Genomic DNA, 72,089 nt, shown 5'->3' on the forward strand with positions numbered 1-72,089 from the left:
TAGTATTTCCGTCATTTCGTTATTCATATCTTGTTAGTATTAGTTGCATCGTAGTATAACTTCGTAAAACTCTTATTGACTTTGGATAGGACCGATAGTCGTAGAAAACATTGAATACTAATGAACTAAGAGTGGAATGAATCTTTTACTCCAACTCTATTTCGATGGATTCGAGAGTAGAAAAACTTTGATAATAACACACACGAGTTAAGTTTTAGTTTTACTTGCATTTAGTTTCATCGCTTATTTGTGAGTAAAATTATTCATTTTTATGTTTATCAGGGAATCCTTTCGAAAGGTGTTGGAGGAATGTGATAAGTCCTATTTCAAGAAACCTGAAAGCTTCACTTGAAGGCCCCGAGTGTTGTGTACTATTGCAGGAAGGCAAGGTAGTGGTGGCCTTGAGTTTAGCGGCGCACAATCCTTTGTCGTAATGTCTATTTCCTTCATAGTGCAAACAATTTCAGAATTTGCATATTTGGTGTTTGGTGACAAGTCTTAGTTATGTAAAAAATTTTGGTGATGTTAAATTTTAATAAAATATTATATGATTGGATGAACTTGGAGGTTCCTTGTTGATGCTTTATACAATTGTAGAATAGTAGAATACCCAAAAGAAGGACGCATCTTTATCCAGGTTCAGGTCGTCCAACCTTTTAGCATGGTTTTGGGAAATTAATTTTTTTTTCATACAAATAGTTTCCTAATAGTGAGAAACCATAACTAAGTTTGCACTGGTAACACTTATAAAGACAGTAAAACCATTACTAAAGAATAAAGAAACGTTATGAATTCTATGCATAAGTAATCATGCACAACCGTTACAAAAGTCGAGAAACCATTACTATTTTTACAAAAGGTTAGCGCAATTAAGGAATGGAAAACCATTAGGAAATAATTTCTGTAACAGTAAAAACTGTTACAATAAATAAATATGTAACGGTTTTGAACCGTTACGAATATTAATAGCGAATTAGAAACGCCCAAACAGTTACGCAAAAAAACCGTTACAAATATTTTTAGTAACGGTTTCTGACCGTTAGGTATATCCTGTTTTGGTATAATGCACTTCAAACTACTACACCACCACCACCACTTCACACTAAGAAGACAACTAAGAAAGCTAGTAAAGGGAAATGCAAATCTTATTGCAGTTGTCTGATGAAGATGATTTTTAGGATTCTACTGTAGATGATGACTTAGGCCCCCTTAATGGTATTAATATTACACAAGCAACACAACCTCCTCAAATTTTTCCAACACCACCAACACCACTTCAAACTACTGCACCACCAACACCACTTCAAACTACTGCACCACCACCACCACCTCAGCTAGATGAGATACAAGATGATGAAGGATACAGAAGCATGCATTCATCTGATGAAGAGAGGGAGTGACGTTGTCCAGGGCCTGATGATTTCGATGAGTTCATTTCTGGGATTAAGAATGTTTATGATAGAGAAGTTGAAGGTGAAGGGGAGTCATCAATAGTAAGACCTATTAAGTGGACCCTTTATATGGAGTGGGCAACTCTTACAGAATTGTGAAGAAATATCTATCAGGGATTACTGTATAAAGAATAAGTTTGTAGCAAAGATGCCAAACAATGAAAGTTATATAATCAGAGCACATTTGTAAGGGTGTAGACAAGATAGGTGATAGATGCCCATGGCTAGCATACTTCAGGCTACAACAAGATGGGTCTACAATGAGATTGAACACCTTTGTGGATCATCACATTTGTCAGGCTGACCATAAACTCAAGAATAGGATGGCTGATGCAAGATGGGTAGCTACAAAGATTGAGGATCAAATGAAGGTAATAAGGAGTTGTTTAATGTTTGTTGTTTACATTTTTTGATGTTGTTGTGTACATAGTTTGATGTTTGTTATAATTTTTGCAAGGTTCATTTGAAGACCATGTCTCTTGCTTTTATAATGAAAATCAGGAGGATTTATCATGTTAGTATAAGCTACTACACAACTTGGACTGCGAGAGATAAATGTTTTCAAGCAATATATGGTGATTATGGGGCCAGTTACAATCTTGTCCCAATTTTTTGTAATGAGGTATGTGCTTTTCTATATATAATTATAATTGTATATGTTTTTTCAGATTTTTCATTGGTAAAGAGAATTTTATTAAGTTAATTAATGTATGTATATGCTTTTGTATACATGTCTTCAGATATTGCAAAGCAATGGCCCAAACAACATTGCAAAGTACTATAAAGATGGGAACACCTTATAGTTTGAAGGTGTTTGTATTGCATTTAGGGCTTCTTTAGATGCTTCGTTGGTGGGTTGTTGGCCAATAATTGGTTTGGATGGATGTTTCTTGAAAGGAAAGTATGGTGGTCAAGTGCTAAGTATGATTGAACTAGATGGAAACAATGGACTTTTTCCAATAGTCATATACATTTGTAGGTCAGAGGGTAAAGAAACATGGAATGCATTTTTGGGTATAATGGCCAAATATTTTGAACATCACAGTAGACCCATTGCGTTTATGTCTAATAGGCAGAAGGGTTTGATTCAAGCTGTGAAAGAGACATTTCCTAGAGCAGCACATAGATTCTGTTTTAGGCATATGTACAAAAACTTGAAAAAATATTTTAAGGGTGCCTATATGGAGTTGTTGACATGGAGTGCTACCAAGGCATATAAGAAGACTGAATTTGAGAAAATAATGAAGCTAATAGAGGCACAAGATTTAGAAGTAGTGAATAGAGAGGGATATGAATCTTGGTTAAGGGCACACTATGACCATGAAACTAAATGTAATCAAGTTACTAACAACTTCTCGGAATCTTTTAATAATTGGTTTTTTAGACTTGAGGGATCTCCCTATTGCAAGTCTAGTTGACAAGTATCACTTAATGGTAATGAGTTTGAGATATAGAATATAGATGGTTTGGTATGCCCATGGTAGAAAAATATATCAAATAGATGATTGAACTAATTCCAAATTGCATTGTGGATGGTTCGGATGATGACCTATATGTTGTAAAGAGTGAGCATGGGACAAAGTGGATTGTAAATTTAGTAAACCATGAATGTGATTGTCAAAAGTGGCAGTTGGGTGGAATAGTTTGCGTACATGTTATAGATGTGTTGTATCCTAGAAGAATGTCATGGACAGAGTATTGTAGCTCTTTCTATCATGTGAGGAGTTATTTACTATCATATAGTGGCAACATCAAACCAATGAGAGATATGAAAGAGTGGCCAAAACCAACTGTAAGTATATTGTTTTGTCATACAATAGTTAACTTTTTTGCTTTATCATACATTTCATATTGATTGCTTTGTGTAGGACCCTAACAAAATTGTCCGTCCACCTCCATTTGAGAGAGGCAGTAGAAGGCCTAGGAAACAAAGGATTGGGGAAGAATATGATAAAGATATAAGGAGGGGCAAAAGCAAGAGGAGGAAGATGACTTGCACAAGATGTAAGAAACAAGGACATAACTCTAGGACCTGCAAAGGGATTCCTGCTTCAGAAACTGGAAGAAAGAATACTACTATAGAATCAGTTGATTCAGTACCACCAAATTCTGGTCCAGTAACTTCAGTTGCATCATATAATACACATGTGAGGAGACCTACAGCAAGAGCTATAGCAAATGTAGTGGACCAAGGTTCAAGTAGTCGGGACCCAACACCACCACCAACGTTGAAAAGTATTTTATCTTTGAACCTCATTATTAAACTACCTTATTAATTACCAAGTTAATGTAGTTTAACATAACTCATGTAGGTCAAAAAAAGGTAAATCATCAAGCAGCTACCAGTCGAGGGAAATCAAGATGCAACAGAAGCAGCTACCAACAGCAAAGGAAAAATGGCCAAGTGCAAAACAAGTTGGAAAAAAGTCAGTAAGCAAGGGAAATGAACTAAAATCTCAGCCTCAAACTCTGGTATATTACCCTCCAAGTGAAGCTTACTTGAAAGGCATGAAAGCACCATGCAAAAAGATTTTTCCAGGGACCTGAACATAGACACAATATGGGAGACTTGCTAGTAAAGCAACATCACAAGTCAACTATAGATGTGTTGATAGCAGCAAGGGAAGCATTTGGTGCACTAAGAGTAACACCACCTCAGACTAGAGAACCAACACCATATCCATGGCCAGTACAAGCACCAACACAAGCTCCATCACTATCAACTTAGCTAAAGAAGCACATTCCTCCTCTGGCATGCACCCCCATTGAGAGCAAGTATTATAAGCAAAGCTTTGACGCCACCATCCCAGTCACAACCTTGATTGCTTTTGCTAATTTTGGATAGATGGACATGTGTTATAGCCTATTAAGAGAACTTTATGGACCATGTTTTTGGATTCAGTACTGTTTAGAAACTAATTAATTAGTTTTGGATTGTTTTACTGTTTTTATTTTGGATTATGCAATTATGGATTTGTCTGCAAAACTGAATGTCATCGACTCTTACCTTTTGAGAATGCATGAATGTCCTAGTTTGTATTTTCTGTAACTTTCTACAATATTTTCTATTTCTTTGTAAATTGTTTTAGGTGGTAACAGTTGAATGAATACTACATAATAAATTCAATGCAGGTTCCAAAAAAGGAAGCAAGTTAAAGAAGTGATTCTAACACTTTATGTTAAGGCTAGTCATCGAGTCGAGTTGTTCGTGAATAACTCAAGCTCGACTCGTCGAAGGCTCGACTCAAACTCGTCCGCACAAAAATATGAGTTGAGCTTGAGCTTAATTTAAAGCTCATTCTAGATAGCGAGCAGTTCGAGTTCGAGTAGCTTGCGAGCTACTCGTGAGCTACTTGAGTCGAGCTCGAGTAACTCGCAAGCTACTCATTTTATAAGCCCATACGTAGTATATAATTTATAATTTATAAGCCATTTTATACTTTATACCCCAACTATAATTTATAATTTATACAAGTTTTAATGTCTTATATACATTTGTTTCAAGTGTAAGCTCGAGTTCGAGTTCAAACGAGCATAACTAAACTCGAGCTCTAACCTGAGCTCGAGCTCAAAGTGTAAAATGAGTCAAACTGAGTCGAGCTCGAGCTATTAGTAGAACTAGACGAGTCGAGCTTGAGCTTCAATATTAAGCTCGAAGGTGAGTTTGAGTCGAGCTTCTACATGTGCGAGTCGAGCTCAAGTATAGCAAAACTCGACTCGGGTAGCTCGATGACCAGCCTTACTTCATATTGTTGGTGTGTGCATGTCCAGGACTAAGAAGTGATGTTGCTATGTAGTGTGGTTTAGACTATGTTGGTCTAGGTTGTGTTGCAATTATGTTTTTAGTTTGTTTCTACAGTCTGTTCTTTTTAATGTTATGAATAAATGTTTGTAAATGTTTTGAATCAATAATTCAATGTTGTTTCAGTACTGATCTTGTTTTGGGATGCATGGCAGTTTCAACAGTCAGTTATTTCTACCAAGTGAAGCATGATTAACAGAAACTTAAATCACCATTTCATTTCATTGAACTGAAATCAGTCAAGCTAAGCCACCATTACATTACATAATCCTGAACTTACATTGAACAACCAAAAGCACCATTACAACAACCAAATAACCCATCTTGGAATTTCTAAGTAAACATCCAAGTTAAAAACAAAACAACAAAAACTACAACTACACACCATTTTTCCATCTTAACTTTCGCCAACTCCAACTGCAATTAACCATTAACCCTCTTCAATCCACGATTTTTTCCCTTTAAAGCTTCAACTTTTTCCTCCAAAACTTCCTCTCTGTTGTTTCGTCACTCTTGATATCACTCTGGAACCCATTCAAAATAGCCACATGCTTTCGCTGAGTTGGTATTGTAATGCTTACACCCATAAAAACAATTTACCTAGGTTTTTTGGAGTTTTGGAACTTCTTATTTGTAATGGATCACCACAAAAACAATATCTTTGGGAAGAGACAGATGATGAAGACATTTAATTTTGCATGTCAAAGAAGTTTGTAATGGCTATGGATATGGATGAGGAGATAACATATGAAAACCCCTTCCTTGGTATTTAGAGTGTCTTAGTATTTAAAGTGTTTCATATTGGAATATATGTTAGGAAAATGGATGTGCAATTAAAAGTTCAAAGTGTAGTGAATACATGGAACTTGGATTTGCACAAATTCATTCAGATATGAATGAGTAATTTGTCTCCCAAGTTACCCTACTTTAGATGAAATGGGTTTCACTTTAAACAGTAAAGAGAGAAAAATCTTTTCGAAATAGTGCAACAGTTTGAAACGTTGCACTATGCCGAAAAGGTGCGACCTTTGGAAATATGCAATGGTTCGAAACATTGCTTTATGCCGAAAAGGTGAGTCCTTTCGAAAAGTCATTATGTTGTCTTGAACAGTCATTGTGTTGTTTCGAAAAGACACTGTGTTGGTTCGAAAAGTCATTGTGTTGTTTCGAAAAGACATTGTTTTGGTTCAAAAAGTCATTGTGTTGTTTCGAAAAGACATTGTGTTGGTTCAAAACATCACTGTGTTGTTTCGAAAAGGCACCACTCTCATATAAATATTGGACATTTTTGCATGAAGAGAGATCTCTCGAAAAACCTCTCTTCTCCTCTCTGATCTTAGTCAAAACACAACGTTGCATTCGCTAATTCTGTGGAATTGAAGTGTTGCTTTACACAGAAGGAAAAATTCGTTCTATCTTGGGAGACAGTTTCTCATTCAACCTTGAAGCACCGTGAGGGGGAAAATTTGTCTTAAGGACATAGTGAATCTTCACTACGCTCATATTGATATTTTTGTACTTAGTACATAAGAGAGAAAGATTTGTATTATTGTGGTAATTCGTAAAGTGCAGTAAGTATAATTGGGATGTGGTTCCTAACAACTTAAGAAAGATTATGTTCTTCTCGATTATACTTACTAATCAAGTCTTCGCAACCAACAGAATTTGTTTCTATTTTAGTTTGTTATATTTTTGAATATTAACAAAGTCGGTTTCTATTTCAGAAATGGCAACACCACCAGTTACTCCTGTTGTTCCTATTCCTACTGTTATTGCAGCCCCTAATGTTGTTCCCCATTCTGTTCCTTATAGGGAGAAGCCTGAAAAGTTCAACGAAACTGATTTCAAGCGCTGGCAACAAAAGATGCTCTTCTATCTAACCACCCATAACTTGGCAAGGTTTCTATGGGATAAAGCTCCCGAAATAAGTCATGATGAAACTAACAAGGAAAAGGTGTTGGAAAAAGATGCTTGGTTTCATGCTGATTTCTTATGTAGAAATTATGTCCTTAGCGGGTTGGTTGACTCATATACAATGTGTATAGTGTGTTCAAGACGAGTAATGAACTTTGGGATTCTTTGGATAAAAAATACAAGAGTGAAGATGTTGGCATAAAGAAATTCATACTTGGCAGATTTCTTGATTTCAAAATGATAAGTCAAGTTCAAGAACTTCAAGTAATCCTACATGATGTTATTGTTGAATTAATGAGTATGAGTGAATCATTCTAAGTGGCCTGGCTTCTGTTATGGAGAAGTTACGACCATCTTGGAAGGATTTTATGAACTATCTAATCTCAAGCATAAAAGCAAAGAGATGAACCTTGAAGATCTGATCATCCGTCTAAGGATAAAGGAAGATAACCGTTTATCTGAGAAGAAGAACAAAGATCCCATGGTGGCGAAAGCCATTGTTGTGGAAGGCACAAGTGCTAAAGGAAAAAGGAAGATCCAAGATGACACTAATCAAGGTGAAAGAAGTGTGCCTAACAAGTTCAAACGCAAATGCTTCAATTGTGGCAAAGTTAGACATAAGGCAAGTGAATGCCGCAAGCCAAAGAAGTACAAAAGGCAAAAGACTGAAACAAATGTGACAATGGAGAAGCTTTCTCACAATGTTAATGACATGAACCTATCTGTTGTGGTTTCTGAATGTCTCTTGGTTGGAAAGAAAAGGGAATGGTGGGTGGATACTGGTGCTACTTGACAAGAGAAGAAAAGTAGATGTAAAAACAGGTTGTTTAACATACTAATCTCATTCTAATCAAGTTATAATTATACTCTCTAAACATGTGTTGAAGAGGAGAGTAGTCGTGTTCGAACCATTCTTGTTTGCACGTACTTGACACGAATCTAGACAAAACAAACGATTCATTAATGAGAGAGTAATATGTGATGTGAAAATAGTAAATAAAATTGCAAAAACAGTAGATTTAAAGATTGGAAAGAAGATATAGATAGGGATAATCCACCACGCGATTCGATTGGCTATTAGTTTAGTCATCGAATCGCTTTTCTTAATCCCTAGTTAACAACCTACATCTCTATAGTCATTATTAAACTAGCATGAGAGTTTAGCTCCCCCACAAATCTCTTTTATGGTGTCTCTAAACTCTAGTTCAACTCTTATGATTTTTATCTCTAAACAATCATAAGAATCAAACTTGAAACGCTTAAACTAACGACTACTATACTAACTAATCAATCATCCTCACGTGGCTTCATTAACCGCCTATAATGGAGGTTTTAGCCTTGTGTCATTGGATTAATTAAACTAAAACAATAATAAGAGAGAGACATTATATTATCATAAATAGACTTGTATTGAATTGAAGAAGGTTTAGTGATGGCTACAAGAATAAACTTAATTCTAACCCTAAAAACTAAACTACTCTAAACTAGTGAGAGACTAAGGGGACGAAGGAGAGAATAAGTTTAGCCTTAACCCTCTTTATATAGGAGAGGGTTAGGGTTACATTTTCGTGCATAGACTTGAAGGTTGGACTTTGGGCCTCTAAAGTGAGCCCAAAGTCCATTAGGTCAAGGCTAAATGAGCCAAAGCTGCTGGAAATTACTTTAGTACCTTTTTTGTCTAGTTTTACAGCTTTGATTGGGGCAAGGCTGGGTCCATTGGAAAGCTTATTCTGAGATAGTTGTTTTGACATAAAGTAAGCCCAATTCCGAGACCCAAGTCCAAAGATACACCCTTTTGAAGTTCTGATGGTTTTTTTTATCCTTTTTCTATCCAAATTGACTTTGACTGGGTTTGAAACCCCTTTTTCTTCTTGATTCTTGAGCTTTAAATATATAACTCTTCTATAAATCATCTTGACTCATTTTCCATACAAAATGGCATCTTTAAACACATAAACAACTTCAAGACCTTAAATACACAAAAACACGTAAACATTACTAACTCTTATTTACTATAAACATAATTGGCCTAAATAAAATACTATTAAGGGGTTTAAACTACACTTTTGGGTGCTTATCAACCACCCCCACTACAAGAATACTGAGTATTTGCCACGGTCATTGGCCGTGGCTAAAGACCTTTTGCCACGGTTATAAACTGTTGCACGACCGTTGCCAATGCGCCTGTGGCTAATCTTTGGCCACGGCTAAAGACCGTGGGTAAAGCTTCATTTTATGCCACGGTTATAAACTGTTACATGGGCCGTGGTGAATTTTTCCGCTTGCCACAGCACTAAACCGTGGCTAATGCTCACACGACCCCGTGCCCCTGCATTTTGTGGAATGGATCTATAATTTAGCCACAGGTCTAGGCCGTGGCAAATGTCTTTTATTGGGCTGTATCTAATGTTTAGCCACAGTTTATGGCCGTGGCAAATGTATTGAATTGGATAAAAAAAATTGATTCTGGCACCATACAATTCATACAATTTGCGTCACACCTGCAGGTCATACAAAATTCTATCATTTCAATCAAACCCACAAGAATGTTTGCAGGGGTTTCACCAAGGGTCGAGCCGGACTACTTTTAACAATTTTATTGACATCATACTTTATACAAATGAAAGCACATATTAGCACAGTCAACATGCTTTTGCAGGATCTGTATTCACAGGTTTCCCAAGAAGCCTTTCCTTGACAAGGCCCCATATGACAAGAAGTGTCCCAAACACGCTCATCGTACTAGGTTTCAGTAGACCCACAAGAGCTCCTGAAACAATGCATACTTACTTTAAGGCTTTCCCTAAAACGAAAGGTATAACGTTGAAGATTCGGTTGCATATTGTGAAAAATCTAATTAGTACCATTGGAATAAATCACAAAGCATCAAGCATAGAAAATAGAAAGAAGGCAAAACTGAAACATAAAGGTTACCTGGAATATAACTAAGGATTGAGAAACAGATGAACGTAACAAGGCATAAGAAAGATACGCTTTTACTGAGTCAATGAAATGAAAATTCTTCGTAAAAGAATGACTAACCCCTTCCAATAAACTCTGCAAAAAAAATATATTTTAATCATATACCAACCTTATCATGCATTCATAAAGAACCAAACACTTCCACAAGAAAGAGAACCAATGTGGTAGCTAAATCCGTAAGGACATATGCTTGAAGATCCTAGGCCTTGTGCAGATCCTAAAGCAAAATCTATAAAGCTTATATCCTTGGTCTTTGAAACTCTGTTGCTTTCAATGCATTCTTTTAATGATACATACCACAAAGAAGAAACAACTTCACTCACGACATCAAACAACAGAAGACACTTGATTTTTTGTTCTTTGCAAAATGATCATGTGATAATTGTTTGGCCAACAAATGAGCGGTGTAAACAAACATATAGTATTTTTTTTCACATCCTTTCTCCCGAATAAGGTCTAAAGCACAACGCAATGGTGAAAAAATTTCTTAAGGAAATTCACCCTCCTGTTAGAAGAGGAATCGAAGCTTCCCACATAAAAAATCAACCAAAGAGGCAATGATATGCACAGGATAATAGTGAAGGCCATAGAAGGCCATAGGACTAACCTGTAAAAGCTCAAGAGATAAAAGCCTAGTCTTGGTCGTAACTTCATCATTCTCTTCCTTCATGCCCATCCGTGAATTTTAGAGTACTTGTTATTCCCACACCTTTGAAGGCTTTGAATGCCATAGAAAAACCAAAATAATGAGCATAGAATAATGAAAATGATGAGCTGAAGTAGTAAGAAATTTTAAAATGCACCCCCCGGGTAATACAGAACAGGATGTTTGTGGAAAGCCAACCTTGCAAAGGGTCTTGAAATAGTAGTAAAGCTTCACGTTGCCCAATACTCATGCTATCCAGTCAATTCCTCCGAAAAGTAAAAAGACTTGCTTTTTAGAAACACCTCAATAAGGAGAGCCCACCCATGAAAAATAAAGTAATAGACCGTAACAAACTTAGGCAATAGCACCTCTTGCATACCGTGGTATCTTTTTTCCATCCTCAAGATGCACAAACTTTGTCAAGAACGACTTCTAATCCCTGAATGGTACACGAGGTAATGTAACTTTTACCATCATCCAATAACCACAAAAACTGCATAAATAAGCTTGGAAAAAATAACCCGGACAATCTAAAACTAAAGAGAATATGGAAGCACCTTAATATCAAAGCACCACCGGCCCAGATTCTCAAGTTCTTCAACGAAAGCAATAGTGGTATCTTTATCCCGGTTAATGGAAAGTGCATCCCCAAAATGATTCCTTTCCCATTATGGTCGCCCAACGAAATTTCATCGGCGTTTGAGTTTGAGCCACCACCTTCGGTGGCTTTCAGTATCAAGCATGTCTACCGGATGGTGGAGGAGAATCCCGATTACTCAGTAAGACAAGGAGATATTCCGGAAGTAAATGGATTGGATTTGATAAGTTATCTTGCCTACATTCCGATAACACTCGTCCATACTTGTATCCAGCTCTGTCAAATTGGAATCAACCACATTAATTTGGCTGAATTCAACCCAACAGAGTAAGGCTCTATATGGGCACAGACTCAATATAACTTGATCACACGGGACCCACAGTTTCCACCTTACTTACATAAACGGGAGACTCTATATCTTGTCGGCTCAAGTAGAGTGTATCTTCGTATTGTTATTGATTACATACTAACTGTTACCATGAGTTGACCTAATTCCATAAATAGAATTACAAACTACCCCTGTTCATTATTTACTAGAAAAAAGTTATCAAGTCATACAGACCCCTTCTCTGTAAAGGCGGGTGCTTTTTCCCACATGCAGGACAGATCTGGCTAATTGCAAACTTTTATGTGAACATATGATGGGGAGCTTCCAGAATGACCAAATACACAGTCCACTATGCCTCTCACTCCATATTGGTAAACAGTTAATTTAAATATAAACAGAGAAGGTTTAAAAAAAATATAATGGTAAGAATGTATGTACCTCGCATTTCCAAGTGAAGATGCTGCTTGATTCGTGTCGGTTGAAGTGGTTTCCTTGGTATTGTCTGCAAGACACGCAAAAATATGATATGATATGATGTAATAAAGAAAGAAGGAATATTAAATAAGTTGACATAAATAATAAATGAATACCAACCTAAATAGGTGTGGATGGCCTTTTGAAGATCGGCATACTTTTTAGGGGAGCACTCCTTCAACATGGATTCAAGGGCGCGGGTTGCAGAATTAAAAACATAAAGGAACTTCCATAAACGAAATTAGAAACATAAAGGAACTTCATAACCCAAATTTGTCTGAACTAGATACTTACTTCATTAACTTTCCGGATCTTTTCAGTTTCCTCAGACTGTTTTTTCTCCCAATCCTCCTTGGCCTTCCGATTCATGACTAAAATTTGGACTAGCACATTCGCTATCTGGACCTGGATCGAATCAATTGGGCAGTCTGTGGATGAATCAATCATTACACGTTCCTCAATGATTCGGAGGCCCTTTTGCTTGGCTATGAAATCAGCATTGACCAAGTTAACAAGCGTGATCGGATATTGGCTCAATGATTCCCTTGGTGATCATTGCTTTCGAAGCAACCTCGCGGTCCGGATCACTTGGATCCCGAGATGATGTGTACACCACCTTGACGGACTTAATGCCACTCCCTCCAGCCACCAAACGGCCGACTGCCGAGCTTCTCTGCGGAACAACGTAAAGCGCTAGTTCGACGAGAACACGTGAACATTAACGGTGTTAGCGTCCACAAAAATAGGATTGCCGTCACCATACCTATGGTAGGCAATGGACCACGAAAATGAGTTCCTTCACAATGGATGACAAACATTTCAAAGATTTGTCATGTTTCTAGCAATTTTACCTCCGGGGAACCATGGGAGCATTCACGGCTGTTGCAGAAAGTTCACCATTTAATGCTCCAACTATAGCCTCGCTATTTCAATGGCCACACCTTCACGAGCTTCCTTGGTACTTGCTCCAAGATGAGGTGTTCTGATCACATTCTCGTGTTGCACCAACTTCTGTCTTTTGGTTGAGGTTCCACCGTGAATACATCAAGTCCAAACCGTACACCGGTGCAATACCCTATATGATACTAATAGTCGATATACACGCAGAAAATTAACACTAAGTAATAATAGAGTTGTTTCAGATTTCCATTAGAATAAAATTAGCCAAAAGCCCAACGATGCGCAATCATGAATTAAAAATCCAGAAACAGGGTAGTTTAGCTCATCTAGTTAAGTACTTTTGACATTTGAGCAAGGAAAAAGTAATTGATGAGTATTGACCGAAGGGACGTGCCTCGTTCACCAAAGAGGCAAATTTAGAATTTTCATTGCCAACAAGAGAATTTATCTAAGCAGGTTCTTGACGATGTACCTGAGCAACAGTTCCATTATCAAGTGCCCTCACCAATGCATCTTCATCTATAACTCCACCTCTTGCAACATTAATAATCCGGACACCCTTTTTCATCTTCGCAAAGTTTTCATCATTGAGAATCTTTGAGGTTGTAGGAGTGAGAGGCATATGGAGAGAGATGAAATTACCAGTTAATTTAAATATAAACAGAGAAGGTTTTAAAAAATATATTGGTAAGAATGTATGTACCTCGCATTTCCAGGTGAAGATGCTGCTTGATTCGTGTCGGTTGAAGTGGTTTCCTTGGTATGCATGCGCAAGACATGCAAAAATATGATATGATATGATGTAATAAAGAAAGAAGGAATATTAAATAAGTTGACATAAATAATAAATGAATACCAACCTAAATAGGTGTGGATGGCCTTTTGAAGATCGGCATACTTTTTTAGGGGAGCACTCCTTCAACATGGATTCAAGGGCGTGGGTTGCAGAATTAAAACATAAAGGAACTTCCATAAACGAAATTAGAAACATAAATGAACTTCATAACCCAAATTTGTCCTGAACTAGATACTTACTTCATTAACTTTCCGGATCTTTTCGGTTTCCTCGACTGTTTTTTCTCCCAATCCTCCTTGGCCTTCCGATTCATGACTAAAATTTTACGTCTAACATCTGAGGTGATAATAGTTCGATGTCTTGACCTCTCAGTATCAACTCTCTACAAATTTAAAAAGTGAAGAAACAAGTAGTTTATTTTAACCGGTAAAAAAGATATATAAATTGTCCAAGACAGTGAAATCATAACATGTAACTGACCTGTTTTGATACTCTTACTAAATTATTGATCAATCCTCGCAACCTCTCCTCCAAGCACCGGAAACCCAATCACATCAAGATTACATAACAATGAGAAAATATGAAACCTAAATCTGTATGCTAATATCTTTTTTTTTCCTTATTTTCCTTTAATAGTACTCAAAACAAACAAGCCCAAGATACATAACTTGGTTAGAAAAACAAAAGAAATATGCTTCAAGAATAAGGAGTAAGAGATGCAACAAAAAAATTTGTAAGATACAAGATTAAACAGAAAAAAGGCGATCTATTAACAAGACCTCCTACCTAACATGAAACTGTTATCTACAGATAGTGCCAGAGGGAATTTTGGAGAGGAGGGGGAGTCCATTTCTTCATTTTCTAAGAGGCTTGTATAGGACTACAATGACATATTTGGACTGAAACCTGTGAGTAAACCCAAGAGCAACCAGAGATTGAGAAGGCCATCCTTTGTCTATATAAAGATGGTTGAGGACAACATGTTGAGGCTTTGTAGATGGTTCGGGATCGATTACGTTATGTACCGAAAAAAGTGAGGTGTAATGGCGGGGTGGAACGACCCACGGCTCTTTCAAGAAAGTCCTCGTCCCCTGGGAATGTGTGACCATAGCTAGAGTCTGGTGAGGGAGGAGGCTCAAATTCAGCAATGCCTTCGAAATTCTCGGGCACATAATCATGCACATCAAGAAGATTATCAACAAGGCCCGTATCATCAGCTATGCAAGGAAGATCAGGTATGTATCTGCGGTCGCCGTCCACAAGGAGCCTGTACTGATATATACCAGATGGAAGCACCATGAGAATGGAGTGGTCCTTTCCTGACCTCTGTAGTGTCCTCCTTGATGTCCAATTGTCCCAAGATCCTTGGACAGCAACAGTGTTACCACCAAAGGTCCATGTGATCAAGGTAGGAATCCCTTGTTCTTGTGGTGCGTCTAGAGAATTGTGGGTTGTTCATCCAGATGTGATTGAAAGTGGGTGGGGCATCACCTCCTCTTTGTAGGGGAGTTTTGGAAGCGAGAGAGCGAATATGAGAGGAGATCTGGAAGGTCTCGGCTCGAAGGAGGTGAGTTGGAAGCACCCAACATTGAATCGGGAAGGCGGGGAAGGCCGTCGACTTCATAATCATCCGTATCGATGGATCCGATTAGGATCTTCCTCGTTATCTCCTTCTTCTCTCCCATTCATTATTCCCCATCAAATCTCTTCTTCTTCTGCTGCTAATATCTTACTAGTGGCAAACAACGCTCCACATCCTTGCTTACACTTTTTATACCAGATTTAGACACTGCCAAAAAAAAGGGACCCAAATGTCAGTCATGACAAGATATTTGACAAGATAATAACAAGAATGGCTCTTAACAAAGTATAGGGTCTAAACTGATTTTTGCCAATTTTCTCTGTAAAGGGATTTTTTGCAATACAAGCCGTTCTTCCTCTTCTTGAACAACCCTTCTAGTTGCTTCAAAAGTTCGACCTTCATCCTTAGGGCCAGAAAATAGCTGCTCTTCCTCTTCCTAAACATGATAAATAAAATAACAAAACTTGCACAGATTACACAATTGTTACCATTTTAGATACCCAAAATGTCAAAAGCAGTATAATATAACATAAAGAGCAATGTAAAAAAGATATATACCCTTAGATTAACTCCACTCGACGGCCAGTTACATCATTTAGTTGTTTGATGCTTTGATCGAGAGAAAGTGCCCCGGATACCTTTTGCTTCTTACTATGTAATACCAAATAAAAGCAGTTCATATGATTAAAAAAAATTAAAATTAAAAAATATATATAAAAAGAGAATGCAATGAGTACCTTTGGTGGGTTGATGTAGTCCCAAGCGCATCAAATGACTTCTTTTGGCCAATGGTAATCTTCTTGGGTGGTGTCTTCAAAATAGAGTATATCATTTGTTAGATATTAAGTATTTGTGCATTTGATAGAGTTAAACTGCAAAAAGGAAATCATATATGAGAGCACACAAGTCTCTTGGATTGGAATGAGCACTGTGATCAATGACATGGCTAGGCAGATGCTCTGGGGACATTAGGAGTGATAGATGGACCTGCCATTAGCGAAGGGATAATGATGATATTTGGTTGCCCTTGTACCTCTTGGTAGCTCTTCCCCGCAACCCAGGAGAAAAATAAACGTAATTAAATACAAAGAGAAACATATTATACACCACTTCTCCCTCCTCCTTTTTCCGGGCTTGGGACCGGCAATGCAAATGCAAACGTAAAGTTTACTTGCTTTGGCGGAGTTAAAATGGGTTAGCAAAACAAAGAAAGCAAACATTCAATACATTGATATTAGCAAAATAAGACAAGTATTACATTGAATAAAAAATATGATACCAGGTTTGGTAGTAGCTTGGACATGAACATAGAAACGCGTTTCAAAATAGCAAAAGAGATAACATAGTCAAACATGCCCATAGGCATGTATCATAAACAAAAAAAAAGATAGTAAGCTTATTCAAGACCGCGATGTAGATGACAGAAACTCAACACATGACTTGGGCCATATAGCATTTCCTGGGCAACTCTCTCCTAGATTCTTACACCATGCATCATGAGGGCATGGTAGAGCAGCATCTTGTGCATGTACTTCATCAATGTAAACTAAGTAAGATCTCTCTCCAAGCACCTTTCATGGAACTTGTAGGTGGGGTCAACTTCTTTAACACATCCAGTTGCGACAATGTCAAGAGGCCAACCACCAAGTAAGTTAACTTCTTTGCCAATCTTTGAGGTTTCCGGCTTAAAAACAAAGGTGTTGGATATAAAAAGATCAAACAACTTACAAAGGCTTAAGTAAAGAATTAAAAGAGACAATCGCATACCGAGGTTGTATTACTGGAGCGAGGTATACTACTGGAAGTTCCAAAAGAGTTGGTCGTAGATGGTTCTTGTTGCCTCAATATCGTTGACCTAATCTCTTCTAATTGCATAGCAAAATTCATTTGGTTTGTTCGAGTCTCCTTCCATAGCTTGGAGTTTTCTTCTGCCAAGTGATAGTTTTGATCCAAAATAGGCTCCATGCTCTTCATTGCTGTTTTGTTGACCCCTGGACCCATAGCCCAACATCGGCCCCTGCTATCTTTGCCAACCACCTGTATCTAAACACATTTCATTTTACCTATAATATAGCACAAACATTTAATGCACTACTGACATCTTAATTTGCATACCCTTGTCACGGCATCGTCGGTGATTGTCATTGGAGACCCTGAATTTGCAGACATGTCCTCATTAATCCTCTCCTATTCAACACAACGGGAGTGAAACCATAATACAGTCTTACCAAGTAAAGTATTACACTAAAGCTCAAGACTGCAATCAAACCTTGATACAACTTAAATAACTTACTACCAACAATCCCTCCCACCAGGAAAATGACACTTACCTCTCACTCAACTAGTTCTGTGCATGGAGCTTTCCTCTTGTGTATCCGGATATAAGATTCAGGCCTAGCAACCATATGGACTGGCTTGTTCTGTTCCTTAGCAATCTGTTGTCGAATAATTTGGGTGGGTGTCCTCCCAACGCAAGCAGGAGCTGTTTGTTTTGACCGGTTTATGGTGTTCCTTTCACTAGCAGCCTATATACAAAACAATATATAAGAGAATATACATATAAGATTCACAACTAATAAACTAATGATTAGATAACCTGGAATTTTTCAGTGTTGCAGATATCAACAAAAACCCGCCAATCTTCAAGATTGACACCTTCTGGAGCTGGTCCTTATTTAACAATAGTAGGAGATTTCCCCTTGACTAAGTTTTTATACAAGGTGCTCTTATGACGCCTCCATGCCTCACCCAAGACTTTTTTAGTGTATGTCATATTGATGTTAGGACGTCCCACAAACCCGAAGTTGGTTTCCAATGTTTCAAAGATGTCTACTAACGTATGTTTCAGCGCGGTTGGAAAAGTATCATAGCATATCCGAACATCACGCCGTACAAGTACACCACATTCAGAGGAAAACCTACTTACCTCTGCTAAAGGGTGACATGGTTGTTCAAGATGGTCCAATATTAACCAAACTTTTTTCTTCGTATTTGGTGTATCCGACATTCCTTTTGCCTTACCTCTAGTCTCCTTAGGAGCATTGGATGATTCTGGAGTAGATGGAGTCCTATCTGTAAGTACATAGTAAACTTGTCAATTAGTATACATTAAAGTTCAGATGCAATTCCTGTAATAACTAAAGAAAATATTAAGATCAAAGAAAAAATGAATTACAATCTAAGAACCAGTACAGTAATCTAATTCCACATGCATTCATATACGGTAACCAGTACAATACATAACTAGACAAAATTCAAAATTCTTACCATAATTAGTCTGCTCCATGTCGTCCTCTGAGTCACTTCTGGACAAGTTCAAGTTATTTTGAGATGGAGTTCCCATGAAGGCTGTTGTACATATTGTAACAAGTTCCAGAAACTCTTAATATTCAAAACATGCATTTTTCAAGTATTTAAAACATGATGTATCAAAACGCAGATATTGCATAACATTTAATCTATCAAAACAAATCAGAAAACATGATATCCATTTATAATTGTGTAACCTGAAAAATCAAACACAGGTATTCAAAATTCAAACATAGATTCAAAATTCAAACATAGTTAATGCAGATAAGCATTTAGTTCAAGTGAACTAATTCATTTTTTGTCTTTTCTTCCTCCTAGTGTCTTCAACAACCACAAACATATCGTCTGGATCGTTAAAAATCAGATCATCTGTGGATGGTTCAAGGTTACTAGGCTCTGCATAAGAAGGATCAACTTCAATTGGGTCATCAGATAGAAGACATGTTTCATCTTGATCACAATACACCTTTCTTGGGACTTCCAAAACCACATGCCAGTCGGGATCCTTTGGATCTTTAGAGTAGAAAACCTGAGAAGCTTTATCTGCAAGAATGAATGGTTCGTCACTCATATTATCCGAACTAATTTGATTTGACAAATTTACCAACTTAAGGTTCGCTTCCACATCTAGCTTCACACCATGTCTAAGTTTAACCCATTCACACTTGAACAAAACAGGCTGGTACCCATCTCGATACTTTAACTGAATGATATTCGTAAGAACACCGTAATATTCTGCAACATCTTCTCTTTGGGTTCTTATCCTTCAAGGCTTAGCCCGAATGTAGTTGGACACTCAGGCAAACACCACTATTTTGGTTCCTCTTATTCTCCTGATAGTCTTTTGTAATGAAGAGGAAACCATTGACACAATACTTCTTATACGCCATGGCACAGCTCACTGGTCCCGCCACTATATTTTTGAAAGAATCTTCCTCCATGTCTTCAAACTCAGGCTGTCTTCTTAACCAAGGAATGAACTCATCGTCCATGGACACCCTATATTGGCCTGCCTTCCTCCCTGCACACTGCCTACGGGCTTCCAAATCTGCAGTGTACTCCCTGAATAGGATATTACGTTTATAAATATATGTAATAGTTAAAGCAATAGTCTGTTTAAGTATATAGAAGTTATAATTTCAACTTTTAAAATTTAGAAATACATACGTGTACCACCAATCATATCTTGGATGGCTTTTCAGTACCCAATTGCGTGCTTGCTCATATTCAACACCTACCAAATGATAAGTATGACCCAAACCAACTGGGCCAACTTCATCAGCCCCATCAAATTCACTATCAAACACATCTGATGGTATTACTTCTTCACCACTAGACTTTCGCTCAAGCTTCTGGAGAAGACTATTCCCTCCTTTGTAACCAGTGCAATAGTTCATGGTTTCCTCTTTCAAGTATCGCTCCACGATACAACCTTCAGGACATGCCTTGTTTGTAACATAATCCTTGTAGACCTTCATCATCCTTCACAAAATTAAGAATTTTATAACAGAATAACTTAACAGAAACCAACCATGAAGCTAAGTAAACAATCTTATTAGTTAGAATTACCTCTCAAACAAATACATCCAACGATAGAATACTGGTCCACACATACGAGCCTCATACGCTTAAGTGAATAGGTAGATGCATCATTATTACAAATACCGATGGAGGACAAATTTTTTCAAGCTCACATAAAGTCGACCATACCCTCTCAAGTGCATGTAAAGTGTCAACATCAAGTCTCCTAGAACATAACGCATCTAAAAATGTGCAAATACTCAAGATCACATGTCGGACTTCCTTCCTATCTCGATATGCATGTTGGATTAGCATTGGAAGCAAATGTTGCATCAAAATGTGATAATCATGAGACTTCATTCCACTCAAATCCTTCGCGACCGCCTTGGACAATATTCTTCCAGGTTACCACTAAACCCAACAAGTACTTTGAGATCTCTTAAGCTCGCAAGGAACAACTTTTTTTCTCCTCCTCGAAGCCAAAACACCCGTGTCTTCATAACCTTCTTGCCATTTTGATCACTCAACCAATACTTCCTTTTAATCCCAAGAAGTTGCAAATCTTTGCGTGCATTGGCGTTATCTTTTGTTTTTCCTTTTTTTGTGTTCAACATCATAGCAATCGGGGAGTTCACAAACATTTTTTTCAATGTGCATAACGTCCAAGTTGTGACGGATAAGAAGCTCTGCCCAATATGGAAGCCTAAATAATATCGACTGTTTGAAAAAGCATGTCCTATCCCCGTTGTCCTCTTTTTGTTTTCTACTGCCCTTCCCTTTTTTTTCCCTTTTTCCATTCCCCCTTTCCTTCTCTTTGCCCTTACCCCATTGCATTTTCAGATTCTGTCATTTGTTCAACTTGCAGTCCGGTCAATCTCAAAGGTTGTTCTCTAAGCTCTTCAGTCTTGTTAAAGGTGCTTAGTCTAGTGTCCATCCTACTAGCATCCGAGGAGGGCAAGAATCGTTTACTATCCATGTAAGTAAATTTCTAGCCATGTTGGAGTCTCAATGAGGAGGTATTTGGGCCACAAACGGGACAAGCATATTTGCCATGGGTTCTACAACCAGATATGTTACCTAACGCAGGAAAGTCATGGATAGTCCATAACAAAACTGCACGCATATTGAACATCTTGCCTATGTTTGCATCCTTCACAGTCACCCCGGTATTCCACAAAGATTGTAATTCACGAACTAGAGGCTGTAAATATATGACAATATCCTTTCCTGGCTGTCGTGGCCCTTCGATGAGTAAAGAGAGCATGGTAAATTTGGGTTTCATGCAAAGCCACGGAGGAAGGTTATATGCAACACACATTACAGGCCAAGAGCTGTATAATGTGCCACAAGTTCCAAAAGGATTGAAACCATCTGTCGCTAGTCCTAATCGAACATTACGAGCTTCAGCTGAAAAGTCCTTATACTTCCGATCAATTAATTTCCAATTAGATGTGAGTCAACTGGATGCCCCATCTCTCCACCTTTCAATCGATTTTCCGAGTGCCAACACATCTCCTTTGCCACACATGGTACACTATACAACCTCTTTAACCTCTCCGTAATTGGAAAGTATCGAAGTATCTTTGCTGGAATCCTAATATGTTTCTTCCTTTGTTCGATATCAACATATTTGTACCTCGACGCTCCACACATAGTACAAGTATCCCTCCAATCATCATCTCTCCAAAATAGCATGCAATCATTCGGGCAAGCATCAATTTTCTCATATTTTAGGCCCAACTCTTTTATTAATTTTTCTGCCCTATAAGTATTCTCCGAGTCTTGTTGTCGTGGAAAAGCCACGAAGTAATTTGAGGAGTCCCGTAAAACTCTTGTCTGTCCACCCATGTGTAACCTTTAACCGAAACAACTTGACGACAAATTTCAAAACTGTAAAGTCCTCACAATTAGGATATAAGGGACTCAAAGCCTCACGAAAATTATCGGACTCAATTGTGTCAGGCTCTTCCTCAACTATTCCTCGAGCACCATCTATTGAACATTGTTCAATAACAGCATCCAAGTTATCACCGTCAAGTTCTTCTACGACAGTACTAAATGCAACATTCTCCTCAAAAAAGGGGAAGTCCCCTCCCACCTCAAAATTAGTGGAATTTGACCTTCCACCCCTTTCAAATGCCACACTTGGTGGTTGACTTGTTTCTCCATGCATTCTCCAAAATGTATACTGTTTGTAGAAGCCTTTTTGGTAACAATGCAATGTGACCACCTCATGGGTTAGTGCTCGACCCATATTTCTACAGTTATCACATGGACATGGGATCACATCCTTGTGGTGACAACTATCCCTTGCAAATTGTACAAATTGATTAACACCATGAATAAAACGATCGTCCTCTTTTGGTAGATCAATCCAACTTTTATCTATCACCCCAAACCCTCCATATCAGTAGTTCTTGCAATATGAATAAATCAAAAATAGTTAGAACTGAAAATACAATGGCAAGTAAACCATACACATAATAGACCACCACATAAGTAAATAAATCTAACTCCATTTGGGAGACTAAAATAGCACAAGTACTACATCCAACAATCAATCTAATCTAGTTGCACCCATAAATTCAAATAAATTGGAAGCACACAAAAAAATGGATCGATTGAGGCATGCATATGAAAAAACAAACTACATTCTCACTTAAAAAAATAAATTGAAACTAGATAAAGAACAAGAATAACAAAGATGATATCATATGCAACCAAGTAGGATGTTATCTAGAAGAAATATAATTATTACGCCCACATTAGCAGCATATTTGAGTTAACCCAGTAGCAGTGTATTCAATATCTTAACTTGTATTCAATATAACACAAAGTTATACCTAAAAAACTCAAACAACCAACACAAACCCATTTTAACTTAGAATCAGGACTAACATATAACAATAACACAACCCCATTTGGTGATAGAATCAGTACTAACATTATCTATAACCAAGAGAAGTAAAACAAAACAAATTTCTACTTTTCTAGAAAAAACCCATTTCAAGTTAACACCAAACCAGAGATGGGAGAAAAACTCACCTTGATGTAAATGAAAAAAAACAATAATCCGGACCTGTTCACAACAAATATCATAAACCATGAGTGATATTATTTCATTTAAACTAAATTTTAACAAAACAAACCTTACAAACACTACATTTTCATCGAAATTGATAAACACTAACTCTTAAAAAACAAGAATTGTGAGAGGGGATAGAGAGACATGAGGGGAAGACGAAGAGCAATTACCTAGTGATTAAAGATGAAGTTTTTCTCGAAAAGATAGTGAATTAGAGATGTTCGAAGTGAGATTAGCAAAAGAAGAAGAAAAAAACAGAGAAAGGGTTACCTGAGAGAGAGGGGGGTGGTTGCTACTCGTCAACGTGGAGAGAGGAGAGGGGAAGAAAACCGATAAAATAGTATTTGTTTTTGTATTATCGAAAAAAAGAAACCTTTCGATAAACGAAGAGTATTTGTGGCGGTTTACATTCGGGACCGAATTTTTGGGCCGGTTCATTATAGAAACATGACCGTGGCAAAAAAACCAATTAAACTCAAACCGCACAGAACTTTGGCCACACCTGTCAAAAGTTTTAGCCACGGCTAAAGCCCGTGGTTATTATGCAACAACTTATGACCGTGGCTAAAGCTAATCTGTACCTGTGGCCAAAAGTCATTTTTCTTGTAGTGCCCTAAATAGCATTTTGCTTGTCCTCAATCAAAGATGAGAAATAAAAACAGATAAGTGGCCAAAAATGTGGTCTTAAATAATCTCGTTTCGCAGAGTGCGATTGCATTGACCATATACAATAAGGTCTTAAACCACTAAGAGTTTTCTAGATAAGATACTCACAAACTTCATTTATACTAAAACAACTAAGAAATAAAAGTAATTGTCCCCTAATTTTATCTCATATATCTATACATCTCACTAGCATTCAAACAAGGATCATCAATCTAACTTATAAATTAATACATGCATAATAATCAAATCATCTTAAGATAAACAACTATACAATGAACTATGCTATGAAATGCAAAGACAGATCCGTTTCTGAATTTTTTTGGAGTAACGTCCTTAAGTAGGTTCTCATAAGGAATGTGTCAAGACATAACACTTTGATTTTTCCACTCAAGTTTGCTAACACCGGTGTATAGTAAGCACATGTTTCCTCACAATCTCAATGACAATCTAAGGAAGCCGAGGTTGATCAAACACATCTACCACTTACTATCACACCAACCTATTCCTAATTGAGTCAGAGGTCTTTATTAAGTGATACGGGGCTGAGGTGATGGTTTAAGAAGAAACGGAATGGATATTCAAATAAACAAGTCTGAGATAGTAGGGTCTTCAAAATATGTAACTAGAGAAATCCTTGTTCTTACTTTGCTTCTACACTTAGTTTCCATCCTTAGTCTTTTTGTTTTAGCTTTTGACTCATTTGATTTTGTTTTTTGGAGTTTTTATTTTATTTCTATTTTTCTTTTTCTTTTCTTTGGATGAAAACTTTCTTTTCTTTTCTTTTTCTATTTCTTTTTCTTTTGAAGAAACTAACTAATTTTTGTTTACACAAGTTTTTCTCTTCTCTTTTCTTCACTCATCATATTTCTCAGACTTATCCAGATAGGTGGGCTAATGAAAAAGCTCAGTGGGGCGACTAGCGGAAAATATACGTAGGTAAGAATTTCTAGCTATATCGATCCAAAGAGCTGAGTGCCTAAATTCTCTCTTAGGATATGGTATGGTGATCAAGTAAGTGGATGTGTGATTTCTCTACTCAGAATTTACTTCTCTCTTGTGTCATCACTGAGATATTTTACTCTTATGAGGCTTTTAGGCTAGATACTCACAGGATATGTATTAAGTACTCTAACCTAGGTCTCAGAAAAATATTATCAAGTACAATCATAGATGCTCATGCAAGATATTCATGAAAAGATGCAATGACTATTACCTATATATTAATCTAAGTTTCAAAAATTAAATCCTAATGCAAGTACTACGTGAGATTTCTAGACTAATATCATCATAGAAAAGGGAACAATACCATTATCACTAAGTGCATAGTATAAACTATTTTTATAATTTTTATACATTTCTAATTTTTATACGACAAATAATATGTAATATACAACCTAATATGTGTTTTAACATTTGCAACGTGTTTCTATACCACCCCCAAATAAAATCATGTTTTGTTCTCAAAGTATGGAATGAAAATAAAGGATAGAGGGTACCTTAGAAACGTGCTTGTAAATAGAAGCACTTGAAAAAAAAGGTTAATCTATACTAATATAAAGAAATAAAAACATACACAACTCCTATATGAGTTCATCCCGTTATGGGGATAACATGAAATATTAAATAGCGCTTGGGACATAAGCGGACTCTAACATAAATAAAATAATAACATAAGTTCACAAATCAAGCATGCGCATATCGTGGATCCTATAGGATTAGCTTCCGAAATTTCACAAAATAGTGACATTTCACGAAATGAAGGTACCTAATTACATTATGCATTCCAATTAAAGTCAACAAAACTCATGGGGGGTCTATATTTTGATATTTATACATGCAATTTTAATATGTGAACATACAATATGCTAAAATTAAATATACCACTCCCAAACAATTTAAGAGAAGGGGGTTCATGAAATAATTCAAAATTATGTAACTAACTAGATTCTACAGGAGTAAACATTACAGGCAAAAAGGTGGCAAAAAGTTTTGAAATGAAAGACCAAAATATGTCACCCCCAAACAAAATTTGAAAACACTTTTTAAGTTTGAAAATTTTTGTTTGGCCTATACTCTAGAAAGGTGGTATTGTACAAAAACTTGGGTCTTTTAAAGTTAGATTCCCTAGACTTACTAATATATATTTATGTTTTAATTTTTTAATTTTTATATGTTTGATTTTTGGAAAAACAAAATTACGAAAAAGAAATAAAAATGAAACTCATGGCGTACTATACTCCTATAATATAAGATTGGAATGGAGTACACCAAAGATTACTATGAGTCTTTTATAGTCAGATACTCGAGACTTTGTCTAATATATATTAACATGCAATTTATCATATATCAACAACCTAAAAAGTTGTGGGTCTTTCCATAAATAATTATCATAAGAAGCACCGCCAAACATAACTAAGCACCAAGATTTGCTATGACGTGGCTTAGCAGAATGAGAGTTAATTATGATGGATCTAGAACCTAATCGAGCATGCACTCTCTTTTTCTCCCTCCAACGAAAGAGTGTCTTAGTGAATGATCATGAAAAATTGGATGGTTGTGGAAGATAAGTGAGATATGGATAAGTTTTAGAAAGAAGGAATGGAAAAAATGAGAATGTAGGTTTAGCACAAAACTTATTCATGGTGTAGGTCTGAACTGTCTCATATCTAAAAATGAAGGGATCGGGTGGCTCTTCCTTGGGTATTATGTTCTTACCAGATGGGTTTAGAAAATCATGAAGCACAAGAGACGCAAAAAGGTCAAGTGCAAACTCAAGGTTCCTTTGAAAAGGTTGAGGGCGGGGAACATTGGTGATGGAAGGTGAATGAGGATGTGAGGTAGGTGAATGGTTCTGAGCTAGTGTTCTTAGTTCTATATCAGCAGAGGCCTTGAGATAGGCAAGAAATTCCTCAATAGGTGGGTCAGAAGAATCAGTGGGATAAAGGTTGAAAAATGCTTCTTCCGTCATGGCATTAAGGGATGAATGGATGTTAATAAGAGGCGACTCGGTAGGTGGCAAAGAAGGGTCGCAAAAGAGTCGAAAGAAATCTTTTTCGATTTCATCTACATCCAAGGAGTCAAAATTATGATCTTTATCTTCTTCCCTAAGAGGGGTATCTATTAGTGTGGGTACGAGGTCGTCGACTGTACTAATGTGATATACAAAACACTCTATGGACTTCACTTCTCCTTCTACAGGAAAACCTAGTTGTCCCTGCTTAAGTCTAAACATGTTAACCTCTATAGAAAGATTTCCAAAGGAAAGAGTCATTGATCCATCCCGACAATTGATTTGCGCATTGGCGGTTGCCAAGAAAGGGCGCCCTAAGATGATAGGAATAGAATCATGAGCAAATTCTGTGTCAAGAATAACGAAGTCGGCTGGGTAGTAAAAATCTTGAACTTTAACGAGAATATTTTCAACTACACCCTTAGGATACTTAATAGAACGATTGGCTAATTGCAAAGTCATTTTGTTTGGTTTAAGTTCATGGAGACCTAGCTGTTTATATAAATAAAACGGGAGTAAGTTAACACTCGCCCTGAGGTCTAATAGAGTAGTTGTTATGAAGTTATCGCCTACGGTGCATTGTACAGTAGGACGACCAGGGTCTTTGTACTTAACAATTTCGTTATATTCAAATAAATAGGGATATTGTTTAGTTAAAAAGGCTTCTTGGGGTATGTTGGTTTTCCTCTTCGTGGTGCACAACTCTTTTAGAAACTTAGTGTGTCTAGGTAGACTTTTTATAGCATCTAGAAAAGGTAGGTTTATAGTCAAATTTTTAAACACGTCCCTAATCTCATCAAAATTCACGTCCTTTTTAGACACAACTAGTCTCTGAGGAAATGGTGGTTTTTCTCTATACTTAGCATAAGGGTCAACAATATTATTAACCTTGTCTTTATCTTTTGCCATTTCCTAACTAGGTTTTCATATTGGAACCTCTACAGGTGTAGGATCATCAATTTTTATTATGGAGTCTTGTAAGGTTTTACCTTTTGGTTGTGGTTAGACTGGAACTTCTATAGTTGTAGGGTTTTCAATTTCTATGACAGTATTTGGTATGGTTTCGTTCATGCTTAGTTTGCTGGTGATCTTTAGGCATAGTCACTTGGTTATCTACTAATGAAGGATAGTGACTGCCTGTAGGTCCCCTTGTTTATATTACCATTACATTAAATATTATTTACTTCAAAGGCAGTGTTTGTTGAGTTAAGATTAGGCACAACTTGACTTGGAAACACGCCTGTTTGGTTATTATTTTGGTTAGGAGACAGCTCAAGTACCTTTTGGCATAATGCATGTATCATATTATTTTGTTGTTGTTGGTTTTGTATCATGGTTAATAATAAGTCATCTTTTGATGGATTATCCAGTTGTGCGATAATAGGAGGGGTGACTGGGACTAAGGTTTGTTGAGCGTTAATGTCTCGATGTTGATAGTTATGGGTAATGGGCACTAAACTTTAGTGCTGGTGACCTAAATCTCCTTGTCCTAAATGTTAGTTAAATTGGTGGAAGTCTATAGTGGGCCTAACATTTTGATCATTAAAACATGGATGTGTAGCTTGTTGTAGTTTATTATAAATAGTGTTTTGCCTCCATTGTGTGTTAGGGTTGTTATTAAATGCGTAGACATTGTCAGGCTGTGGTGGTGGATGTTCATGGAAAAAAGGGTTATAAAAGTCAAAATGTTCAGGACTAAAATAGAAATTACAACGAGGAGAGTTTATATTCATGACTGGAGTGGGTTTCGCTTCTTGTTTATGTACAGAGAGGGCATCTACCTTACGAGTACTGAGGGATTCAATTAAAGTTCTAAGCTCAGGATCTTGTTTTACCTCAAACATACTGGCTGCCTTAACTGTAGACAAAGAAAGAGTGGAGCGGGAGTAATCGTTACCTCCCCAGTTATTACTTTTCTTGGATTGATTATCTAAGAAGTTATATGCATATGTGGCTCCGATCCTTTACTTAAGAAATGACCTCAATTCATGATATCTAAAGTCTCCTTATGGTGTTGGGATATGCATTTGAAGAAGGCACGAACTAGTGTTTCTTTACCAAGATTATGATGGGGACATTCTTCTAGAAGATCAGTGAAACGATTCCAAGCCTCAGAGAAGGATTCTTAAGGCTTTTGGCGAAAGAAATGAATATTTTGTAGCATCTCATCAGTCTTCTGTGGTTGGTAAAATTGTTCCATATAGATAAATAATTCAACTAGTTTTTCCAATGTGTCGACAAAGTTTGGCTTTTGTGTTGTTAGCCAAGAAGTCGCTTTGTCAGCTAGGGTGAAAGGAAACACCCTGAGCTTTATTTGTTCAGATCTTACATTAGGATGATGGAATGTTGTTAGTACTTGTTGTATCCTGCGTAAGTGTTTATAAGGTTTCTCATGGTCTAACCCATGGAAAACAGGTAGTAGATTAAATATATTGGGGGGATCCTAAAATCTCCTGTAGTATCTGCAATAATGATGTAGGACTCAGGTCCATTGTTTAAAACCTTATAAAAATCAGAGAGGGGTCTCTCTGCTATTTCTTCACCCATTGCTACAAATGTAGTGGGGGTGGGTGTAGGTGGTATGTGTGTGGTGATGTGTGAATTTCTAGATAGGCAATTATTTTTACGTCTACGATAAACTAATAAGGCAGGTTTATGCGTACCAGATCTTAATCTCATACAAATTGATGTCTAATATGCAAACAACTTTTTTAAGCATGCAAAATAGCCTGATTATTACTAGAAATTAGTCCTCTTACAGTAGATTCGATGATGTAAAGAGGTGTTACCTAGAGCATCCTTGCTACGCGTATAAATAGCGTCTTCAATAGCCTTGAAGTACGTCTACTAAAAACTTTTCAAACCAACGGCCAGGCCACTTAAAAATTGAGGGAGGTTGTCCGTGCATGCACGTTCCTTAATTCTTTTAGTTTTCTAGACACCATAAAGTATGAAAAAAAAAAATTATGCAATTACTGGAGCAGTTAGGCATACAAGTATTGTACTGTACTCGTGATGAAATATTGCAGTTAGTATATAAAAATAAATATATTCTACTTCAAATAAAGCGCGGGTGCACTAAAAAATAGGCTAAATTGGGCGCGGGTCGCGATTTGTACTATTTATTTTTATTATTATTATTATTTTTATAAATTTAAAGGAGTGCGGGGCGCGCTTCAGATAAGTCAAATTGGGCGCGGGTCGCGCCTAGGGTGTAATGCACGGGGTACGCTGTGTAAGAGCAAGAATTAGGCGCGTGCACGCTCACAAGTTAATAACTAAGGTTGAAAATATTAAGGTTAGGTCACGGGAGGGTAGAGAGTTGGTTGCAAAACTCGTATGCTCTCAAACAGTAGCAGAAAAATTCGAATAAATTACGAATAGTGTTTTCAGTGTGTGTTTTGTGAATAGTAAAAACAGTTATATTAATCTAAACACGCTATGCGTAACAAAGCAAGACCTGGCAGCGGCGCCATTTGACAAGAGAAGAAAAGTAGATGTGAAAACAGGTTTTTTAACATACTAATCTCATTCTAATCAAGTTATAATTATGCTCTCTAAACATGCGTTGAAGAGGAGAGTAGTCGTGTACGAACCATTCTTGTTTGCACGTACTTGACACGAATCTAGACTAAACAAACGATTCACAAATGAGAGAGTAATATGTGATGTGAAAACATTAAATAAGATTGCAAAAATAGTAGATTTAAAGATAGGAATGAAGATATAGAGAGGGGTAATCCACCACTCGATTCGATTGGCTATTAGTTTAGTCATCGAATCGCTTTTCTTGATCCCTAGTTAACAACCTACATCTCTATAGCCATTGTTCAACTAGCATGAGAGTTTAGCTCCCCCACAAATCTCTTTTATGGTGTCTCTAAACTATAGTTCAATGATAAGAGCCCAAAACTGTGGTTTTAACCCCTTAACAATCATACTTTTAGACCAATTATGTGAGTAATAATTAAGAGTTAATACTGATTACGTGTTTTTATGCGTTTCAGGCTTCAAAGTCAATTATATGCAGAAATGTGCCACTTTGATGAGATAAAGGAGCAATGGTTGGTTGCTAAGGAGTTCTGTGATTAAAGGCCAAGATTCAAGAAGACAAAGCCTGTGTAAAGCCTACTCAGACCTTGAAAAGTCAAAGTCCACGCGCGGCGTAAACAAGCACAAAGTCGAGAACTTAGAAGACCGTATCTTTAGACTCAGACCTTGGAATTGGGCCTACCTTATGTCAAAACGACCGGCTCGGGAAGAGCTTTCCAATGGTCCAAGATTTGGCCCAATTAGAGGAGCAAAAGTGGACTAAAAGTCTGTTGAAGCCGAATCCAGCTGAAGAGCCCTTTTTGGACTAAAGAAATTGGGTTTTGGGCCCGATTTTCCGGCCCAAAACATGGCTCCAAGCCCATGCACGATTTTGGATCTGATTTCCTCCTTATCAACAAAGAAGACTTAACTCTGAAGATATCTGGGAGCTTAAAATAGAAAGTAGCCATTAGAATAGCTTCTAGATCTAGTTTTAATGGTTTTTAATTAAGTTTAGTTTCATTTCATTCCTTGTATTAGATTAAACCTTTAAAATATTGTTATTGCTTGATTAGATAAATAAAGTAGTTTATTATTGATCAAATTCGATTTTGTTATTTAAATTTGTTAGATCTAATTTCATTTATTGTTTGTTATTCATTTCGTAGTTATTGATTTCGGGTTGGATTATTGTTTAGTTAAAATTCATAAAGTTAGAATCTTTATATTATGTCGTATTCAATTTCATATCGAAAATGATTGGCGTAATGATTCTCGGCTAAACCTCCATTAGAGGGGGTTGAGAAGCCTTGATGAAAGCTTGATTCCGATTATCGTAGAGTCGTCGTAATTTCTATTCCACTCTAGAAACGATTAATTCACCATGAGAATGGGTTTAATCGTTCACATACTAGTTATGAATTGGTAGAAGTGCCATGTGTCACACCCCGAATTTCGACAGAATTCGGAAAAACAATATTTGTTCCCGACTCTTCGATCTCCGAGGTGTGACGCACTCTCAACTTCCAAAAACCTATAAACAGTTTAAATATGTTGATAATTAAAACCCAATAAAAATTTTGAATTAACAAAAGTCCTCTTCATTACAAAAATTTACAAATGAAAAATGCAAATAATCTTATCTCAACTGAAAATATATATCACCTCAAAGGAAAACAAAGCCTATCATGAAATGCAACGCTAACGCAAACTACAAGCAGCAACCAATCTTCTTCAACACTAAACCTGTCAAGACTTATCAACTATGTTCATTTAATGAACACACCCGATAAGCAAACATGCAAATCGGGTCAGCATTATAAAAATGCTAGTGTGAGTAGCTCTAAAATACAATATATACTTATACAAATACATACACAATCCATAAGGCAGTTAGTTCCTCCACCGAGGCGCCTTAACTTTCAACAACTAATACAACATTCTTAACTACAATAGGTAAGGTAGGTAGTTCCTCCACTGAGGCGCCTTAACTTCCAACAACTAATACAACATACCATACGCATAATAAAAAGACATTTAGTTCCTCCACAAGGCGCCTTAGGTTCTAACTAAACTACTAACCAGCCAAACATATACAATCCTCTATCTAAAGATATATCATTAACCAACATATTACCATAATTATATTAATTAAAGTTTTCTTTGTGTGTCCCTAAAATTCACGTCATATCTATGTCTTACCTAGTTTTCCTGGCTACCACAATCGCTACCCAACGCCGAACATGTACATCCACATGCCTCCCCTTACATAATGTACCACTCCGTGCGTAACTACCCTGAGCGGGATGCCGCACACCAGGTAACCCTCACACGAAAGCCATTATGTAAGTACTGCCACTATTTGACATAAAATATCGCGCGTCCCGTTCTATTTTGCGAACGGAATAATCAACCCACTATTCGGCTACGCCAGAAGGGCCATTCAGCTTTACTGAAACGCCAGAAGGGCCAATCAAATTACACACGCCCACACAGGGCAAATCACATGAGTTGTGGTAGCTAGGTTCTAGGATTTTCATTACGTAATTTATTCAGGTGTCATATATTAATGACTCATAATAATTCCACTATATCACGTGCAGGTCAAATACCTTATTGCACTAAGCCACAATATTTAGAAATATCTCAATTATATCCCATAACCACTTTCATTCTTTCACGTGCCAATATATTATTGCACTAAGACATAATCCCGTGGGAAAATATCCACACATACTATACTACCTCATAGATAAAATAATAGAGTATCTATACATTTATTTCTCCAAAACTATTGCCTTTAATATTTATATCCCAACATATTATATAATGTCATAATATCAACGTCAAATCTTAATTAGATAATGACAACCAAATTCATACAAGCTTCCACAACATTTTAGCATTTGATTTGTCCATACAATTTACAACATAAAATGTAGCACAATTAAACAGTCCACAGTCCACAATCAAATATATATATATATATATATATATATATATATATATATATATATATATATATATATATATATATATATTTTACACACTACTCATGTCAAATCTTATAGAATATATGTTTTCTAGACCAGCAGATATCTCATACCATATGGCTTCACAAAGAAGTAGTTTTACATATCAGAGATCTAGCTCTCTCGAGTGATATTTAAATGAAGTAGCACAATACAAAATCAAACCTTTTCTTCTTATTGATATATTTTAAGGACAAAACTTTACTCAACCACTCCAATCAGCCATGGAGGTGAAGACCCAAACAGAATATTATGCACATCGTGCTTTGTAAGCATTCCATCCTTGAAGACAGTACTCTCGAGCAGTCTCGACCAACAATTATGATGTCACTGCCTCTATCTTTGATAACCTAAAGAGAACATTGAACCAACACCCGCAAGTCATTTTACAAGGCATCAACAGCAACAAAGAAGATTTGGACATGGAGTGATTTCACAAATATCATTTGCTCCGCTCATCATTAGTTTTTTCCCTTTAGATTATACGCCATAAATGTACAATGTCGGTTCTGAGAAAGAAATCAGGCGTGTAAAATACTTGAAAGAAACTTACGAATGTGGAGTATTATAATCTTTGGCCTAATGCATCCCTCCCTTATAACCAAATCAGTACTTCAAAGCGCCGCCTAAATGAATCTTTGGATTAATTGGACCGCCTTTCCGTGATTTCTTTGGATTGACCGAGATGAATCAATGACAAATTCGAGTGATCTTGACTATTTTCATCGCTGATGTAGTATAATCTCCGATGGTAGCGTTACCAGTGAGCTCATTTCGCAGCGAAGCAAACCCCTACCACGAGGCAACCCCTACAGAGTACCAAAAGTTATAAACAGGGCATACAATGTGCATATCAAGAGGCTGCATAAATAAAACGGCACTATCACAGATTTAACACAATACAATTAATTTTCAAATTTATACCTTCAGTTTTAGACCATCCACAATGCCAGTCCAGATATAATATGTGCATTCACTATATATGTCAGCCCAATCCAATATGCGGAAGATGCCTCTGCAAGCAGCTAACAACGTCAAGTAAAAAATAAAAGTATCAAGCATCTAACTCCTTCAAAAAAGAATCGTAGATACAACTAGATAATATGCAAGTATGTCTATTTATAAAAAAAATAATCTTTTCTGCCACAGATTCTACTTGGAAAAGTGTCCTTTCATCTTTGATCTCCTCTTTTGTTCATCTCTTCATCTTCAATTGCTTGGACTTGGTAGATGTATCTCGGCCGGGAAAACTGGGAGAACAGAAAAGATTAAGGGTTCGAAGAAATAATACAAACGAACCTATTTCTTCTATATCATAAAGATTCAATCTGGTTGAAATAATACAAACGAACCTGGTTGAAAAGCTGCTCTTCTTCTTTGATGATGTGATGAAGGTCGAATCAAAGCGGCTAAAGCTCTTTTAACCAAATCCCCTTCAACGGTACCGATTCGAACGAGTGAATTCGTCAAATCAGATCTCATAGCATTAAACGAAAAACAAAGGAAATCTGAGGAGAGAGAAGTGAATTGGTTTTTTCGTTTTTTAGTTTTGGAATAGTTTGAAATTTCAAAATTTCGTGTTTTAATTTCGAATTAGATATGATCATCTCAAGGATGAGATCGGACGGCTGAGAAGAAGTGTGAGATAAGAGTGGCAATATTAGAGTGGCACTCTAGACAAACCATATATATATATATATATATATATATATATATATATATATATATATATATATATAAGATTTGACATGAGTATATATATATGTTTTACACACTACTCATGTCAAATCTTAATTAGATAATGACAAACAACGTTATATACTGTTCGACAACATTTTATTACTACATTTGTCCATATTCTTAAATATGTGAAAAATTGGAAAAAGTCAACATTCAACGGTCAACGGTCAAAGTCAAAGTCAACACATCCTAGTCGAAGTCAAACTGTCATTGTCAAAGTCAAACTATCGTTTCCATGTTCAACAGGTTCAGGGTCATAGCTATGGTTCACGGCTAAGGTCAAAGGTGCATGGCTTAAGGGCTCACGACTAAGGAAATGGTTCCGACCCAACTGGCCAAGCCCAAACCTTAAAAACCCGGCCCTGAAAGTCTACACCAACTTATTATTCAACCTGACCCAATTGGGGTCATAAGGACTGATAAGATCCCAAAACTGTAGTTTTAACCCCTTAATAATCATACTTTTAGACCAATTATGTGAGTAACAATTAAGAGTTAACACTGATTACATGTTTTTATGCATTTCAGGCTTCAAAGTCCATTATGTGCAGAAATGTGCCACTTTAGCAAGATAAAGGAGCAAAAGTCAGCAGAACTTCCGAAGGCCGTATCTTTGGACTCAGACCTCGGAATGGGGCCTACCTTACGTCAAAACGACCGGCTCGGAAAGAGCTTTCCAATGGTCTAAGCCTTGATCCAATCAGAGGAGCAGAAGTGGACGAAAAGTCTGTTAAAGCCAACTGCAGCTGAAGAGGCCTTTTTGGACTGAAAGAATTGGGTTTTGGGCCTGATTCTCTGGCCCAAAACATGGCTCCAAGCCCATGCACGATTTTTGGATCTGGATGTATAAAACAAAAGCTTAGCTCTTTGTTAATGGTAGTTAGTTAATGGTAGATAATTAGACCTAGAAATAGATTAGATTAGTAGCCTCCATTAATAAATTCTAGATCTAGTTTTTCATGTAGATTAATTAAGTTTAGTTCTATTTCAATTATTGTATTAGATTAAACCTTTGAATCTTGTTCTTCATTTTGATTAGATCAATAAAGTAGTATTTTTATCAATTTCGATTTTTGTCATTTCCATTTCTAGATCCAATTTCAATTCCTATCCTTATTGCATTTTAGTCATTAAATTAGATTTCATTATTGTTAAATTAAGTAAATTTCAATTCTTTATATCATGTTTAGTTTAAATTTAATCGGAAATGATTGCGTAATGATTCTCGGCTAAACCTCCATTAGAGGGGATTGAGAAGCCTTGATGAAAGCTTGATTCCGATTAACGTAGATTCGTCGTAATTTCCTTTCCACTCTAGAAACGTTTAGTTCACCATGAGAATGGGTTTAATCGTTCACATGCTAGTTATTAATTGGTAGAAATGCCATGTGTAATTAGAGATTAGGAAGAACCAATTGTTCTGCGAAGCAGTTCAATTCGGATTACGACGATTTGTAGTTAATAGGATTAAGTCGAGTTAAGGTCGAATCAATTCCCCTCTAACTCCTTATCATCGAATCAACGTAGCATTCCCTTAGTTATCCCCATAGTCGACTAGTTGCATTTTGTGGGTAGTTGCATCGTAGTCTAGTTGCCTCATTCGTAAATCTCTCATTGACTTTAAGTAGAGTAGTTACACGTGAGAACATAGCATACGGAAGGACTAGGAGTGGAACGAATTCGTTACTCCACTCTATTTCGATAGACTTGAGAGTAGAAACTTTGATAAACGAATAGCATCCTAAATAGTTTAGTTTTACTTACGTTTTGAGTTCATCGTTCATTTCGTAGGTAAGACTATTCATTTTCAGAGGCGTTTATCAAATGGCGCCGCTGCCATCTTAGTTTCACTTTCGTATTGTTTTCGTAGTATTAGTACTGTTCCTAAAGTCCCATTTCACCCACCCACCCTTGTTTGATTCATACTGTGGTTGTCCATTTCAGAGTTGAAAAATTCGGGTAAAATTTACCTTTGGCCTGGCCTCCTGGCGCAACCCGCCCTAACTCACTGGACATAGAGCGCAACTCGCCCCCTTGTGGAGCGCGACCCGCGCTAAAAACACTGTAATTTGAAAATTACTTTCGGAGCGACCGCATCGCTTCTATTTGTGGCCCGTGTTAAATTTTTCGGATTTTCGGCGGTTTTATTTCGAACTTTGCTCTTTCATATTTTTCAGTGTTCTAACTCGCTATATACACCGAACAAGCATAAACAAGGCGTTATTCATAAGCGAAGCAAGGGCCAATCAGTACTCCTTTCTTCCACACCTCGCATCTCTCGTTAGAGGTTTATACTAGTATATCGAGAATTGTTTGGAGTGTTGGCGTGTTTAGCTAAGTTTGGTCTTAGCCTTGTATGAGGTTAAGGTGCGGCGAACAAAACACCGAGCGTAAATACACAACAACATCAACAATCAAGTCTATCTAGTATACCACACACTACACCTCTAGCTACTATTTCAAATACACCACCGATATAATGGCGGAAGAAAGAGAGACTCCTCTCTCGACTTCTACAAAGCCTTGGCGATAGCCCCAAATCTTGCATCGTTCTAGCGGACCGGTGGGGATTTCGAATCCCTCCAAATATTTTTAATTTGTTACCCGTTTTTCATGGATTAGACCATGAAAAACCTTATCGGCTACATGCCTAGGATTGAACAAGTCCTAACAACATTCCACCATCCTACGGTTGGTGCCGGAACAAATTAAATTAAGGGTATTCCCTTTCACCTTAGCCGATAAGGCGTGCCTTGGTTAAGCGCCCAAACGCCTAATTCGGTGGACTCGTGGGCTAAACTTGTTCACTCTTTTATGGAACATTTTTACCCACCCCTAAAGACGGATGAAATGCTTTCCAAGATTCATTTTTTCGACAAAATCCTCATAAATCATTTTCAGAGGCTTGGAATCGTTTCACCGATCTCCTTATAGAGTGTCCACATCATAACTTAGCGAAAGACACGTTAGTTCGTGCCTTTTTCAAAGGACTTCTGCACCACCATAAAAAAGTCCTTGACATAATGAATGGGGATAGTTTCTTAAGCAAAGGAGCTTCGGAGGCTTATAAATTTTTAGAGGACCAAACTAAGCGAAATAACAACTGGGGGGGGGAGGTAGTGACGATTACTCCCGCTCCGCTAGTTCTTCTTCCACAGTTAAGGCTACCAGTATGTTTGAGGTTAAATCAGATCCTGAGCTTAAAACTCTAATTGAATCCCTCACAAAAAAGGTAGAGGTCATTTCTGTACAACAAAAGTCAATCCCCATCATGAATGTAAATTCAAATCCATGTAGTTTCATTGGAGCCCCGAGCATCCCGACTCACATCGTCCCTATTGCCTATGAACAAGCTTGTTCCATTAATATTGAACCTAACGCCCTTGGAGACAAAATCCTAACTTCGGTTGGAGAAATAACCAAAAGCGTCACACCTCGAGGGTACAATAATCAATATGTTAGGCTCACGCGGCTTTAACCAAACCCCACTACGACAAGGCGGTGGTCGGGGAATTTTAATAATTATAACAACCAAGTGCAACCTCGACAAGGTCAAGCACAAGGTCAAAGTAGTTATAATAATTTTAATGCTAATAGAGGTATCGTTCCGGTAAATAATAACTACCAAAATCCACCCATAAATAATTCACGTGAAATAGTTCCAGTCACACCACCCGTGACCACTACACCCACATAACCGGATCGTCTTGACACCTTCATACAAGTGAGCCAAAAACTTTTCCAAACCATGGCTTAATCTAACCAACAGCTTCTACAATCCGTTAATAATTTAACCAAACAGTTGGCTCAAGATAAAGCCCAACCCAAAGGTGTGTTTCCAGGTAACGAAATACCTAATCATAAAACAACAAATACAGCCTTTGAGGTAACCGATAATACTAGTAATGAGTATGAAAATGTAGGTGAGCTAAAGGCCATCACCACCCTCCGTTCTGGTAGAGTGGTTGATAACAAAGTAACTATGCCTATAGTTACCCCACCCAAGAGCCCCCTACACCGCTATATTACTAGATGCGAAATAGAAACCGAAGAGCCTACCCACGTAGAGGTACCGGTTACAACACAACCTAAGAAACGAGGACACCACGGTTAAACACCCCAAGTAATACCATTGCTAAATATAGACGAAACCACCGTTTCCACAAAAATTAGCCATGTTAACTAGGGATACAAATTACGAGGAGATTAGGGATGTTTTCAAGAATCTAACTATAAACCTTCCCTTCCTCGAAGCTATAAAAAGCTACCACACCATGCTAAGTTTCTTAAGGAATTGTGTACTACTAGGCGTAAGACCAATATACCAAAAGACGCTTTTTAATAGAACAATTCCCAACTCTATCGAACATAATGGAATTGTTAAGTACAAGGACCCCCGGTTAGTCCCCCATCATAATGCACCTTAGGAGATTCCTATCTGACGACCGCGTTATTAGACTTGGGGGCTAGTGTCAACTTACTCCGTTTTATTTGTATAGACAAATAGGTCTAGACGAGATGCAACCCACTAGAATGGCGTTGCAATTAGCTGATCGGTCTATTAAGTATCCTAAGGGTGTCGCCGAAAATGTTCGGTAAAATTCAGGATTTTTACTATCCGGCTGATTTTGTCATACTTTCGACCACGGAAGTCGTTAATGACTCTGTTCCGATCATCTTAGGGCGCCCTTTTTCGCAACCGCCAATGCGCTCATTAATTGCGGGATGGTTCAATGTCCATGTCTTTTGGCCATCTTCTTTGTTGAAGTCAATGTTTTAAAACAAAGACACGAGTTACCCGATTCGCGTCTATGGATGGAGAGGTTAGCATGATCGAGCTTTGCTCGAGATTATTTCAACAACACGTTCCATGATAATCATATGCCCAAATTTCTTTCCTTTGGAAGATCATACTCCAACAATTCCATCCCTACACTAGCCGATACACATATTACGGATGAGGAGGAGATAGATGACTTTCTCAAAGATATAAAGAACTATCATAGTAACGAGGATATGACCAATCTAGATGAGCAATTCGAGGAGTTTCTTCGGCGGTGATGAATCACCCTATCAAGAACTACTTTGCACAACATCCACCTCGATTCCCCTCCTTCCACCCTTTCAAAGGAATCTCGAAGTTTGCACTCGATCCCTGTTGTTTCTTACAGGCTTCATAATTTTTTAAATCCACCGAAAGTGAACAACTACTACAGAAGGACAAACCATTTGACACCTTCATTTTCAGAATTAAGGCGGTCCCTACACACACAATGAATGAGTTTTTGCTAAAACCACATCCTCATTGCTTACAGGTGTCGTCTTTCTACAACTTATCCATATCCACCATATTCTCCACAACCATTCACTTTTCCACACTTATTTACTAGAACACCCACTCATTCAAAAATGAAAAAGAAGGGGCATGCTAGGTTACGTAATAAGGTTATCCGACTTCGCTTTCGTTTCACTAGGTTGAGTCATAGGAAATCTTGGTGCTTGATTGTGTTTGGATATGTTTTCTAGGATATTTATTTATGGAATGATCCACAACTATTTCGGTTGTTGATATATGATAAACTGCATGTTCATACATACGTCTAGATAAAGTCTCGAGTATCTGACTATAAACGACTCAACTTTTGTGTTTGGTGCATTTCATTTCATTTCCATATATTGGTGAGTGCACCATTAAGGTAACCGGGCCCTCCCTATGGAGTGTGTGGTTGTAAGTACCGGATCCTAAGTCCATGGTTAAACATAATTCACGTTTTCCACTCTTGCATGTTTTCTCGGATTTTTGAGTTATGTTTCTCTATGGGGTGAATTAAGTCTTTATTGTTTATAGTTTTTTTTTTTAAAATTTTTATATATATATATATATATATATATATATATATATATATATATATATATATAAAGCATAGTAACCTAGGAAGTCTCGGGAATCGACTTTAAAAGACCATTGCTAAAACAAATTTTCTAAGCTTCGTTGTAAAATTTTGTTTGGGGGTGGGGTGTTAAATGTTTCCATTACTAAATATTTATGTCCCATTAGAGTTGCTTAGGCCGTTTTATTGTATTACGATTCGGGTTGACATAATCCATGAATTTGGATTTCAATTGTTCGCATAACGTACGTCATGCACGCACTTCGAGGCATTTTCCACTATATTATATGTCATCCACGGTCGGAATGGAGTGTTTTATGGATCATTGGATTGGAAATTCTCTCCTGATCATTTCCATATCTCATTCGCAAAAATTGGACCCGGTAACAAAGCCAATTTTGATTTGAAGTTTAAAAATCGGAAAAAAATACACAAAAATTCGATTTTGGGCTTGGGCCCAACCCGCGCCCACGGACAGCGCGCACGAGCCCTTACCTCCACCAACAGTCGCGTTTCTTCTTCCTCCATTCCGCCATTAACGCCCAAAAGCTTGAAACAAATAAAACAAAATATAATAAAAAGAAAACCTAAATTAACCCATGCCCCCAAATCAAATCCCAACCCAAATCAATTCCAAACACCACTCAACCACCACCACCATTTGCATCAACCGGTCTATTAAAATCCAACCACCACATCACATTCAAACCCCCACTACATTCCAAACTTCCAATGGCTCAACAACGCCGAATTTTGTCGGAGCAAGCTTTTATCGCCGACCACTTCGGGCCGTTTTACGGTGACGAGATGATCACTCGAGACTGGAGTAGCTTGTGGTACTTTCGGACCGAGGGCCTATTACCACGAGGACTTAGTCGGCGGTTCTACGATACGAGGGAGTTGGAAGGGACTAGGATTTTTGTAGTTGTGGCGAAGAAGAGGAAGGAAGTGACGACTGGGTTGTTGGCTGAGATTCTAGGCATTCCGCCTAGAATCCATCCGATGTCACCTGCAGAGTCCTAGCATAATAGGATAGAACCATTGATGCACAAAGGCGGTTATTGGAGGGGACTACAATGCGAGATCGCATTGTGTTCGACGAGCTTCCACGAGGACCAACCAACTGGCTGGCTTCGATGGATTGGTCGAGCGATCGAGGAAGGGAAGGTCGGCGATATCGGCTGAAGCGCCTCCATATCTTATGGATACTCGGGGAGGCGGAAGTATGACTTCTGCATCTTAGAGTTTTTACTTGAGCATGATTAGGGGAGTAGGGAGGACTGTTGCCCCTCTCCCGTGTTGATAACAAAGATCATGCTCAAGTTGAGAGGCATTTCGCGATCGATCGGACATACATCACTCTCCACCGTAACCCTCGCGATCTATAAGGAGTGTGTCCAACGGGTTTGGAGATTGGCTGAGGATAGAGAAGAAGAAGAAGAGGATGCAGGAGCTGAGAATGCCGAGGAGGTCGGGGACATCGGGATGCCTCCGGGGCGAGGAGGACTTGACTGTTTTGACGCGGATGCCTTGGAGAGGTCGGGCGGATGCTTAAGCGCATGGCTGTGATCCATCGAGGCATGCGTTCATTTGAACACTATCTGTGAAGACCTCCGGACTCGACAGCAACGATGTATCACAACCGAGCTCCGTTACCGAGAGAGAGGGCGAGAGGTGGGGAAGATGATGCGCCGAGCTAGAAGCTTCGGCGCCCGATTCGGACGAGATCTCGACTTCGATTCCCACCTCCGCGGGGACTCTCCGCCGAGGACACACCATCCGAACCTGGCGTCGTCGCCCGAAGGGCGAATGGTCTTTGGCTCTTCAGAGCTTCGGGAGCGATCTCCGGAGCATGTTCCCTCCGCCACCAGTTCCGGAGTAGCTAGGGATAGTATAGTTTGATGTTATTTTTTATTTGTAATTTCATTATTGTTATTTATTTTAATGCAAGTTTATTTCCGTAATTTGAATTTTGTAGTGTAATGTACTCCGAATGAAAATTTTAATATAAGGGGTTATTTTCAGTATGAGTGGTTGTTTCATATTGATCCCACCTTCCCAACTTGTTTGGGGGTGGTTTTATCAATTCAAGCATTATTTGAATAACCCTCGTGTTAGAATTTATTGCGGAGTCAAGGTGAAAATATGGCCGTGTAGGCAATCTATGATTGAATATCATTGTAGGATGAAATCTAGATTAAATAGGTACATTCTATCATAAAATCAACCTAAAAGATACTGGGTTTGAATTAGAATCAAGGATATGAGTTATTTCCGCTGGGTTTGGAAATTTTAGGCTTTCCTGAACTGCCGTAATTAGTTTTGGCAACTTCGATCCATTTTAGCAACTTTAAACCTATATAAACTTGATACAATCTATCCTCACAACTCACACTACACATAAACTCCATCACTCACCTTTCACTTGCGCGATTCCCTCGTTTCGGCTCATTTTTCGAGTTTTTACGAACTCCGAAGCGCACTTTCAAGGCTCTGAGAGCGCACTTTTCGCGACTCTGATATTTTTTTTCTGAGTTTTTGTCGAGCGGCGCTTCAAGCTTAAAATTTGAGCGACCCGCTCAAACATGGAAATTTCAATTTCTTCAGAGGCTTCGCTTCCTATCGAGCGACTTTTCGCTCACTCTAACTTCCGTGGACCAGAAAATTTCAAATTTTTCGCGCGTAGTATCCGGATCATTCGCAGCTATTCCAAAGCGTAATTTTGAGATGACATCTCCAACATTGATACCGGAATAGTCTTTCGAAGATTTGTTCCAAAGCACTACTTATGGTGCTTGGTTTCACTGTTTATCACATTCGTTGGGAGCCGCTTATGGTAAGACCGGATGCACTTTATTCTCCAACACTAGCATCTTATTTTTACGATAACTGCATTTTCTTTGAAAGACCAGATGGAGAACAAGTGTTCTCCATCAACATTGATAATGAACCAATGGAAATTACCAGGTTCTTGCTAGCATTTGTTCTTGGACTTGCTATGCCCGCTGAAATACAAGACTCATGGTGCTATTGGGTCGATAATATGTATGTCTACACTTACGAAGTTTTGCATGAGTCGTATGGGCGGGCATTTTCATTATTGAGGACCAAGGGGAATATAACGTAGCCTTTGGTAGCCTGTCCATTAACATAGGAACTGTTATGTTTTGGATCATGCTAAACATTTTAGGGGAATGGCGTTTTTCTTCTGTGAATGATGCCACTTGCAGCGTCTTCCTTGCTTTAGCCACGGGACGTATGTGTCATGACCTTCCCCGAACCTTGATGTCTAGTTTAGCTCGATCCCATAGCATGAGGCATAAGTACCTTCTTATGCCCGTTCTAGTTTCTCGTGATTATGCTATGTTTCTTTCCCTGCTTTTTGTACACGCTTCACGGATTGGATTATCACGACAATCGCGACCCACCAATAGTATTATTAGATCTTTCCGTGCAATGACTTGGCAAGGGTGGAGGATACAACCTCATCCGGTTGCACCCTACACCCGTCGGACCAAGTGGCTCTTAATAGGTTAGCAATCATAGATGATAAATGGCGGGAAGCCCGGCAAATTATCATGGCATGGCAGACTTGAAGGAACCTCACTTCTTTATGGAAGAAGAGGATGAGTAAGATGATGAGTAATGCGGGGGGATAAGGTAAGTTTTCATTCTAGTTAGTGTCTGCTTATGTCCCAAGCAATTTCATTCTTGTTAACCCCATAAAGGGTAGAACTCTTATAGAGTTGAGTCAGTTTTTATTTCCTATATTAGTACGTTCTAACTTTGTTTTGCAGATGTTCCTGAATTTCACACGTTTCAATGGTATTTTTCCTACCCTCTTTATTTACAATACTTTGAGGACAAAGCATGATTCTTGTTTGGGGGCATAGAAACACGTGTAATTGAGGCATCAGTTAGGATATAGATAGGTATAATATGCACTTGTTTTCTAGTTAGAATTTTAAAAAATTCAAAAATATAAATAAATAAGTTATGTTATACACTTAGGAATATTGGTATTGTTTTCTTTCTCTATGCTCTTAACAATCTAGAAGTCTCACGTAGCTTTTGCATCAGAATAATTGTTAGAAACTTAGGTTAGTATATAGGTAATAATTTTTGCATCTATCAATAAACATATTACATGAGTATCTATGATTGTTAGCAGTAAGTTTTTCAAATCTAGGCTAGAGTACTTATTCTACAAAATCTCGTGGAGAATATAGCATAAAGCCTTATATGAGCTAAACATTCGAGAAATGACACAAGGGAGAAGTAAAACCGGATAGAGATATCACACGTCCACTTGCTTGATCACTATGCCATATCCTAAGTGAGAATTTAGGCCCTCTTTGGATCGATATAGCCAGAAATTCAAACCTATGAATTATTTTTTTCCGCTAGTAAGCCCCTCGAGCCTTTCCTTAGCCTTCCATGAACCACAATTCCTTTACCCTGTTACAAAAAATATATATATATATATATATATATATATATATATATATATATATATATATATATATATATATATATATCGGTTTGTCTAGGGTGCCACTCTTAGAGTGCCACCCTTATCTCACTCTCCTCTTGAGCCGTCGGATCCGACCTCTAGATCTCGAAGATCTCAATGAGGGTAAATATGTATTTTTTCCTCATCATCTTTCTAAAAAAAAAAAAACCGATCTTCACCAAAAAAAGAGACCGATCTAACCAAAAAGAGACCAAGAGACCGATCTAACCAAAAAAGAGACCGATCTAACCAAAAAAAGAGAGGGATCGACTAATCTGAAAGCGATCTACAAAACAACCATATATTGCTTTGTCGATTTGATTTCCATCTCGTGCGACTCTTCTTTTTGTCAGCGGTATGTGAACTTCTTGGTCTAATTCACCACATCTAATTTAAGAAATGTTTTCCGTTTATGTTGTTAGGTTCTAAAAGGTTATTTTTGTTGCAGCCGTATATTTGTGGTGGCTCAAGACGCTCAAGCGTTGAAATCAAAAGGATAGAAGCGATGCATCGATACTTCCTTTTTTCGATAGCATTTCATATATCTTTAACTTATATTAAACCGAACCTTATTAAGTAATAAAATTAAACCAAGTAATATCCTTTTTTGTTTTAAGAATGTAAATTTGCTTATGAAGTGGATGTGATTTAACTTGCATCTATGTCATATGACTAGAAGCAACAACTAATAACCGATAGAAATATTGGATTCGAAAGCATTTTGCTTTTATGTATTATTTGGAAGATCCAAATGCAATATGACTAGAAGTAACAACTAACCTATCCAATCTCCTTGAATACTTTCGACACACCCTTCTATTTGTATTAGCTTTAGAGTCGTTTTTAATCTGCCAAGAATCGTAACTACTCTTATGCTTAGCAGTTCAAGGAGCTAAATGTGTTTAATTAGGTGTTGGTGCAAGTCCAGTTCAAGGAGCTAAATGTGTTTAATTAGGTGTTAGCATATTTGATGAACTCTGTCAGAGTTCGGTTAATTCGCTGTCGAGGAGTTAGGTGAATTTCGCCGAGTTCTAAATTTGGGCCGAGTTCGGTGAATTTCGCCGAGTTTTGAATTCTGTCAGAGTTCTAAATTCTGTCAGAGTTCTAAATTCTGTCAGAGTTCGGTGAACTTTGTCAGAGTTTTGAATTCTGTCAGAGTTTTGAATTCTGTCAAAGTTCTAAATTCGCCGAGTTAGTTTGAACTCTGTCGAAGTTTTAAATTGTCGAGTTTTGAACTCGTCGAAGTTTTTCTGTCGTGAAGTTCGGTGAATTTGTCGAGTTTTGAACTCTGTCGAGTTTTGAACTCTATCGAGTTCGGTGAATTGTCTGAGTTTTGAACTCTGTCGAAGTTCGGTAAATTCTGTCGAGTTCTAAATTCATCCGAGTTCGGTGAATTTCGCCGAGTTCTAAATTTGTCGAGTTGAGGTGAATTTCGTCGAGTTTTGAATTCGTCGAGTTTTGAACTCTGTCGAGTTCGTGAACTCTGTGAACTCTGGCCGAGTTTTGAATTGTCGAGTTTTGAACTCGCCAGAGTTCTAAATTTCGTCGAAGTTCGGTGAACTCTGTCGAGTTTTGAATCTGTCGAGTTTTGAACTCGGCCGAGTTCGGTGAATTTCTGTCGAGTTTTGAACTCTGTCGAGTTCTAAATTGTCGAGTTGAATGAATTTGAAGTTTTGAATTGTCGAGTTTTGAACTCTGTCAGAGTTCGGTGAATTTTGTCAGAGTTTTGAACTCTGTCAGAGTTCGGTGAATTCTGTCAGAGTTCTAAATTCTGTCAGAGTTCGGTGAATTCTGTCAGAGTTTTGAATTCTGTCAGAGTTTTGAACTCTGACAGAGTTCGGTGAAGTAGCATATTTGGTTAACTCTGTCAAAGTTTTGAACTCTGTCAGAGTTTCGATGTTTAAGTTATTTACACTGTTTATGTACATTGGGATTTTTGACTGTTTAAGTTATTTATATTTTTAATTTTTTCGATTTATAGAAATGGAGACATAGACATCAATGTTATGTTTATCCAAGTTCAAAATAAATAAATCATTAAATCAAACAATGAAGTTATGAACTTATTGTCTCTCCTGTTGATATCACTAGATTTTTATTTGAGGCCATATCGACTGGAGTACTGCTTGCTTGATTCAAAATAAATATATAGCTCGTTTTCGTAAACTGTTTCTATCTTTCTATCTTTTTTTTTATATATATATAATGTTATGTTTGATTCAATTCTTTTGAATTCTAGACACCCATTTTGTACTTTCCCTGTTGATATCACCCATTTTGTTGATATCACCCATTCTTAAAATGAAGTTAAGAATGCATGAAAACCAAAATAAAGCTGAACCTAGCTAGTGGTCATCCATCTAACACAAGTTTCACAAGATTTCGAGTATAACAAAATTTATATTTTTCGCAAGTATAGCAGATATATATAGATATCGTCCGTAAGATCCACATCAAATGATATCGAAGTTTTGCATTCACCAAACTCAGGAAGGATAAATCAGTTGATAATCAGAGAAGTGAAGTTAGACAAGCTCTTTGTGACACCATTTAGAATGGTGTAATAGGAAGTAAATACAAGCACAAACTAAGAGAAAACAAAGAACTTCGCCCTATGGAAATCCACCAAAGGGATAAGAGTTGTGTTACTAGAACTCACCACTCTATGGAATCCACCAAAGAGATAAGAGTTGTTTCACCAAGAAGAACCACTTCTTCTCAATAAAAGTCCTATATCTTCATTCAAATACTGCTCTACTTCCATTACAAGTCTTAGAGAATTTATAGCTAAATACAAACTTAGGATGCGAAGAGACAAGCATTAAAACTATTCCTGATTTTCTTCTAAGTTCAAAGTCAAACTTGAATCTGAAAAGGACGTTTCTCCATACATAACACACACCACTAGAAAGCTCATGAAGTCTAGTTTCCAACCAAATTTACGGTTCAAGCAAAACAAAGGTTTTAGAGAAAGTTATGATCATTTTGTCGTATGTTGTCAAACCGATTTGCCAATCCAAATTAGACTTATTTGGGCTATATCTTGGACTTTCGATTGAATGTTTCGTCATCACTTTGGCTTATCGCGAGGAGTCAATCTTGCTACTTGGTACTTCCTTCTCAGAACGGTGAATAAAGCTAGGTACTACGAAAGTACAACAAACCCTTATGTGAACTAATGACCAATTCATTGTCTGAATCAAGCCAAAGCGTCAGGCTTTATATACAACCAATATACTTAGATGCTTATTGTGTTTCAGTTAACCGATCGGCACCAATACATAGTAAATCGAACACTTCAACGCGTCGGATAAACTCTCAAAGGTAACTAATCGGTTACTACTCTTCAAATTCTCATCGATTACTAGTTTATGGTACCGATCTCATCAACTAAATTAAATCTTTAAGTTGTACAAAGTCACAAACCTTATTCCGAAATATTTCTCAAAAAGCTAACCGAATCCAAAGTCTAAATCTTCCAACAAAGATGTGGTCAAGAGAAATGTAGAAACGATACCAAATTCAACATAGAGTTCATACAGATCGATCAAAGGTGAAAAGATGACAAGACACCACTTGAGCACTAATTCGACATCACATATATTATTTATTTGAGATATTTTCAGTAATGTAGGGTAGCATTCTAGCAAAGCGCACTGACAGTTATAGGCTGGCATTCATGGCAGAGGAAGGATATCATAGAACAGCATCCTTTTCACACACCAAATGTAAACACTCATTCTTTTATGTTAGTACATTATTAGTAAAGAAAACGTTTGTTAAGCAAAGTAGATTTAGGTAACTCACACATAGAGAACAAGAGAAATCCAATAGCAGATCCAACTAAGCAAACACCCCAAAAATCTTATCCACACAATACAATCTTGATACATAATATCCCACTATTTAGCAACAAAGTGCAGAAAATTGAGTTTTCCAAAGCTGTAGCTAAATACACTAATTAATAGAAGAGTTATTCAGTTTCCTTTTTCTCTTTTGTGTGTGTATGTGTATCACTAGATTTTTATTTGAGGCCATATCGACTGGAGTACTGCTTGCTTGATTCAAAATAAATATATAGCTCTGTTTCAGGTAACTGTTCTATCTTTCTATCTTTTTTTTTTATATATATATAATGTTATGTTTGATTCAATTTAGTTTTTGAGTTAGAGACTTAAGATCGAGTATCGACAGTTGTTCCCCTTTGATTAGGGGTGGTCATCGAGTCGAGCGAGCCGAGTATTGGCATGCTTTCGATTCGCTCGTGAGTTTTCGAGTCGAGTTCGAGCCGAGGTCAAACTCAATGTCGAGCTCCACTTTGTGCTCAAACTCAACTTGATTTGAATTATAATTAGCTCGAGCTCGACTCGACTCGACTCGTTTTACAAAACGAGCTCGAGTGAAGCTCGACTGCTCGAGCTCGAGACTCGTAGGTCATGAGCTTGCATCTGGAAACAGTGGCATATATACTCAAAATTGTTGAATAAACCCCATTTTTGTATGATTTAAGTACAAAAATTCCAAAAAACGTAACCAAGGTCTGATTCTAAGTCACAGTTAGAACTGGTGCTTACACCGAAGCAGTTGTCGTTGCCTTAAAGTTACGAACTACAAGTAAAGAGAGAGTCCCCAGGGAACTTGATGAGGATTATATTCGTAATCCGGGGACCACATCATTTATGTACGCTCTCGGCCAAGAAGGGGTACTACCTCTCACAACATCCCTCAAGCGAGGGGTAGGTGGTAGTTTGGCTTAGCTTTACCCCCAACCCGTACCGAACTTATATCTAATTTAGGGGGGCCGGGTAGGTGCAGAAAGTCGCTCTTCGGGGACATGCTTTGTTGAAGACATCTCTATACCCATTCAGGGAGTGAAGGGGCCTAGTAGGCTCCTCCTTGGAGAGATAAGTCTTGATTGAGATAGGGCGCAGTCCTTGTAGAATTGGTTGGGCGCAGGTCCTCGTAGCTAGGCGCATGAAGGATCGAATCTCTTCTTGTTGACAGACTTCTTCCCTGCTTCCTCACCCTAGGAGAGAGCAAGATCTTCCTCCTACAGGTAGGTTTATAGGAAGTTAGGATAGATTCTAACCTATTAGATGTAGCCATCTGGTTCTTCCTGTAATCCAAGATTGCAACTATCAAGAGCGTAAGAAAGGAAAAGAAGTAAGAAAGGGTATGCAAGCAAGGAGAATCTCTATCTTCCCTATAGTCTGTGTAGTCTGTAGCTTCATTTCCTTACTGCATCTATTCTAGAAGGAGATGCAAGCTACACTAACAAATCTAAATGTTTAGATTTCAACAAATTTCATAATACCTCACGGTACTTTGAACTATATCATGTATGAAATTACATTTATTCCAATAAGTACTAATTTGTGCTTAAACAAAACACTTATCTTTCAGTAAGTAAGAAAATAGATCAACATAATCAGGTAATTGATAGAGAACCAACAAACAAACATGCTAGGAGAATATGTCGTCAAATTAAAATGATAGAATTGAATAAGATGGCCAAGAGGAGCTATATATATGTGTGTGATTCAAACCAAATTTAGAGTTTTAATAATTATAGTTGTAGTTATCCTTTAGTAAACTTAGGTTGAACCATTAGTAAGATAAAACCTAAACTAGTATAATTTTTTGGGATATGTTAATAGCCTTTGATTCAATTCTTTTAGTTCCATATGTATTTTACAACCTAAAGAAGACTACTTGTTTGATTGCAAGTAAAACATGAAGGATACAAGACAATTAATTATTCACCAACATGAAGAACTTTCAAAAATGTACAACAACTCCCGTCCAATGATTTTAAAGTTTTCATCCTCATATCCTCAAATAATAGTGTACGAGGGTGAGGAAAACCAATTTGATTTGATGTCCAATGGTAGAGAAATAAACTGAGCCAGTTTAAGTTGGTTGGTTTGAAAAAATGGCAAATAAAAGTCAACAAAGTGGAGCAACTACTTCAATTGGTTTAAATCAATTTTTTGCAAACTTAAACTGTTAACTTCCTTCAAAAAAAAAAAAAAAAAGTGGATGAAAGGAGGAGACATAAAAAAACTAGTCTCAAATGGACTATACAAAGAAGCACTATCACTCTACACTCAATTCCACAAAACCAACACTATCCCAACAAATTTCATATATCCATCACTATTCAAAGCATGTGGAAAGCTTAAAACATCCCCGTGTTGTAGTTTTGAGTGCACATCATCAAGTCTTTTTTTAAATGCGAGAAGACAACAACAGTCTTATGTGTTTTGATGATTCTGATAATGGAGTTGCTGGAGCAATAAACTATGAAGAAAATATTTGGCATTCACAAAACTTTAATCAAAATACTAGCCTTTTTTTGTTTTCTTTGCATAGTGATGAGTGTGTTGGGTTAATGGTTGAGAAAGAATCTGAACATATGCCTAGACATGATTATTTGGCAAGGTTGAAAGGTGGGGATTTAGATTTGGGTTTGAGAATGGAGGCTGTTGAATGGATTTCCAAGGTTGGTCCGGGAAATGTTTTTTTTTTTTTTTTTTTTGAAATGGGATTTCTTTTCTATTAGATTTACGATTTATCTGAATTTGGAACCAATTGATATAATTTTATGTTCTAATTTTTGAGATTTAAGTGTTCACTGAAAAGGCTTTTCGTTTTATTTTTGACTTTTGACTTTTCAGTGTTTTTCTCAAATGTTTTACTTTGAGAAATTGGATTTTGGGTTTTTTTTGTTTTACTTTTTAATTCATGATGAGTAATTTGTAATGATTATTGTGAGTTGGATTTACTGGGATCTTATTTGCACACATGAGCAAGATTTTTGCAATTTTGAGTAGGTTACTTTTTTCTCATTAGATGTCTAATGTGCTGCCCTTGATGTTAACAGGTTCACGCTCATTACAGCTTTGGACCTTTGAGTGTCTATTTATCAATTAGATTGGGTTTTTTTTGTTAGTGTGTGGAGGGGGGATTTAATAGAGGAGTATAGTTTGCCTAGATACATGCACACCTTAGATATAGATTGGCATGCACACCGCCTTATTTCGTTCTTTGTTTTTTCACGTTGGTATTGCAACAATTTGAATTAGTTGAATGTCTTATTTTTAACTCCTATTTATTTTGTAGCAATGCCTCGAACAAAGAATCTGAATGTGAAGAATGCAGCAAAAAGTGATTTCACGGGTGCTAAGAAGTTGTTAGGTGGGGGGAGTAGTAGTTCGGGTCGCGATGAGGAGCCTGAGAAAAAGAGAGGAAGGAGAACAACCACTTCGGCATCAGTTCATAGAGGGGATCGGAAAGCGGATGATCCCAGTAATGTTGTAAGTGGTGTAGAGTTAGGAAATCAAAAGAGAAGAAAGGGGACAGAGATGAGTGATGTAGATGTAGATGTAGATTTAGATTTAGATGTAGATGTAGATGTAGATGACCATGACGTAAATATGGATCGTGGGAAGAGTGTAGTTCTAAGTCATGCTGATAGTGAAGAAGAGGGTGTTGATGATGCAGAAGAGGAGACTGACGAGGAGGAAGAGGACGCGGAGGAGGAGGAGGATGACGAGGAAGTCCATGTACCTGTACCTCCAGTGAATATTGTGAGAAAGTCTAACAATGACTTGGAGTTCAAGAGAGGTGTTTATGGAGGTGGCCCTTGTGTGTCACATCTATTGTATGACTATCAAAGGCACGTGGCTCGCGATGTTTGGGAGGGGGTAATATTATCATATAGTGTCTATTAGTATTTAAATTTTGTATTACTTAAACTTGTGCATACATTAATACTAAGTTTTTGTTGTTTTAGGCGGAGCGAGGGGTGTTGAAGTGCCATGGGCACCTCAACAAGTTGGTACAATGGGATATCAGAGGAGAGTGTTCAGACTGTTCTACTTTTCACGTGGAGCTTCAAAGGACCGGCTTATGTGCTCTGGTCTTAGGTGTATACTGAGCATCGAGGATCCGTGTTGGTCTCTCGCGTTTGTGGAGAGGTGGCATCCAGAGACCAACACGCTTCATATGCCGGGCTTAGATGACAATCACGTTGGACGATGTTTCCCAACTCTTAGGAGTTTCGACGAGGCAAAAGTTGGTGATCGGGGACACTGATTTGACCTTGGAACAGACAAAAAGACTTCTCCACAAAAATCTTGGCATACCCATGGATAAGATAGATGCGGAGATGAAATCCAATAAGTTCACTTCCAAAGTTAGGATGGATTTCTTGATGAAGCAGATTTCTTTGGGAAGGTAAGAGATGAAGATTTACGTGATGAAAATGGGGTTGTTGTGAAGAAGCGCCAACCCAAAAAGAGGTGCAGTTCTTTGTGAGAGCTTATCGTTATTTTTCTTTGGATGTACCGCCTTCACCGACATCGCCGGAACTGCAGTTCCGTTTGTTATCCGAGACCGCTTTCGAAATTTGCCGAGATCGAGACTACGCTGCGGCAAACCTTTACCGGGCTTACTTGTACAAATGGTTCTTGGACCGCCACAAGTGCCAAGGTGAAGGGTGTTTCAGGCTATTTCACTCTCCTACAGGTATTAGTTTTTTTGTTTTTCTTTTCAATGTCAATTTTATCTATCTATTACAATATTAACTCGGTGTCTATATTAATGTAGGCATGGATTTATGAGTACTTCCCAGTGTTCAGGCCATACCCAAATGAGGACTATCATTTGAGCATGTCCCGTGCTAATAGGTACTCAGTTACTCAGTCTTTTTATGCTAGCACAACAGCTGCATTGAAGTATACCCGAGCCACCATTGATAATATGACTTGTACCGATGTAAGCATTTTTGTATGTAAATAGTTTTATTTATTAATTAATATTATTAGTATGTGATTAATGATTAATTTCCTCGATCATATGCTATTTGACAGGTTGAATGGTATCCCTATGTTGAAGTCCGAGCTACACGGCCGGTGGATGAAATAGCATTTTTCGAGGGATTTATATGCTTTCTTGATAATGTCGAGCAGTACAATGTTGCGAGGGTTGTGCGTCAGTTGGGTCATATGCAGTTTGTACCCTCAGATCCCCCAAAACCAAAGACCTCGACGCGAACTACTTCCGGACGCTGGTATGATGTGAAATTTAATATCAAGCGTCTTTCCTATCGGAGTAATTCGCGTAATCACTTGATTCAACTTGAACAACGCTGACCCATTCCGCCTTATCCATGGGAGTGTGTTAGTAGATACATGAGTTGGTAACGAAAACAATAGTCATATGAGAATGATAAACCCCGATCATCTTAGTCACTACTCCCTACAGAGTCTTCCATATCATAATCGGTGAGTTAATATCTTACAACGTTAATTTTGTTTTGTTTTGGTATTTTATAAATGTAAATGTATATATTAATGTAGTTTTGTGTTTTAATTTTGACAAAGACCCGTCGTCGATGAAATTTCTTGCTTGCTCAATCAAGGCCCGCAATTGGGTGGGATCAAGCGATTCCAGAGGATGCAATTAAACCAGTTCATGGAGGCATACAATTTGACCCGTGCAAGTTCATCACGGACGATATCGCGGAAGGAGCATAGGATTTAGGTATGTTGAGTTTGGTTAGTTTAGGGGGTTTAGGGTTTAGTGGCCATATATCTTGTTTTTGGTGGTTTGTTTGAGTTATAGGATTGCAGTTTGTGGCCATATATCGGTTTTGCTTTTTTGGTGTGTTGAGATGATGCGGGAGGCAATGAGTGGAATGGGAGAGTTCTCATTGTCCTATAAGTTAGAGTTTTCCACCAATGAGGTCCATATAGTCATTTCCATAGTATATTTATCTGAATTGTTTCATTTTTGCTCTTTGAAAATGTTGAGTAAATAGGATTGTGAGGATTTTAAAGGCCATATATCTTTTTTTTTGCTTGTGTCCATATATCTTGTTTTGGTGGTCCAATGAGTGGAATGGGAGAGTCTCATTGTCCTATATGTAGGTGTCCATATAGTCACTTCCCTAGTATATCCGCCAATTGCTTCATTTTTGCTCTTGAAAATGTACCCTGTGGCCTACAAGAGAAGGGAAAAACAAATGTTAGGTAATTTTTAACATATAAGCTATTCATGTTTTCTATTTTTCATTTGTATGCTTTTTAGTACCTGTAGTAACATATAAGCAAAGAGCCACAATAATATTCATCCATTGCTTTTCTGTTTGTCTGCGATTGCCGGTTGCCTTTGATAATTGCTAAAATTGTGTGAAATCAACATAAGTTGGATCAAATTGGTAGTTTTATTATTATTATTGTTGTTTTGTAGAATGGATTATAAAAAACACAGCTGTTGTAGAACCTCTTGTGAACAATACACAGTATTACACCAATGATTATATAGTTATATCATTATCCTAGGTTAGCTGAAGCTTTTCTAGTTTTATTTGATCTGAGTAATTCTATTACTAAGATTTATTTGTCCCGATGTCTTTCCTTCTACGTAAGAAGAAAAGAGGCGCAGGCTTCTTCTCACCTCGCCTTGGTGACAATGTGTTGAGGGCACATAGTTGTGAGGAATCAAATTGTCGGACTCCCCCAAACATTCTCCAAAGATGTGTTTCCAAGCTGCCCCATATGGTAGCACTTGTTCCAATGGGAAAATAAATACCTCTAGTACTGTGGAGAAGCAAACTCCTGACATGTTGGCTCATGCAAATGCTTCATTACTTTCTGCGGAAGCTCATTCTGGTTCGGAAGTGACAAATACTTTAGCCGTTGAAGAAAGTAGTATCTTAGAAAATGATCTGAAGGATGTACTTTGTGCAATATGCAAGCTTTTTTCAAGCTTTTTTCAAGTAGTGATGTACTTTGTGTTGCATGCAAACAACTGCTATTCCGACCTGCAGTTCTTAATTGTGGGCATGGTAGGAACTTAGTTATGTAAAGAATCGTTATATATACCAGTGTACTACAATGACATGTATCATGTTGAATCGTTATATATCCTAATTTATCTCTTTTTGCAGTCTATTGTCAATCTTGTATAGTTATACCAGTAAATGAAGCTCTTAGATGTCAACTTTGCCAAAGTTCACATCCTAAAGGAATACCGATTCAATGGCTCTTCTTGTGCTCTCCGACAATTTCATGATTTTAATTTGTCACATCGAAGTATCTCTATTAATAATCTAATGCGAGAACATTGTCCCAATGTTATCTCTAATGTCCCAATGTTATCTCTATTAGTATCTCTAATTAGAACACCTAAATGTTATTTACCAAAACACAAAAATCCCAAAGACGCAATGTTTTTGCCAAAACACAAAAGAAAAATTTTTTGCCTCTTGCAAGCGTTGGTCCAAAACGGTATGGCCATATCGTTTGGATTTGAACTTGCAAAAAATGGCGTGTCTGTTCAGACTTTGTCCCAAACGGCATGGCGTGTTTGTTTGGACTTTGAACTTGCGACAAAAATGGCGTGTCTGTTTGGACTTTGTCCCAAACGGCATGGCTAGACCGTTTGGACTTTGTCCAAAACGGCATGGCCACACCGTTTGGCCTTAGTTCCAAACGGTGTGGCCATGCCGTTGGGGACAAAGATTTGAACCATTTTTTTCCAAAGTTCAAAGTCCAACGGCATGGCGCATCCGCTTGTCCTTAGTACCAAACGGTGTGGCCATGCCGGTTTTGAGACTAAGGCCAAACGGTTCGCCATGCCGTTTGACTTTGAACTTGCAAAAAAATGGCATTTGGACTTTGTCCCCAACGGCATGGACCGTTTGGACCCAAACGGATGGCCACACCGTTTGGACTTTGTCCCAAACGGCATGGCCACACCGTTTGGAACTAAGGCTAAGACGGTGTGGCTATGCCGTTTTGGACAAAGTCCAAACGGTTCCGCCATGCCGCTTGGGACAAAGTCCAAAAAGACACCCATTTTTACACAAGTTCAAAGTCCAAACGCACACGCCATGCCGCTTTGGGGACAAAGTCCAAACCGTGTGGCCATGCCATTTTTTTGCAAGTTCAAATCCAAACCATATGGCCATACCGCTTTGTGTGACCACACCGCTCAAGAGGCAAAAACAGATCTTTTGTGTTTTGGCAAAAACATTGCGCATTTCGATTAGATTTTTGTGTTTTGGTAAATAACATTGGGATTTTTTGTTCTGCTTTCCAAAGATACTAATAGAGATAAAAAAGGGACATTAGAGATAACATCGGGACAATGTTCTGCAAAAAGATTATTAATAGAGATTTTTCCATGTGACAAATTAAAATGCTAAAATTGTTTGGAGAGCACAAGAAGAGCCATGCCGTTTGACTTTGAACTTGCAAAAAAAATGGGGACAAAGTCAAAACGTTGGACTTTGTCCCCAAACAAAAAATGGCGAACCGTTTGGACTTTGTCCCAAACGGCATGGCCACATCGTTTGGAACTAAGGCCAAACGGTGTGGCCATGCCGCTTTTGAACAAAGTCCAAACGGTTCGGCCATGCCGTTTGGACTATGAACTTGCAAAAAAAATGGTGTCCGTTTGGACTTTGTCCCAAACGGCATGGCCACACCGTTTGGCACTAATACCAAACGGTGTGGCCATGCCGCTTGGGGACTAAGTCCAAACGGTGGCCATGCCCGTTGGGGACAAAGTCCAAACATTAACAACTATTTTTGCAAGTTCAAAGTCCAAACGGTCCGGCCATGTCGTTTGGACTTTGAACTTGCAAAAAGAGAGTGCCATGTCGTTTGGACTTTGTCCCAAACGGCATGGCTAAAACCGTTTGGACTTAGTCCCAAACGGCATGGCCACACCGTTTGGTACTAAGGCCAAACGGTGGCTATGCCGTTTGGGGACTAAGTCCAAACGGTTTGGCCATGCCGCTTGGGGACAAAGTCCAAACAGACACGCCCATTTTTTATCCAAATTCAAATCCAAACGATATCGTCGCATTCAAGTCCATATCGTTGATGTTGATGTTTTGGCAATTTATCAGTTTGGTTTGTTTGTGTTGATGTTCATTGATGATCATATGAGTTGAGGTAAATTTGTTGTTGACAAACGTTGGCATTATAATCGGGTGGTATAGTATCCGCATCAATACATCATATCAACTTACGGAACAAAATTGCAAGTGGGCACGCTTTGTGTAACAACAAGTAACATTTATAATAAGCACATCAAAATGCTTTATGCAATCCCAAATATTATTGTTTCAGATTACAACATTTAAGCACATCGTAATGAATTAGCAACAAGTATAGCCTACCAGACCTAGCTTTGGCTTGTTCAAGCCTTTCACTCCAAGTTTCAGCTCTCTTCAACTTCTCCTCCTTCTTTCAACACTTCGCTTCTCTCGCTCTTTTCATCGACAATTTCTCCCGTTATAGCTAATAACTCAATTTTGACGACTTTCTTCAATGGTGCATAGTCAAGGTGGCGTTGATACTTGCGGGCATCTTGTGGAACAGTAGAAGAAGAAACATAACCGCAGAGAATGATGAAAAGATCAAGATCGATTGATGCAAAGTCGAGGGCTGGAAACCAACGGATGAGTAGGCAGTATTTTTACCTAAAGCAAAGCTTTGCCTCCGTGATTCTCCATTTCTCCTTGAGCCATACTTCTCTTTTCTACAATATCAATGAGATTAGAACTCGCCTAATTAAACTCCCCAAATGTAACCTAAACCAAGCAATATTAAAATTTGAAAATAAAAAGGGAGAAAGAAGTTATCAAAAAAAGCACCGGTCTATCATTATGATGTTTCCTATCTAGAGCCTAGCTAGCAGACAACATTAGATACTATCCAATGGACATAATGATGCAATGGAACACAACCCTCGACACAGTTCAACTTAACAACACTTGATAAAACTCTAACAAGGCTGCCATATCTAAACCACTCTTAACAAGTCCAGACATCAATGAAGTCCATGACGCGCAGATAAAAATATCATTAGAACTAGTGAACATTTAGAATCAAAGAGTTTTGAATAAATCTATACTTTAATCGACATGATTACGATTATTTTTCTCCGGACAATTTCTCGAGTCATGGTTAGCAATCTGTCCACATCTGTGACACTTTCTTCCTGAATTGTTTAGGGCTATCTCTTTGGGGGATTTCCATCTATCCGCTTTCTTCTTCCCCCTCCCTTTTGTTTGAGAAATGTTGGGATTCAAAATCAATAGCTGAAATAAAGACCTAATTAAAATAAATATTTATATCAAATTAAACAATCAATTAAACACTAAATTTATATCAAATTAAACATTCAAATAAAAAAACATGTGATGTATTAACCGGAAGGTATCAAGGCTCGCGAATCGAGGCTCGCAGAACTTCTCGCGTCTCTCCTTTGTAGGAAGTCTCATTAAACTTTGAAATTTCAATAGCCATTTCACCAATCTTTTCAATAAAATATGAATAACCCTCAAAAGTATGCGCGACGATCGTAAGCCACTTGAGAAGCAACCTTGATAGAATGAGCCACTCTCAAAGGTTCATTTGAGACATTCCCACCACAAATCAAAGATCAAACTCCCGCTCTATAAGTGTTAGACTTTTGCATCCACCACGTCAATCTAAAATGGTTTGGAATCTCTTCAATCTCAGAATAAGATAAAACCTTTAAGATATGACCACAAAGCAAACCCATAAACTGAAAGTACTTGCATTCGCAGATCTCCTCTAAGGTTCCTCTATCGAAACTCACTCTCCAAACTGAATTCTTCAATGGTCTCTCCATTTCACCATGTAGCTTCCGGTTCCATACCTGCCAATTTGTTCCCCATCAATTTTGTACTCCATCTTTGCCTTTTCTAGTTGCTCTTTAAATTTATTGAATATTGAGATCATGATAGACCTTCGCGGCATGCATAAGGATGAAAGCATCGTTAGGCACAAACCGTGAACTATGCTCGGTCGGCGTAATCGAATCTCTTTCTTTCCTAGCAAGCAAAGCCAAAACTTCTCATTACCATGTACAAACGCATAAGTTTAGTCGCCGAATTGACAAACCGGTCATAATGAGCATTCATCAATTCACTTCGACCCGTGGTGCATACAAAGAAAAAGGTGCCACCGAGATAACAAGGAACCCATTTCTCCCCAGATTGAATATATCTCTGTCAACCAAGGATTTTCGACAACTCATACTTCTCAATGATTGTACACCATCTTCTCTCAAAATCAACAATCCTATACCTAAAAAGAAATAGTGTTCTTCAACTCGGTTACCAATGTCTCAAATTTGGTAAATGACATCTTCTCTTGAATTTCTGCATAATATGCCAAAGACAAGAACGATGACGAAGTATTAGGAAACACTTTGGCAATGGTGCCGCCATCGCTTCTATCCCGGTCGATGATGATTGCGGACGACGACCCCACATGGGTCGCAAGCCAGCCTTAAATAGCCATATGAATGTATCTTCGTCTCATCAAGCAACAATGCAAAACCAAACTGAATCGACCGATAATGATGGTTGACTCCAAATTAAAAGGGGCAAAAGGCATGGAATATGCATTGGTACGATATGTGGTATCAAAAGACACAACATCTCCGAAATATTCATATCGGCATCGAGACCTCCCATGAACCCGAAAAAGTTCACCGCAGTCCCATTTTCATCTAAATCAATGGCGTAATAGAACCGGGATCCTCAAAGACTCTTTCAAGATAAAATATTGCAAAGCCATTTAGATTGCATCACCTTCTTTAGGCATCTTTTCGGGTCAAACCATAATAATGGTTCCAACAATCTTTCGCGGTAAACCCAACTTCCTCTCCATGGAAAACAGATGCCACTTTCCCAACAGGATAAACCGTTATCACTAAATATCTCGGTCAAGCACTTCGGCCGTTTCGTGCATATGTTTGTTAGTTTTCATGCAAATTCTTCGATGGGGTCACCCGGACCGTGACTATGGTCATTATGAGCAACGCTGACCTCATATATCTCTTCATGCATTCTTTTCTTAATCATGAATTCTAGCTTGGCAACCACACGGATAGTTGATGTATTTCTTGATCGGACTTCATCTCTTAGAGTCTTAACCCCTTCACGTGAGCAAACCAAGAACAACCACTAACCAAATCCACCCGATTTTGTTGCTTAGAAGTCGTCCAACACGCAGTCTCAAATCCCTCTTGTTGACCATACTCTTTGTAATAAGTCTTTGCCTCGTCAATACTTGTAAAAGTCATTCCTATATAAGGAGCAGCCTAATGTTTGCGTGCCTTGAGCGGTTTTTTTTAGTACGCTAAGACCCAACCACGCCTTCTTCGATATTGATTGATGTCTCGTCTCCATTTCTATAAATCGAAAAAATTAAAAATATAAATAACTTAAACGGTCAAAAATCCCAATGTACATAAAAGCGGTGTAAATAACTTAAACATCTAAACTCGACAGAGTTAACCAAATATGCTACTTCATCGAACTCGCCGAGTTCAAAACTCGACAGAGTTCACGAATATGCTAGTTCACCGAACTCAGTAAGTTCATCGAACTCGAGTTCAAAGTTCAAAACTCGACAGAGTTCATCGAACTCTAACGAGTTCAAAACTCTGAAAAGAAGAAACGGCATGAAGAATATGAAGAACGAGTTCAAAACTCGAAGAGTTCAAAACTCGACAGAGTTCACCGAACTCCCATGAAACGGCATGAAGAATACGACAGAGTTCAAAACTCTGACAGAGTTCACCGAATATGCTACTTCACCGAACTCTGATAGAGTTCACCGAACTCTGACAGAGTTCAAAACTCTGACAGAATACGGCATGAAGAATACGACAGAGTTCACCGAACTCTGAAAGAGTTTTGAACTCGGATGTATCACGACGAGTTCAAAACTCTGACAGAGTTCACCGAATATGCTACTTCAACGAACTCTGACAGAGTTCAAAACTCTGAAAGAGTTCAAAACTCTGATAGAGTTCACCGAACTCGATACGAGTTCAAAACTCGACGTATCACGGCATGAAGAATACGACAGAGTTCACGAACTCGAAAAGAGTTTTGAACTCGGCGTATCACGACAGAGTTCAAAACTCGGCGTGAGTTCACCGAATATGCTACTTCAACGAACCCTCGACAGAGTTCAAAACTCGAAAGAGTTCAAAACTCGATAGAGTTCAACGAACTCGGCAGAGTTCAAAACTCAAACAGTTCAAAAACTCGATAGAGTTCACCGAACTCGACAGAGTTCAAAACTCGAATGAATACGACGAGTTCACCGAACTCTAAAAGAGTTCAAAACTCGACAGAGTTCACCGAACTTCGGCGAGTTCAAAACTTCGGCGAGTTCAACGAACTCCCGGCGAATCACGGCATGAAGAATACGACAAAGAGTTCAAAACTCGAAAGAGTTCAAAAACTCGACAGAGTTCAACTAACTCCGAATACACGGCATGAAGAATACGACAGAGTTCAAAACTCGACGAGTCAAAGTTCACCGAATATGATACTTCACGAACTCCCGACGAGTTCAAAACTCGACGAGAATCACGGCATGAAGAATACGGACGAGTTCACCGAACTCGAAAGAGTTTTGAACTCGATGAGAATCACGACGAGTTCAAAACTCCGGCGAGTTCACCGAATATGCTACTTCAACGAACTCGACAGAGTTCAAAACTCTAAAGAGTTCAAAACTCGATAGAGTTCATCGAACTCGACAGAGTTCAAAACTGAAAAAGAGTTCAAAACTCGATAGAGTTCACCGAACTCGACGGCGTTCAAAACTTCTCGAGAATACTGCAGAGTTCACCGAACTCTAAAAGAGTTCAAAACTCGACAGAGTTCAACCGAACTCGACGAATCACGGCATGAAGAATACGACAGAGTTCAAAACTCGAAAGAGTTCAAAACTTCGGCGAGTTCAACTAACTCCCACGAATCTGACATGAAGAATACGACAGAGTTCAAAACTCGGCGAGTCAAAGTTCACCGAATATGATACTTCATCGAACTCCCGACAGAGTTCAAAACTCTGACGAATCACGGCATGAAGAATACGACAGAGTTCACCGAACTCGAAAAAGAGTTTTGAACTCGGCGACGAATCACGACGAGTTCAAAACTCGGCGAGTTCACCGAATATGCTACTTCAACGAACTCGACAGAGTTCAAAACTCGAAAAGAGTTCAAAACTCGATAGAGTTCACCGAACTCGGCAGAGTTCAAAACTCGACGTATCACGACATGAAGAATACGACAGAGTTCATCGAACTCTAAAAGAGTTCAAAACTCGACGAGTTCACCGAACTCGGAGAGAGAGTTCAAGAACTACGAATCGACGAGTTCACCGAACTCGAAGAGTTCAAAACTCTAACAGAGTTCAAAACTCGACAGAGTTCAACTTAACTCGGCGAGAATATGGCATGAAGAATACGACAGAAGTTCAAAACGAGGCGAGTCAAAGTTCACCGAATATGATACTTCATCAACTCCGACGAGTTCAAAACTCGACGTATCACGGCATGAAGAATAACAGAGTTCACGAACTCTCGAAAGAGTTTTGAACTCGACGAGAATCACGAGAGAGTTCAAAACTCGACAGAGTTCACCGAATATGCTACTTCAACGAACTCGTTGAGTTCAAAACTCGAAAGAGTTCAAAACTCGATAGAGTTCACCGAACTCCGACGCGAGTTCAAAATATATACGTATCGGCATGAAGAATACGACGAGTTCACCGAACTCCGCGAGTATCACGACGAGTTCATCGAACTCGGCAGAGTTCAAAACTCGACGAATCACGGCATGAAGAATAATGCACGAGTTCACCTAAAATTGTCGCCGCCTTTAAACGAGGGTATTAATCATAACTATAATCATAGCAACCTAAATTAAATCAAAATTCAAGTTTTTATGGTATAATGACAATCCAAGTGTCAATTAAAGCATTATTAATAGGCAAGCACCATAACCAAAAGTGTACTATAGTTGAAGTGCCAAATGATACCTGTCAGAGAAGAAGAAACCAAATGAAGAAACCTAATTGCCAAATGATGAGAAGAAGAAGCCGAGAGAGCCGTAGAGAGAGAGAACTTGAATTTCGGTTTTTTTTTTTGGTTAGATCGGTCTCTTTTTTTGGTGAAGATTGGTTTTTTTTTTCTTTTTTAGAGAAGATGATGAGGAAAATACATATTTACCCTCATTGAGATCTTCAGATCTAGAGGTCGGATCCCGCTCACTCCAAGAGAGTGAGATAAGGGTGGCACTCTAAGAGTGGCACCCTAGACAAACCGTATATATATATATATATAAATAAATCAACCTACCCAATTTAGAATAAATCTGATAATAGAATGAGGAAGAAAGAAGAAGAGAAAAACATGTGTAAACAAAAGTTAGTTAATTGCTTCAGAAAATAAAGAAAAGAAGTTTCCATCCCAAGAAAAGAAAAATAAAAACTCCAAAAAAATAGAATAAAAGGGAGTCAAAAGCCAAAAAAAATATATATATATATGGCTAAGGATGGAAACAAAGTGTAGAAGCAAAAGTAAATAACAAGGTTTTCTCTAAGTTACATAATATGAAGACTCTATTATCTCAGACTTGTCCTTTTTGAATATCCATTTCCTTCCTTCTTAAACCATCTCCTAATCCCCGTAACACCTAATAAAGACCTCTAGCTCAATTAGGAATAGGTTAGTGTGATAGTAAAGTGGCGGATGTGTTTGATCGACTCGCTTCCTTGTTGTCATTGAGATTGTAAGGTAAAGTGTGCCCACTGCACCTTTGGAGTAATTTGAACTTGAGTGGAAAAATCAGAGTGTTGTATCTTGACTATTATTGTGAGAACCTACTTAAGGACGCTTATTCCGAAGTTTTAAACGGACTGCTAGACATTTCATCGTATTACTATCAGTATATATGTTTATTAAGTAGATGATTGATTATTATGCATATATTAGCTTAGGGTTTCGACTTGATTACTCTATATGCATTGCTAATGAGAGGTATAGTTAATTTAGAGCATGAATAAGGAAACAATAGTTTTATTTCTTAGTCGTTGAAGTATAGATGAAGTTTGTGAGTACCTTCATCGGAAAACTCTCACGAGGTTATAACTTCGTCCACTAGGGAATTCCTAGTGGTTTAAGGCCTTGTTGCATATGGTCAATGCAACGCACTCGCTGAAACAAGAAGTAGATAGAACACCATTTTGGTCACTTATGTTAATTTTCATCTTTGCTTGAGGACAAGCAAAATGTTTGTTTTTGGGTGGTTTGATAAGAGCCTAAAACTGTAGTTTTAACCCCTTAATAATCATACTTTTAGACCAATTATGTGAGTAATAATTAAGAGTTAACACTGATTACGTGTTTTTATGCATTTCAGGCTTCAAAGTCCATTATGTGCATAAATGTGCCACTTTAGCAAGATAAAGGAGCAAAAGTCAGCAGAACTTCCGAAGGCCATATCTTTGGACTCAGACCTCGGAATGGGGCCTACCTTATGTCAAAACGACCGACTCGGAAAGAGCTTTCCAATGGTCTAAGCGTTGATCCAATCAGAGGAGCAAAAGTGGACGAAAAGTCTGTTGAAGCTAACTGCAGCTGAAGAGGCCTTTTTGGACTGAAAGAATTGGGTTTTGGGCCTGATTCTCTGGCCCAAAACATGGCTCCAAGCCCATGCACGATTTTTGGATCTGGATGTATAAAAACAAAAGCTTAGCTCTTTGTTAATGGTAGTTAGTTAATGGTAGATAATTAGACCTAGAAATAGATTAGATTAGTAGCCTCCATTAATAAATTCTAGATCTAGTTTTTCATGTAGATTAATTAAGTTTAGTTCTATTTCAATTATTGTATTAGATTAAACCTTTGAATCTTGTTCTTCATTTTGATTAGATCAATAAAGTAGTATTTTTATCAATTTCGATTTTTGTCATTTCCATTTCTAGATCCAATTTCAATTCCTATCCTTATTGCATTTTAGTCATTAAATTAGATTTCATTATTGTTAAATTAAGTAAATTTTAATTCTTTATATCATGTTTAGTTTAAATTTAATCGGAAATGATTGCGTAATGATTCTCGGTTAAACCTCCATTAGAGGGGATTGAGAAGCCTTGATGAAAGCTTGATTCCGATTAACGTAGATTCGTCGTAATTTCCTTTCCACTCTAGAAACGTTTAGTTCACCATGAGAATGGGTTTAATCGTTCACATGCTAGTTATTAATTGGTAGAAATGCCATGTGTAATTAGAGATTAGGAAGAACCAATTGTTCTCATGGGCGATTCAATTCGGATTACTTGACGATTTGTAGTTAATAGGATTAAGTCGAGTTAAGGTCGAATCAATTCCCCTCTAACTCCTTATCATCGAATCAACGTAGCATTCCCTTAGTTATCCCCATAGTCGACTAGTTGCATTTTGTGGGTAGTTGCATCGTAGTCTAGTTGCCTCATTAAGTAAATCTCTCATTGACTTTTAAGTAGAGTACTTACATTGAGAACATAGCATACTGGAAGGACTAGGAGTGGAACGAATTCGTTACTCCACTCTATTTCGATAGACTTGAGAGTAGAAACTTTGATAAACGAATAGCATCCTAAATAGTTTAGTTTTACTTACGTTTTGAGTTCATCGTTCATTTCGTAGGTAAGACTATTCATTTTCAGAGGCGTTTATCAAGGACCAACCCACATAAAATTAGAAACCGGCCCAAAGAAAACTAATTAGTTTTGGCCCAAAACCGAAATAGAACTCGGCCCACCACTAACACTAAAACTGGTCCCAAAACTTAATGAAATCGGGCCCAAACAAAACAATCTAATTGGAAAAGGCCCAACCAAAACCAAAATAGAATCGGGCCCAACAACAAATGAAACTGGCCCATAGACTAAGCCAAATAGGTCTGGCCCAAACAAAACAAACTAAGGCCCAAGAACTGAAACCGACCCAGGCCCAAGCCCAAACCGATCAACAGTTCTTCTTCCTCACCAATTCTCTCCTCCACCAGCCACCACCACTTCGGCCACCGCCCCTCACTTCATCACATCGGTTTTAACCCAAATCCAAAACCAAACAACATTAACAAAGGCAACAACCTCAAATGCTTAATTCTAAACTTTACCAAAACTAGATCTGGAAGAAATTTCGGCCTCCATTAATGGCTTCTCCAAGCTTCCCACCGCCCCACACACAACCAATAACCACCCTTAATCCAACCACACTTCAACAAAACAATCAACAAAACAAATCAACCAAAATACAAAAAACCACAACCATCACAGTTCTACTGGCGATTCTCTGGCAGCCATTAACAAGTATTGGGAGCTTCCAGCAGCCCTTCCGCCAACCCCCAACCACCGGTCTACAGCCCATCATCAGTCAATAACTTATAACAAAAACCACCCAATAGTTACATAAACTTGTATCGGCGATTTCTTGGTGTCATCCCGCCATTAATGTTTCTTCAGAGCTTGAACAACTCATCCAAACCACAATAACCAACTTCAAACCTATAACCCCCGACATAAATCAACAAATTCCCAGCCACATTCCAAGCCACAGTAAAGAAAAAAATGAGTTCAAACAGAGAAACAAAGAAAACTGACGATTTCTATAGATTTGGCTTTAACTGCCCTTAACCGGCCATAAAGCTTCGACAGTTCAATGTCGATTTCCTAGCCTCACCAGAGTTTCGACAGTTTAACCAATATGACAGGGGGAAAAATATCGACAGTACGCATAACCCAAAATTATACTGAGCCCGAAGCCAAAACTCGGACAGTACCATAGGTTCGGTGAAAATTTAAAAATATAACCACTCACCTGTATTAACAGCTCCTACGAATTCCTCCTAGTCCGAGTCGTCGTGCTCCACTCTCCAGCAAACGAGTTTCTAGCTCGGCCTCCATTTTTATCATTTTTTATTCTCCAAGAACCCTATTCTCTATAACAATGTGATTATATACTTGGGTTTGAAACCCAAGCCCAACACAGACTCGGGCCCAGAAACCAGGCCCACATATCCAAATCCAATCCAGCGAATTTTAAAATAAATAATTAAATTAATAAATAAATAAATAAATACGTATTTTAAATACGGGCGTTACAGCTATACACATCTCAAAAGAATCTCGTCCCGCGATTCGGAAGTAAAGTAATCTATACGAACAAATAACATTGGTTATTAACTTAGAACTTACACAAGAATGTAGGTAGATTAAACTTAAGCAAGATAACATTGATATTAATTATTTTGAATAATTCCAGAATATATGTCCTCATGCCATTACAAAACCTATTACAGTTTAACTGTCTATATTAAAACACATTATTATTGTCACTTAAACGCAAGATAAATATATTATTTCTCATTAGCATGTAATTTCCTGACACGTAGCAAACTCTACGAAAATTAATATTCTACTTAACTAATCAATAATATGGAGTAAGTTCATCCCTGGATAAAACATTATGGAGTTTTCATTATCATGCACCAAAGAAAAATTAGTGCCCTAATACACTTAAAACAAAAATCACTCATGTCATTGATACTACAATAAAACTTTATATTTACTTTAGTCATGCTATCAAAAATATTAAATTTAAAACAAACCTTGAATCCTAATTCATGCTTGCAACTGGATCAAATATAGCACGTATCCAAAAATAATTTTTCATATTCATCTATCAAAATCATATAGACTGAAACACAACAATTAAGAATAAATACTCGACGCTCATTGCTATTATTATTATTACTAATTATTTTAACCGGTGAAAAGATTCACAAATTAATCTCCATATACAATGACAATTAACGTAAGGCTTGCTACCGTATAACACGAATTTTAAAAAAATTAGGATAATATAAACTCACTTCTAATATATCACCCATAACAAGTTATATTCTCACAGTAATATTTATGAACCATAAATCAAGGTATATATTTAAGAATACTCGAATATACAAAAATTAATGTGAAACTAATTTAACAATATTAATCAATCATGTCATAATTTATCGGCAAGAAGCACCCTTATAAGAAAAAATAAAAATCCGTTTGTTGTTGAAATACAATCATCATTATATTAAGACATCCTCTACATAAATTCCAATATAGTTTAAAAATAACAATTATCACCATTATTTTAATTAATCATTAATAACGTGACCTTAAGAAAACAACCTACACATGCATGCTTTCTTGGTAAACCAATATTAATCATCACATACGCACGGTAATAGTTCCTCTATATACAATAATATAAAAACATGTATACTCAAGTATACACATCTCAAAAAGAATACACATATATTTTTTTATTTTTATTTTTATTTTTTTCTATTTATAATTAATCACATCTAACAAATTAATCTCTTATACTTCAAAATACTATTTATCCATTAAAGTGTACGAGTAAGGCGAGATAGTTCCTCCAACACCGAGGTAATTAGTTCCTTACTTAGTACGTCACAAAGTCATCAGCTAAAGCAGCTCATTCAATATAGATTAAAATATCTTATTGTTTCTTGAATAATAACATAACACTCAAATACAAAATTCACAGACAGGTTGTCATACTTAATCAATACTCCACGTGAAAATGAACACCAACAATAAAACAACATTACAACAGCACACATCATTTTGATCAAATCCGTGAATAATTAACATATTACACATATAACCACTCCTCATATGATAAGGAAAAATAAAAGCATTTCATATGCACTCCACCAGAGTAACTCATATAAATATACACATTACACGTACAGACAAATCAAGAAAACTATTGACTCTCTTTATTTCTATATCTCTTTCATTTTCTTTGCAAAAATAAAACAACTAGCGGAAATAGTTTTGAAAATATTACTTCTTAAACACTACCCATAAACCACGATCCGAGAATCACCTAGACTCACCTAAGTCTAAGCAAACCAAATGCTCTGATACCAAACTGTCACACCCCAAATTTCGACAGAATTCGGAAAAACAATATTTGTTCCCAACTCTTCGATCTCCGAGGTGTGACGCACTCTCAACTTCCAAAAACCCATAAACAGTTTAAATATGCTGATAATTAAAACCCAATAAAAATTTTGAATTAACAAAAGTCCTCTTCATTACAAAAATTTACAAATGAAAAATGCAAATAATCTTATCTCAACTGAAAATATATATCACCTCAAAGGAAAACAAAGCCTATCTTGAAATGTGACGCTAACGCAAACCACAAGCAGCAACCAATCTTCTTCAACACTAAACCTGTCAAGACTTATCAACTATGTTCATTTAATGAACACACCCGATAAGCAAACATGCAACTCGGGTCAGCATTATAAAAATGCTGGTGTGAGTATCTCTAAAATACAATATATACTTATACATATACATACACAATCCATAAGGCAGTTAGTTCCTCCACCGAGGCGCCTTAACTTTCAACAACTAATACAACATTCTTAACTATAATAGGTAAGGCAAGTAGTTCCTCCACTGAGGCGCCTTAACTTCCAACAACTAATACAACATACCATACGCATAATAAAAAGGCATTTAGTTCCTCCACGAGGCGCCTTAGGTTCTAACTAAACTACTAACCAGCCAGACATATACAATCCTCTATCTAAAGATATATCATTTACCAACATATTACCATAATTATATTAATTAAAGCTTTCTTTGTGTGTCCCTAAAATTCACGTCGTATCTATGTCTTACCTAGTTTTCCTGGCTACCACAATCGCTACCCAACGCCGAACATGTACATTCACATGCCTCCCCTTACATAATGTACCACTCCGTGCGTAACTACCCGGCGGGATGCGCGACACCGGTAACCCTCACACGAAAAGCCACTATGTAAGTAATCGCCACTATTCGCATAAAATATCTCGTGCCTCGCTTCTATTTTCTTAACGGAATAATCAAGCCACTATTATTCGCCCGTAAGGGCCAATCAAATTACTTTACGCCGAAGGCCATTCAGATTCATCAAACGCCGTAAGGGCCAATCAAATTAAATTACACCCAATAAGGGGGCAAATCACATGAGTTGTGGTAGCTAGGTTCTAGGATTTTCGTTACGTAATTTATTCAGGTGTCATACATTAATGACTCATAATAATTACATTATATCACGTGTAGGTCAAATACCTTATTGCACTAAGCCACAATATTTAGAAATATCTCAATTATATCCCATAACCACTTTCATTCTTTCACGTGCCAATATATTATTGCACTAAGACATAATCCCGTGGGAAAATATCCACACATACTATACTACCTCATAGATAAAATAATAGAGTGTCTATACATTTATTTCTCCAAAACTATTGCCTTTAATATATATATCCCAACATATTATATAATGTCATAATATCAACGCGTCAAATCTTAATTAGATAATGA

At 37.6% G+C, this 72,089-nt stretch overlaps 2 protein-coding genes, 2 long non-coding RNA genes and 1 pseudogene across 4 annotated transcripts; 2 read left to right on the top strand and 3 right to left on the bottom strand.

The window, feature by feature from the left end:
- Positions 1 to 14,501: 14,501 nt before the first annotated feature.
- LOC147493097 (SNF1-related protein kinase regulatory subunit beta-1-like) lies at positions 14,502 to 16,305 on the bottom strand (annotated as a pseudogene).
- A 693-nt stretch (positions 16,306 to 16,998) lies between these two features.
- On the bottom strand, positions 16,999 to 23,385 carry LOC147493098 (uncharacterized). The gene is made up of 7 exons (XM_086568884.1): positions 23,349 to 23,385; positions 18,741 to 18,821; positions 18,070 to 18,545; positions 17,804 to 17,998; positions 17,589 to 17,660; positions 17,241 to 17,510; positions 16,999 to 17,157 (listed from the first exon to the last, which is right to left on the bottom strand). The coding sequence occupies exons 5-7, from the start codon at positions 17,640 to 17,642 to the stop codon at positions 17,020 to 17,022; spliced, it is 462 nt and encodes a 153-aa protein (XP_086425010.1). The 5' UTR covers positions 17,643 to 17,660; positions 17,804 to 17,998; positions 18,070 to 18,545; positions 18,741 to 18,821; positions 23,349 to 23,385; the 3' UTR covers positions 16,999 to 17,019.
- An 11,023-nt stretch (positions 23,386 to 34,408) lies between these two features.
- Positions 34,409 to 34,830, bottom strand: LOC147493099 (uncharacterized). Its single transcript, XR_015198613.1, has 3 exons — positions 34,784 to 34,830; positions 34,552 to 34,652; positions 34,409 to 34,436 (listed from the first exon to the last, which is right to left on the bottom strand). It is a non-coding gene; the product is annotated as an uncharacterized LOC147493099 (long non-coding RNA).
- A 14,456-nt stretch (positions 34,831 to 49,286) lies between these two features.
- Positions 49,287 to 54,926, top strand: LOC147493100 (uncharacterized). The gene is made up of 5 exons (XM_086567748.1): positions 49,287 to 49,863; positions 52,894 to 53,477; positions 54,190 to 54,300; positions 54,382 to 54,549; positions 54,645 to 54,926. Exons 2-5 carry the CDS (start codon positions 52,896 to 52,898, stop codon positions 54,924 to 54,926), a joined length of 1,143 nt encoding a protein of 380 aa, XP_086423874.1. The 5' UTR covers positions 49,287 to 49,863; positions 52,894 to 52,895.
- Positions 54,927 to 56,317: 1,391 nt separating this feature from the next.
- LOC147493101 (uncharacterized) lies at positions 56,318 to 56,873 on the top strand. The gene is made up of 2 exons (XR_015200049.1): positions 56,318 to 56,623; positions 56,726 to 56,873. It is a non-coding gene; the product is annotated as an uncharacterized LOC147493101 (long non-coding RNA).
- Positions 56,874 to 72,089: the final 15,216 nt, after the last annotated feature.

The sequence above is a fragment of the Coptis chinensis genome, chromosome 6 (genome assembly GCF_015680905.1).
Source record: "Coptis chinensis isolate HL-2020 chromosome 6, ASM1568090v1, whole genome shotgun sequence".
Taxonomy (NCBI): Eukaryota; Viridiplantae; Streptophyta; class Magnoliopsida; order Ranunculales; family Ranunculaceae; genus Coptis; species Coptis chinensis.

Excerpts from the sequence above, each read along its gene's own strand:
- LOC147493098 (XM_086568884.1), bottom strand. The coding sequence starts at position 17,642 with ATGTCTGCAAATTCAGGGTCTCCAATGACAATCACCGACGATGCCGTG. Across the intron at positions 17,511-17,588 it reads CCGACGATGCCGTGACAAGG|GTGGTTGGCAAAGATAGCAG; the intron begins GTATGCAAATTA and ends GTTTAGATACAG. Across the intron at positions 17,158-17,240 it reads GCTCCAGTAATACAACCTCG|CCGGAAACCTCAAAGATTGG; the intron begins GTATGCGATTGT and ends TTTGTTTTTAAG.
- LOC147493100 (XM_086567748.1), top strand. The coding sequence starts at position 52,896 with ATGCCTCGAACAAAGAATCTGAATGTGAAGAATGCAGCAAAAAGTGAT. Across the intron at positions 53,478-54,189 it reads CTCGCGATGTTTGGGAGGGG|ATCGAGACTACGCTGCGGCA; the intron begins GTAATATTATCA and ends AAATTTGCCGAG. Across the intron at positions 54,550-54,644 it reads ATAATATGACTTGTACCGAT|GTTGAATGGTATCCCTATGT; the intron begins GTAAGCATTTTT and ends GCTATTTGACAG.